This window comes from Coloeus monedula, assembly GCF_965178545.1.
Source record: "Coloeus monedula genome assembly, chromosome: 5".
Lineage (NCBI taxonomy): Eukaryota > Metazoa > Chordata > Aves > Passeriformes > Corvidae > Coloeus > Coloeus monedula.
The window spans coordinates 32,432,954-32,489,601 of NC_138785.1; the positions used below are offsets into that span (position 1 = coordinate 32,432,954).

At 40.5% G+C, this 56,648-nt stretch overlaps 1 protein-coding gene across 1 annotated transcript; it reads right to left on the minus strand.

Moving 5' to 3' along the window:
• Positions 1–836: 836 nt before the first annotated feature.
• Positions 837–47,558, minus strand: NPNT (nephronectin; the record flags this gene model as incomplete). The annotated part of the gene is made up of 13 exons (XM_082281509.1): positions 837–932; positions 2,489–2,745; positions 6,200–6,298; positions 6,674–6,769; positions 15,282–15,671; positions 17,778–17,900; positions 19,093–19,227; positions 23,329–23,448; positions 24,274–24,393; positions 30,561–30,653; positions 38,524–38,574; positions 45,983–46,083; positions 47,488–47,558. 13 exons carry the CDS (start codon positions 47,556–47,558, stop codon positions 837–839), a joined length of 1,752 nt encoding a protein of 583 aa, XP_082137635.1.
• Positions 47,559–56,648: the final 9,090 nt, after the last annotated feature.

The following is a 56,648-nucleotide window of genomic DNA, read 5'->3' on the forward strand; positions in this document are numbered from 1 at the left end:
GAGGCCAGTTTACAGCAGGGAAGTGCTTGGTCTTTTGCCTTCAGGACATTACAACACGAAAAATGGCACCAGCATTTTTCAGTGAGCACCATTAACTGACTTTGGTAACTTGGCATGACCAGCAGTATTGAAGAAGATGCTGAACGCCTGTCTCGTACAAAAAGAAAGTACAGCTGCCAATTACCCTGCAACTACAGTCTGTAAATACTAAAAACATAAATATGTTAACCATACAAATATACACAAAACACAGCACAAGCAATATTACAGGATCCAATGCCTACTCTCTATAACTGGTTTTGGTTAATACAGATGCAACAGCAAAATAAATGCTATTTCATATATGACAAACCTTTCTTCCAAAGGTCAGTGGCAGTAAGCCAAAGTTCAGGTCCAGGCTTTCACTAATCCAATGTGACTCACACAAATTAATCAATGAAAGAGTAGCACTAAGGGAAGATAATGACTATCAGTTAACACTGAAACTTTGAGATGGAGCTTTCTTTTGCCACCATTTTGTGATCAATTCTCCCTTTTTCACAAGTGCTCTTTCTGTGAGCACTCACCAGCCCTAACAGGGGAAAAAGTTATTACATACAAAATATGATTTAGGGGTAAGGATTAATAGAAAGAACCTGCCGGAGCTTGGATTTTCTCAATCCTGGGAGGTGCTCTCCATGTATTTAAGTGAAATTTCCATGAGATTGCACTTAGCAGACCACTAAGAAGTTGTTGCTCTCCCACTTTTTTCTTCTTTTCCATGCAGTTCTGTTTCAAAGTTTGGCAGAATTGCATGAGAAGGGCAAGAGGAGATGATTGCTGGTCCATTGTCTTGGCTAATGCTCTTCAGAACAGCGTCCTCTCCTCAAGACCACATCATCTAGTCCAATATCTCCAGTTCTTCCTTTCCCTTTCTCACCTCTGAAAATTATCTAGGAAGAGAAATAGAACAATTTAAGTGGAGGATAAAAAAAAAAAAATTACACAGAGATAATTCATTAAAAAGTGTGATGAAGGATTCTGGTCTTCATCCAAATTCTCCTCAGGTTTCCAGTAGGCCCCTCCAAAATCACTACTGTTTGGTTGCTTTTGGGTTTTAATTAGCTAGAAACTAAAACGTCCACATTTCTTCCCTGCTTACTTAGGAGTCTTTCTTTGCTCCCCAATCTTTGGATAAGTGTCACAGTGGTTCAGGTCAGCAGTCCTGGCTGCCCATGCTGGCTGCAAAAGATCCCAAACTCAAGTGTGCCATGAGGCAGCTCCTGTCTGTGGTCCAATGGATGGCAGGTCATGCTGACAACTACTGCCAGGGGGTCAGGAGAGGCACAGAACGGTGAGAAAAGGAACTTTTTGCTGGTCATGTCTGAGATCTTGTCTACCAGACAAGACATGAGTGATTCAACACTTACTGAGACAGACACAAGGACTGCCAGAAGTGATAAATTTTGGGGGGGGGGGGGGGGGGGGGGGGGGGGGGGGGGGGGGAAGTAAGAATATAGCAAATATATTGTTCACCTGTTACAAATGTCCACCTTCTCAGACCGACATTCATTTACAGCTAACAAAGTCAGGTGTCTTTGCTACTGTTCCTGAGGTAAAGTTTCCAGAAAATTATCTGCAGTACCTACAGCCTTAATATTTGTTTTAGAAATAGATACTTGTAACCTGATCTCACCATGAACATTGATGCGTTTTCACATCAGAGTACCTGATATTTAAGTCAGAGTAAAACAGGCCCTGAAGTACCCAAGCCACTTCTTCAGATCTGAAATAGAAACTACCTTCAGAGGTTGAAGAATAACACTGAGCTTTTGATACCAGTTAATCACACAATGTTTCTAAGATTTCCAAGTGTTAAAAGATTCTCCATAGCACTTCGGGCAGCTTCTTTTGATTGCATTAAACCACTCTGTGTTGTAGGTATTTTTAGGTCATCATTCACCTCCTTGGCCTGATCAGCTGCAGGGATGTTAAAGGGCATAAAACCACAACTGATTGCATGTGTAATCTCCCTACCTTACCAAAAATTACTTATTTTCAGTATCTTTGCCCTGGTTGAGCCAGTTACTAATCCACAGGGGATGATTATTCCTATTTCATGGCACTGTATTATTCAAAGCATTATTCATGAGGACTCTTGATACAGGCTTTTCTTGAAATCTCTATAGAGCATGCCTCTGTCCACAAGGCTGTTCTTTCCTGTGTGATGATTCCCTTAAAATAGGCTGTACCAGGTAGCTCAGGAAATGACACAGTAGCCTGAGTCTATTGCTGTAGCTGACATTTCTTTCTCTTTTCTGTGCATAAAACTAATTGGAAAAAAAGGCACAATGACTCTCATCTGTATTGTGATTCCATTGGCAGAGATTAAAGTAGTAAAACAGACTGAAACTGAACCCAGAAGATGAACACTGCAGTGCTGCACCATTTAACTGTCTTCAGCTTTTCATGCAAAAACCCAAAAAGCAACATGAGCATCAGTACTTACACTCCTGATGCCCAGTCCCCGTAAAGTTATGCGTGTCTGTCTCCAGCCGTGGCCACCATTTCTTCCCCAGACAGCTGGGCCATGAGCACCATTTTTCCTTACAAAGACTTGGAGGGCACCAGAATGCAGCCCAGGCACTTTATGCCTAAAGGACAGGCACAAGTCTCCAGCCTGAGCCATGTGACCCAAGGGCAGGATAAGATGTGCTACTCTTCCTTCTTTGCCCTTGGGATCAGAGATGGTAAGATACTGTCCCCCTGCAGTGGAAAAAGCAGTTAGTTTTTAGCAGTTAGGTTTTGTTTGGTTTTTCTAAATGCTAACTAGGTTGCAGGACCAAATGCATGAAAAGTTATTAAAAAAAAAAATAATAAAGGGGTCCACAAAGTTCAGTGAGTGTTAAATAAGGCCTATATAAACAAAACTGGTGCATCTGCCTCCTACAGGGTAAGATCTACAGTGCTGCTCTTCTCTATACATTAATACCAGGTTAGGTGTTGCCCATCTAATTTCTTTTTGACAATGCAAACAATACCTCTCAAAAACGGAAACCTCATGTATTATGTAATTTCTGACAACCTCTTGGTGACTGCATGATTTTAAACCCACAGTGATATTAAAGCCACTGTGCAAATTTACGCACCTTTCAAGCTGCAAGGTTTTGCTGTTGGACAGATAAAGGAGAAGACCAGAATAAATGCTATCATGTAATTGAGCTATGGCTCTGTCCCTTTCCTTTCCTTTGGGAACTGTGTTAACAGGTTAAGTCTCAATGCATATCCATTTGCAACCCCGACAGCCTCTTTTATTTAAGCGTAATTTAAACTCTTAATCTGGATTAGATAGATAAAGCAAGCAGCAGTAATGATTTCCACATGGCTGTTAACCCTGAAGCCTAACAGTAGGAAGTTGGCAGTGAACATACATACTCAATTCAAAACCCTATTATTAGCTCTTATCATGTATGAAGTAAAGGTGCCTTCCAGAAAACACTTAGAACATGAGAAGCTGAGGATTTTGGGAATGGCAACATCCATACAACCTAGAAAGAAAAAAGGCACCTTTCATACTGACACTCAGAACTACACTAAACGAGATTTCACATCTTGGAGAAAATCCAGACCTGTATGTGCTGTTTGTACTTTTAATGAAAACTTTTGCAAGGTGGGTAAAACCTTTAAAATCTGAAATGACCAAAGGGAAAAAGGTTCAAAAAACCCCCCCAAAAACTTATCTTACACTGAATTTAAGAATATTTTTTCTTTATGAAATCAGATTTTAGGAGGTTTTTTAAAATAAAAAAATTCCACTTTTACCTTAAATTCATTAAGAAAGGTGGCATTTTTAGTCTCCTCAGTTAAAACTGAAGATGCAGAAATATTGGGGGTTTGTAATATTGTTAACATACACCATTAAATAGGATAGAAAAATATTTTTTAATTATCTCCCTGCTACTTCTCAACCAGAGCATTGTTTTTGGAAAGCTTCTCTTTGAAAGTCACAATGATTTCCCTCAAAAGCTGTAAGATTTAATGACAATGTACCAGGGCTTGTCACACACTTAAAAGGAACGACAACCTTGTCTCCAATTCACTACTTCTACGTAAGTTTGTAAACTCTTTGCTCTCCATGAGACTTAACAAAGCAAAGTATTATGCTGCTGTCTGGGCCCCTAGATCAGCATTTAGCCATGAAGGGGGATCCATTTGCCCAAGGATCTGTTAAAGCCTTTTGGTGGGTATTTTCTCAGGGAGTTTTCTTTTTTTTTTAATGCATTGCTTTTGCAGCAAGGTCACTAATTGCTAAAATAAGCACAATACTGTTTAAATAACTGTACCTGTTTGCTGAAGATACAATTATACCACTATGAAAGTACTGACTTATTAAGTGCATCGTTTTCAGATAGTTACTGTGGCTGAATCCAATCAATAGGAAACAGATTTAGGTAAGCACAAAGCAAACATATCTGTAGGCAAGCCCCTGGAGGAAAAGGTCCCCTCAAATCAGCATTTTCTGCATGCAAGATAAGTTTATAATGCTTCAGCACAGCACCTTTCAAAATGCAGATTCTGATAAACCAATAAATAGCAAACTTTGCAAGGTGAAAGCAAACAGTCAGGAACAAGCTGTGAAAATAAATCCTTGCAACAAGGTATTCCAGACAGGAGGGAGTGGGTGTGTGACTTCAAGGGACTAGTTTTAACAGGTTATGTCAACAGCAGCAGAACATACACAGGAAATAAATAGCTGAGCTTGTCCCCGACTACTGCGAAGCAATGCAGGGGAAAAGTCTGACAAAAAAGAGCCGGTTAAAAATCATAGTTCTGGAACTTAGTATGCATTAACAACAATTTTTGAGTACAGATAATGAATATGCTTTGAGTGACCTAGAAAAAATGGATTTTTACAGCTGCTGTTTCAAAAAAGGTATGAATTAAGTGTAATATTTTCTTTTTGTAGGTGCCTCTCTGCAAGCAGGAGACAGCTGCCTGTTTTCTCATCTGCAGGAGGAAGGAGCTCTGCTCTCCCACTCATTCCCAAGGCTTTTCAAGTGTCACAAAGAGCTCCTGAAGTACTAGAGCAGCCTGTGTGGGGCAAGCCCTGCCCAGCCAGTGAAGACAGCACTTCCACTGAGCCAGCCAAACAGCCTGGAAAAGGTGCCAGGTCACCTGCTGCGGTGGCAAATGACTGTGCCAGCAGTGGCAGCATAAGGCCAGACAGATGTGACAGGGTAGTGCACGAGGAAAATGCCCTCGCCCTCCCTCATCTTAACCTGTACCATTGTCCCGCCTGAGCGCGCGCTTCCTTCCGCAGGCTGCCATCCCTCACATAATGGGAGCTTTGTGCACTTCAAAGGCTGCTCCTTGGGGATGAAGTAATCCCATCATTACGGGGAGCCAGGGATGTGTGTCTAATCCCCAGCACTGCTGGGCAGGCACTGCTGGGGGAAGGGTAGGCAGGAAAGGACAGCAACCTCTCCGTGCCACACCAAAATCAATATACAAAATACATCCCACTTCCTGGGACAGCAGAGGTGGGCCAGAGGGCAGGGCTGCTGCTGACCACCAATGCTGATGCTAGTCTCCTGTGCTGTAAGCAGCTACTACACACTCCCCTCTAATGTTTGGTGTAGTGTCACTTTTTACCATCCCAAAAAATCCCATTTTCAGAAGCTTCTGTGTTTGAACATTTTACTTCCAGTTACTTTTTTCCTATATACAGATTGATTTTATTGAATTCTACTCCAACCTACAGCAATCTGAGAGGCTAAACTAGAACATTATATCTGGCAGCAAAACAAAGACTATGTCCAATACTTTCTATAATTTTGCTAGTGATAGGGAACTAATTATGTTTACATGGTTGTTTGAAAAATAAGCTTTGTTTCACCATAAATAAAAGCTGTTCTCTAGTCCACTTTTTTCCCCCAGATTCTTTTAAGGCAAACTTTTGCTGACTATATTTACTACTCCTTCAGAGACATTCCTATTTTAAAGATGCCAGCCATGGTAAAACTGTAAATTTTCAACTGCTCTTTCACACTGGTAATCCTCAATTTTGTTTTTTATACACAGAAGAGGTGTGGGTGTGAAATATATTCCAGAACTAAAGGGAACAGAAGCTGTGTAATTTGTCCTAAAGCACAAACTGTCATCAGCCTCAAGCCTGGGTGGTTCTTCAACTGCAGGATGTGACTCTACACAGATCACTTACCTGATGCATCTCTCACTGGTTCCCAGTGCAAGTCATCGTCTTTGCCCTTGATCCAGCCGCACAGTCCACTATCAAAATTACAGCTGTGCACCAGCACACCTGGCAGAACAGAGCAGGAGGTCACAAAAAAACCCAGAAATGATTCAGATTGGTTTGGTTTTCAATTTCCCATGTGGCTGACACTAGCAAGTAAGTGTGAAAATTAAATGTAGAAGAAGGAGCCCTAGGAAAAGAACCCGCAAAAATACTAAAACAATAAAAAGGACCCTTGTATTTATTAACAATGCACACTATTTTTGTGCTAATTTTTTTAAGATATAAAAGTAGAAAGGTTTTCATAGGCAAGGGGTTGGTTTTATAAAGCAGTTTAAAAGAGGTGCTTAAGATGTAGGAGCCCTGAAAAATGTATAAACCCCCAAGAAATCTCAAAATAATCATAAACCCTAGGTCCTGCATAGGAGACATGGTCTTTACCTGGGTCATCATTTGCTTCAAATTCATCAGCTGTAATCCCTCTTTCAATTTCAAGTATTTCAAACAGATTATTGCTCACTCCAGGCTGGCGTGGAACTGTGAGAAAAAATGAATGAGATAAGGAAATAGGTTACTAACTAGCTTTATCTTTAACAAAAACCAGCAGAGCAGCTCTGGGCATTGTGCTTTTCCTGGAGATTTCAATACATTTAATTATATTTGACACAAAGACTCATAAACTTTATGCCTACATGATTTATGATTTGTGTTGCAACATTTACCTAAGCACTATAAAAGGTAATTCCAAATCTCCTAAAGGCCCTCTGAATGAAAGCTCCTTTTTAACCGGGGGGAAAGCTTCATCCTTGAAGCACACTATTGCTCTCCAAATGTGTTTTCAGAGACAGTGGTTTCTCAATTAAACAAAGCCACATGAAAGTCCTCACTCAACCCTTCCACCGACGTTTATAGGAGAACCTCGACAGGAGGCAGCAGTACTTGGAAGAGGCCCCACGTGCACTTAACCTTTGAACTACAGCTGAAGGTACATCCATCTGTCTGCAAAGGATCAGAGCTCCCCAAACAATTATCAGGGTTGTACTGAGAGTTGAGAAGGAGGAGCTCTAGTGGAAGCTGGAATTCAACTGTAATTACACTTTTTGCTTTCCAGCAGCACAGCCAGTCCTTCAGCTGCTCCTCCCAGCTGCAAGGAGAACGAAGAGCTCTTGGTGATTAAGAAGCCCAGAGGTTATTACACATTCAGCATCCAGGACAACCTGAAATTTATGAGGTCTTTGTGGGAGTGATGGCTGCCAAAGTCAGGTGGCTACAAAGACTCCCACATATTTCTGAAGATGCTGTGCCAGTCTGTGTACATCTCATGCAGATTTCTTGCCTGATGGACAGGTGTCAGCTAGAGATAAAGATTACACTGAATAGAGCTGTCTTGGAAAATTCCTCATTTAGAGGCAAGTCTAATGCATAATTCATAATAGTAGTAATATGTTTCAGACATGTCCTTAGATTTAATAGGCACCTCTGACACCCAAGGTATTTGTAAGGGCCTTATCTATTAAAAACTTGACATGTTTTCCATTTGCAGTGCAAAAATAACTATTAATGTCTGACTTCAGGGGCAAGTGAGAACAAGAAGAATTAAGACGACTGGAAGGACTGTTGTCTTCAGAAAATCAAATCAAAGGTTAAGAAGGAACTTCTTTTGCACTAGGTCAACATGAAAATAGCACTGCTGCAAGAGCTCCTCTAAAGCCAGAATACAGAAAAGAAAAAATGTTGAAACTGGGACAAAATAAACAAATTCTAATGTATTTTTAAAATACTATTCTAGGCTAGAGATCTTGAATAAAAATTTTGTACAATAAAATCAAATACTTAAAAAGCTCAAAATCTGTAGGAAACTGATGAACTCATAAATATAATAGTAATTATTTGAATCATTAAGTCTCCCTTTTTTTGTTTCCTTTTTCTTTTTAATCCTTTGCAGATTTTAGACTATGTCTATTTCCAGTCTAGGATATTAATGCTCACAACAGCTTCAGGCTTGCAGCTGACTTGGGTATTAGAGGACTGTTATTTTTAAAAATACCTTGACTGTAAATAATATTTTTGCTGCTTTGTTTTATCTGGGCTGTTTTGCCCACGTGACTAGAAACTTTGAGATATAACATGAAAGAAACCTTACAAATGTGCACAGTCCACACAACCTAGGCCAATAATTGCCTTGCAGTACATCTACACACAAATGTTATATTCAGTCTCATAAAGGCATCACTCACCCTTAATCCCTGCCAGCAGTGTACCACTCTTCCCTAGGAGCTCTATCTATGCTGCTGCACGCCCAGGGACCACCACCTTGCCTTCCCTCACCTCAGACTGTGCCAAGGGAAGAAGATACTGTTTGTTTTCTGTGCTATGCAGAGCAAGTCCACAATTCGCTTCAGAACTGCTGAGTGCAGCAGGGCAGGGACCAAAGGCTCGGACCACAGGCTCACAGGAAGGTTCTGAATGAGCACTGTGGCAAAGAGCATGAAGGGAACCCACTGCCATGCTCTAAGATTTGTAGGATACTCAGGGGTCACAGTTTTAAGGTACATGTCCTGTGCACCCTCTTCCCAGTCTGTCATAATCCTTGTTTATGGAAAATACTGCAAAAAATATTGGGAATTTATTTTGTAAACTACTTCAGTTTACTTCCTTAAGTACCGTTTCTAATGCGATGCTGTTTTCTACAAACCTGAGTTACGTCTGTGTGCACATACAAGCATTCTCCAAATTCAAGTTGATGTATCTGCCTGTAATCAAAGCTCTGCAAAAATATTTTTTCAAAAATTCCCCCAGAGTCCTTTCCAAACACTTTTTTTATGAACTTCTAGAAGAATGTGTTGCAGTGCTCTAATACAGTCACTTCAGTGCTCGGACCTAATTACAGGAATGTGCACTCAATTTGAAACAAGGGTTACCATAAGTGATGCAGGACTCTAAATATGACCCACATGTACACTTCTTTCTGCCATGACAACCAATATGTCGAGTGGAGATCGTGGGAGAAAGTACTTGGCACACTTATTTTCTGCAAGCTTTCCAAACCCTTTCTGTGTACTTTATATAGTGGATCAGTGTGCTTTTCACTTAACTTCAATGGTTTGATAAAGCTTGTTAAATAGAAACTTGGCTTCTTTTTCTTGGAGAATTTTATAAGCTCTGAGTGAGCCAATACATCAACACTACCATATTCTCAAAGTTCATGAGCTAACCTCTTCATAGATGCACAAATCTGGGGGAAAATATCACAACTGTGATTACTAAATATTAAGTAAGAGTGATTACTTTCCAGCTTTTTTAACCTTCGGGAAAACAATACAGCTTTTTTTTTATTTACTTGCTAATTGCTGAGTTTGGGAGTATAAGAAAATGCATGTATATATATCAGCTAGTTTGCAATAAACAGAATATTTGCTGTTTTGGTGTTACAAACCAAAACATGGAGTGCAATTTCATGTTATTAGTAATTGTTATTACTACTAATAATGCAGTTCTCTGGCTTACAGAAAACACTGGTTTTGCACTGTAAGTACAACTCCATTCCACACAATGATCATGACTAATCTTCCCATTTGCTAACAACAACAACAAAAGGACAGAGATTTTTTGACTGAGTAATTACGACTGAAAGCTGTTAAATCCCACTTCCAAAAATCTCCCGCAAGTGATGAGATCTCACACAGAACTAGTAGAAAACAGCTAAAAGTAAGGGTAGTCCAGAGGTCAATTGGACTGAGAAAACAAGAGTAAGTCCTGTTTTCCTCCAGGGAAGATTCTGATATATGCTGGGCTAAAAAGAAGAGGCAACAGAGAGGTGCATTTCACCCTTCCCTTTGGACACCCACAGTGTCCAGGATAGGTTTCTTATAATTCTACAGATTCAAATTCTGCAGTAAGAATTATTTCAGGAAGGGCTTTCTGTGTCACCCTCTCCAGCACTATCTACATATGAGGGGAGACACAACAGTGTCAGCATGCCACCACTCTGAAGTCCAATCTTGCATTTCAAAGGCAGTTACAAGGCTCATTAAGTTTTACTGAAATCAAGCATCTTGGTATTTATCTTCCAGAAAGTTTTCTGCAAAGTAACCTGCCTGCTTTTCTATGAACATCCATTCAGGAGGTGCAGAGTGACAGCTGAGTTTCAGGGAAACACAGCTAAAACAAGGAGTGTACAGAAGCTTGCATATCAGATTCAGGGACAAAACTTGCCGGAAGATTGATTGAGGGTGAGACTTGCAAGACTCCTAGGTTTCATGATTGAACTCCAGAGTATCAACAGGAACAAAGTGCCTCTCTTAAATGCTTAAATACAAAGACAAATACATTTTTAAAGGTGCCAGAACAGTGAAGACAAATGAAATGCTGTTGTAAAATAATGCTACTCTAATTATATCAAAGAATAACAAACCCTCCATTCTTTGCTTTTGTTATTTCCCTTTTTTCAACAGCTTCAAGCATCACAAAACTGCACTTACAGCACTGAGGACTTTGCAGTCACTGAAAGGAAGAAAAGAAAGAAACAAGTTTTAATCCAATCTTTACATTTTTAATAGCTGTTATGAGAAACATTTCCTAATTCCAACTTTTTCAGCTCCACTAAGGGCTAAGAAGGAAAACTGCTGTACTGTCTTCTAAGGGGGATTGTTCTTGCTCTCCTGATATCTAGTATTATGCTTTAGGTTTATGCTTTCAGTGCTTATTCAAATCCCAATAGTAGCAGAAATTCACAGTCTCATTGAGAAGTTTATTCTATTTGTTAGAGACTTACAACTAGACCAGATTCCTCCGTACTTCACTGTAGTTTGTATCAGTCCTGAAATAGTTAAATATTAAGCTATCACTGCATTCCTCTCTCATTGCCATTCCCCCCATATCCATATCAGGAGAAGATTATCCTTGGTGCCAGATTCCACTGTCTGCATCTGACTAAGTGGTTCAAAGGCCAAGTGTAGGAATTCCATTTTCAAAAATACTAATTTTTTTTGTTCTCTAAGAAAGCAGCACCCCAAAGTCACTGCAGGCATTTTTAGAAAAGGGGTAAAGCACTTAAAGCAAAGCAACAACCCAATACCTTTCAAAAGTTGTGAAGGTATTTAAATAACATTATCAGCATTTCTATCATTTGTGCTCTTCATTACTCCTGAACAGAGCAATTTCTCTGGCCCTCAGCTCATTTCAAGTTGAGCAGCACATTCAAGAGAGCTCTAAAGTGAGGTCAAGTTTACTCAGTGTGTGGAACAGCAGGTCAAACAACAACAAAGGGAGAAGATAGGGAGCAAGGAGTCACCAAGGGTAGCCCAGGAAAAGGTTAACTAACAAAAAAATAGAATTTGAAAAATACTTGCAGAAAAAAGTACATTTGCCCCAGCATGTTTCCTCCCCCGATATGGACCAATCCTAGAGCAACGGGATTTGCAGGATTTGGTCTGGAACACTAGGACAGCTATCACTGCACAGTAGCCACTGGCCCCTTTGCCACAGATTGCCTGACAGAAGAAGCAGTTATTCGATGGCAGAGCAAAACTACTGCTTCCTCCAAGCCTGGCTAAGGCTTCAGAGCTCCATGGGAAAAAAAGGAAGGGAAATGTCCATGCATCACAAGATAACCTAGCTGAAAACACAACTTTAAATACTGAGGTCTTCAACAGATGCTAATGGCTGGGAGGCCAGAACTGCCAGTGGTTGCTGGGTACAATGCTCTCTGTGCTGGGTTTTGCCCATCCCTGTGATAAAACACTACCTTTCGTGACTCTTGGGAATACAACAACCCTTGGAGACACAGGAGGAAGTAGCCACCTAAGATGACACAAATTCTTCTGAAGACTTTACAAAACTGAAGTTAAATCCTACTTCATGGCCTATGGGGATCTAACATCGACTTTCTCCTCTGTTTTTCAAGAAAATAAAGAGTTACAAGACTACTAATTGCTGCCTGTATTCTCCAGTGGGAAACAAATAAAGGCAGAAAGAGCAAAGCTTTTTCTTCTCTTTCCAGGCAGGCATATGGGGACCACAGTGCAAATTTCTGAGAACTGGCTTCTTTGCTGCCTCGACTGGAGAAGCAGTTGGTGTGGAGAAATGAACCTAAAGAAGCTCAGTACAAGCCAAACAAAATTACCTCATATCCACAACCCAGGAATATTGCAAAGATGTCTGATGTAGGTGAGACTAAAACTGAAACAGCTTTAAAGAAGATGAAGGAAATAGTTCAAAACTCCCTTTCCCTGAGGAAATATAGAAGCAAGTGAAAAATCCACAAATGTTTTTGGCAGTGGGGGAGGGTCTGGCACATCCAAATAGCAGCTAAGAAGCAATTCAAAGATTAGCTAAATGTTACTAGTCATTCCAGTTTGAAATCCTGTATTGTCTTAACACCATGGTTGTTAACATTGTGTCTGGCTGTGAGGAATGATTTTGGAGAGGCACTGGCTTACACTCAGTGGGAGCACTGCCGTCCTGAGCTTGCAGTGCTTCACACTGAGCAGCTGCAGACAAACAGAACCAGGCACTGCTTTCCTACAGGCCTGGAGCAGGGACAGGACTGGCCAGCAGGAACCTGAAGCTCAACCCACCCTGCACACTCCATCCGTAAGCTAACGTGAAAGGTGTTCCAGCTAACGCTCTTCGCATTTGCCACAAGCCAAGAGCACTCGTGCAGCTGGGTCTGCAGCCCTGCTAATGCCCAGGAATGCAGCACCCGGCGTAACGCTCCCACGCTGCTGAACCCCTGGAGTGATGGCATCTGGGGATGTTCAGGTATCTCTGCATTATCCTTACAAGGGCAGTACTGAGGAGAGGCAGAGCCACGCTCTGTGCATCCTACTGTGGTAATGTACGTGGCTATAACTTTTCTACCTGCTTTTCTGTATGTCCCACATGAGGAGATGTAACTTCTCTTCCCCACAAACTCCTACAGTAACAGGATTCAACAGGTGAAGAAACACCTTACTCTACAAGCAATGCTTTCTTTGAAAAAGTAGCACATTCTTCTGAAACAGAACTGTTTTGCAGTCGACTGTACATTTCAAATCCTCAACAAATGCTTTTTGCACCCCCTACACAAATGCTTCAAGACAAACAGAAGGTAGGAGAGGACTCCAGTGACCATTACCTAGATGATACTTCCAAAGTGCCCAGAAGAGAAAGGGAGAAAAACAGAGCAGGAAGCAGAGTGGAAAGGAAAGAAAAAGGCAAGAGAGAGGAAAAAACAGACACCAGCTCCATGAAGGATCACACTACTAGCATCATCTGGAGCACAAGTGGAGTATGTTTTCAGTCACAGAGTTATGTCACACACATACGTATATCAAGTATGTCCTTTGCAGGGAATCAAAAAAAGTTATATGGGATTGAAGACAGACATCTGTTGACTTGATCTGAGGACTCTCTGTTCCTGTATTACCTACTGAGGCCAGGAACAGCTGCTGGTGTTTGACCCATTTCAGTCCTGCTGTGCTGGGCACTGAAGCCTTTGAAGCTATGTATGGACATGACAAACCTCAGAGGGTGGCAGCTGACCTAAACCAATAGCTGATAACCACTTTGCAAAGATCCTGTGTTTGTTATACGTACCATAATGTAAGCTGCACTCAGACCAAGCCAAACTTAAAAGGCTTTTACTTTCCTATTTTCCAAACTCCTATATCTGAAGCATATGTATTGAAAGCATTAGCTTCAAAATCTAGCCTCTAGGGACAATACAGAAAGACTAACTGTAAATAACAAGCTTTACACAAAGGATTGTTATGACTTCATGAAAGTAGCTGAAAACTATCCCTCTGCTTTAGAATTCCAGAGAACACTTGCAACATGAGACACCTGGGAAGCACAATGCTGGAGTCTACAATAATGTCCACAAAACGTTATTTTTAACTGTTGGTTCCCACTATATTAAGCTTTGTAAGTCTTTATTGTATTTCCTTTTAAAATTTCACTTAAACATATTTCTATATTTTGAATACGAAGCCAAAAGTACACTCTGCTAAGCAGTACCAGGATTTGGCTTCTAACATTTGTCAGCTTCTCTCTCCATTTTCAATTTATCTGTCTACAACAGATAAAATGTCACAGGGAAAACTCTTTTACGAGGAACAAAATATTTCACTGAGTAATGACCTACAACAACAAAGCCCAAGAAATTACCACACAGATGCCAAAGCAACCAGAAAAAAACTCCCACATTACTTGTGCACCTGCTCTGAGACAGCAAACTTTTCCTCCTACTACATTGCTTCAGCAGCTTTATTGTACAACAAGCTGAAGAGCTGATCCAACACCCTCCCCGTCTCTAAAATTAGCTGCAGAAGTAAAGATGAAATCGGGTGTTGAGTATTTCTTGGCAGACATGCACAGCTCTGTAAGTGCCAGTAATGTCTCCTGTGGTATGCACTAAAGCTGGCACAATGGTGCTGTAGATTTCAGAGGAGCTCTTAAAATTACATGTGTTCATGCTATGAGAATCTTTCCTATCTTCAGCTTTTCATGTATCCCTTTCCACAGGGATTAGTCTCCCTGCTATTTTTGTGCATTTTTCCCATTGTTTAGTCATGAACATCTGAGACTATTCGAACCCATACACATTAGGTCACATAGAAGTCTTTAGGTAATCAGACATGATCCCATTTCTTTACCATTCTTAAAGCTATGGTAATACTTTATTTAAGAGTGACTCTCAACTCTCTGAATTTGAATCCAACCACTTTGTGAGTTATGTTGCACTTCAATGCTTTTCAATAAAATGTCTCCCATTTCCCTAAAACCTTCATCTGAAAGCATAATTAAGTACTTCTGTGGGACAATATACTCCATAATTTCAGGGGGGAAAAGATAAACACATTTTTTGATTAATTGATTCAGAACTCTCTTCCCAAATTTTTCTTAATAAAATCAACTATTTGTGCAGCTTTACCATATGAACATTTTCAGTTTGGTTTCTCTGTTCTCAATGGTATAGTGTTCCAAAAAATCCAAACAGTATTGTGCATGCTTCCACCTCAGTGCATCTACAGCTTTGATAAACGAAAGCATATGGAGAATTACTTACTGAACACATCTCCTCGGGGTTTCTGAGGATCTGGCTGGATCCTGTTGTCATCTATAACTCCTTGGGAAGATGTAGTTTCAACGGGAACATGTGAAGGCTCTTCAGTTGTTACCAGAGGAGTTCTTTGTGGTGGTAGTGTAGGTCTTACTGTTGTAGGCTGAGGCGGTGTTGGAGGCTCTGTCACTGGTGTCGTGACTGGCCTTGTTGTCACTGGCATGTATCTCGTGGTTGGCTTGGGTGTCAGTCGAGTTGTTGTCCTGGGTGCAAGTTGAGTTGCCCCAGGCATAGGACGAGTTGCTGGCCCAGGGGTAGGATGAATTGTCAGCCGGGGTGTCGGCCAACCTGTTGGCCTGGGTGTCGGCCAAGCTGTTGGCCTGGTCACTGGCCTTTCTGTAACAAAAGCAGGTACATGTGATGGTCTGAGGGGTTGTGCCTCCAACATCAACAATCCTACTCGTTATACCACTGCCTCCCTCAGGGAGAGTGCAATTGCCTTGAATATCTGATATAGGTCAGGTGTTTCAATCACAACAACAGGAAAAATGGGAAAGAGAATCAAAATGGGACCAAAATGGACATCTCAGCTTCTCATCCCAGGAACTTAACAATCTATTTTGACACAGAGAGACTTGGATGAAATAACTTTTCTTCCACTGAAAGTTTCCTTTAGTTAGCAACATGCTTTAGCACCAGCGCTGCTAAATTATCACATCCCTTTAGGGGGTACTTGGCATTACAGCAGTTTAGAGATAATTTAGAATGACTGAAGGCTAAGACACTTCCATCCCACCTCCTCCCAAGAATCAAGTCTCTTTCAGATTTGGCAAAACTTACCCAAAAGCACTACTGGTTAAAAAAGCATGGGCAGGAAGCCATGGGTTAAGCAGCCCTCTAAACTAGACAAGTTCGAGTTTAGGAACAAGTTTTTTACTGAAAGAGTGGTAAAGTTCTGGAATCCTCTGCCCAGGGAGGTGGTGGAGTCACCATCCCTGGATGCATTTAAAAAAAGATTGGAGGTGGCACTCAGTGCCATGGTTTAGTTGAGGTGGTGTTAGGGCATGGGTTGGACTTGGTGGTCCGGAAGGTCTCTTCCTACCTGGTGATTCTGTGGTTCATAATCAGGAGTGGCAGCAAGTTTAGGAAGACCCCAATGTTAAAACCATTTTGATCAGAGATGAGCAGATACCTTTGGCTTAAGAAAATTCTTGCAGACCTCTCCATCTAAACATTTCTCCTTGTCAATAGCAGTAATAATTTTAGAGATTGCACCTAAGTCAGCCTTCATTTAGATCTTTACCTTTGCTAAACACCAGGAAACTAAGTAAATGACATTTTTCAGCCTTCACAAAAATGAGGTGGTGGACTGAGCACCACTTCCACCACAGTGACAGCACCCACAATACCATCTCCTCCAATGTTTCATAAAAAAATGACAACAAATTTTAACTTGGTCTCGCAAGGAGAGTTTCTGCAGACATGAAACACAAGAGTATCTGTTCTGTTATTTTCTATTTGTTAATAAGCCTTTTGTATCTCAGTGGAGACCTTAAAAGGCTCAGTAAGAACTCTACTCACACATTTTGTGTACCAGCGTTTCAAGTATAACACACAGTTAAAATGAAGAACTACTGTTTGTTAAACAGTGAATTGTTTGATGATAGCAGGTAAAGAAGTTTTCCCTCTGTCCACTTGTTTATTACTATCCCTTTTAACACCCTGCAGTTTTGACATTTATAGTATATTAGAATATAAAATGCCCCTTAGGACTATGTCCCAGTAACACACATGAAATGTGCCCATACATAATTGCAAGCACTCAGGATGTGAAAGAACACCTTTTACCATGACAGCTACAGGCAAAGGGAAAAAGTGGTTGTGCTCTTTAAAGAGATCAGCGAGTCACCAAGGACCAGATCCCACAAAGGAATGCAGGATCAAAAAGATCCAGCAGATGTCACAGAGCTGCACAGTCCTGTGGGACGTCAAATAAGGGGGAGCTCCAACAGCCTATTCTGTACCAAGGGGGTGGCTGCTTCTCCCAAGAGAAAGGTGGCCAAGGGAATTTTCCAACAGCAAATCATTCCAGAGAAATCTTCCCTCCTGCCTCTGTTCACATCTGGGAAGCAGCAGGGTGTGGAGGGGGGTGAGCTGCTGAAATGGGCTAGCTGTGGAGTGTACATAACAACAGGGTATGAGTAATATGCACTGTTTGATCAGACCTACCCTGCTTACTCAGTTGTTCTCATCCTGATGCAATCTCTAGAATCAAGCTGTGAATAGGGAGAGGTGAATTTCCTTCTAATTATGAAAATGTCTCAGGAAAGATATTTTTACCAAGGCATGCTAAGACCTAGAAAACCCCAACTACATTCCCCAGCCCCCTATTTAGTATTAAAAACAGTTAAGAGAAACCCAGACCGATAGTGCTGTACCTTAAAGTTTACAAAATGGGACACAAGCTTTCAGAATCTCTATTTTAAAAGGAGCATTACATACGTATGCAGTTTGTTCCATTGTCTCTGTACCCTTCTTTACACTTGCATTTGTAGGATCCTGGAATGTTGTAGCAGTGTGAAAAACTACCACACTGATGGTGGCCAAGGGAACATTCATCTATATCTGCAACAGAAAATTTACATTAAAAAAATCATTTGCTTCAAAGAAACCTGACTTTCTGCTTATCCCTGAAAAAAAACCCCAAACATTATTACTATTTTGATTATGTAAAAAAAATAATAAAACTTTTGCCAGTGGGAAAAGGAAAATAGTCACAAATCAATGTGGTGATCCAACCATTAGGGTAAATGGGGACTATTGGGCAACTTTGGTGTTGCTCAGCTTATACCTTAGCATCAGCTTCAGACATGCCATTGCTAGACTGCAGCTGAGATCATTAAGATCACAATTTTAACAGCCACTTCTTACAGGTGACAGAATAAGAAAAAAAACTGAGTCTAGGAACATGCATGTTCTTAATCACACAGATATTAAACTGTTTTTTCTTCATAAAATGCTTCCCATATTAAACATCTGTATAGATGTTTCTACATCAAGTAGAAACTGCTGGAAACCTTTCATATGGCATATCCACATTTATTGCCAATGATGCAAGCAAAAATCTCCAAATTCCAGTGCTCTGAATACAAATGTCTCTGAAAAAAAATACTTAAGCAAACATAAAGCAATGCCTCATTATCTCCACACAATCTTTTTTCAGTGAAAGAATCATAACCAGTTAAGACCCTGTGAAACTAAGGCAGAGAGACCCAGGAATATCTTTGTTGAAGGGCATATACCAGCTGCATTCCAGTCTCATGTCCAGACAACATCAGGTTATTTCCCAACTCCTGCTTCTTCCCCACCTGTCTTCAGGGGAAGGAAAGTTGGGCAGTCTGGGTTGGGAGGAGCGAGGGTGTGCACATTTTCTGATCCTGGATCTTGGGGCATGCTATGGAGCACACCAGTGTTACAGCTCAGGTATAGCCCAAGCTCATACATCGCTCCAAGCCTACAACTGCCAGTGACAGTGAATCCCGCAGGAAAAAGGGCTTTGGAAAGGAATTCTTGGGGTCATCAGCTCTGCTCTCCCCACTAGCTTCCACACAAGAACCAGTACAAGAATGTGGACCAAATACATGCCTTCTCTTTCACAACCTATTTCTATAATCCATCTTTCTTAAAATACTGATGCAGTGTAAAACCCCACTTCAACGTTTCAGCCATAATAAACAAACATTCCTCTTTGAACCATTAATTTCATTTCAGAATATGCAGCTCTATTATGTGCACATAAAAAATAGCTCGTTATTACCATGGCATTGGTATTTGCCTCCGATGTACATCAGATCAAAGCCTTTATGACACCTGCAAATGTAGCTTCCAAAAGTATTGACGCAGTGCCTAAACCGTGGACAGAGAACCCTCCCAGTAGCACATTCATCAATATCTGTAGAAACAAAGGAACTGTATTATTCTTAATAACAGTTAAAATACAATGTACGCTGTCTAAATGAAACTGGTTTCACATAATGGAAAGCTAAAGAATAGCCAAAGTATTTTTCATAAGGGCCCTTGGTCAGCCAGCAGTAATACCTGAGAACTTCTTCTGGCTGTGCCCTCTCAGTTCAGCTCTGGGTCACAGGCAGATACCCAGGGAGCAGCCGATGCTCACCCACTGCTGCTCTCCCTGCCTGGGAAACTCTCACACGAGGTCAGGCTGACACACAAAAGGTGCTTGCACTACCACTCACTCTGTAGTCCTTGGACACCGAGCTGAGGCTGCTGAGTGCTTAAACACTAATTCTCCACTGCCATGCACGGCTGCTTCTGACGCACACAGCTCCTCGCATTTGCTGGTTATCTACAGGGCACAGTTCAAGCCTCTGCTCTGCAGCTCTATCACACTCTTGATCTACGGGAAAGCAGATTTTGCTCTCCACTCGGTTCTTTTCCCAAAAGGAGCACTTCAGTTGCCGCTGTCAAGAGTGCAAAACAAAGCCGAGTGATTGATGCCCTGCTGCTCTTGTGAAAGAGGGCTGAACGAGGCAGAGTTTCTTCTACTGCACAGAAAAAAACGTTACCACAAAGCTGGTGGTTAGTTAGGACAGCTACCTGAGGTGGGGGAGACGGAGCTTCAGCTTCCCCAAGCTGTGTTCCCACAGCCAAAAGAAGTGACCTAAAGCCATGAATTACTGGCCAGACAGGTTGCCCCACTAGCACCTGCTGCCACCGTCCACTCTGCATGAAGAATTACTGAGGACAGCAGGGATTCAACCCCTGAGCTCCCACCCTCCTGCCCTGTCAGACTGCTCTCTCTCCATCGAGAGAGATGGTGGAATGGTGCAGCAAAGGCCCCATTGAGAAAGAAAACAAGGCCAATACTGGGCACCTCTCCACATGCCTGAATCTTCCTATAAATCTGTCTCTTGATTTGAATTTATTGTTAACATTTTAGGCTTTGAATATGTTACTGAGTTTTACAAACCCTACCATGTTTCTTATTATAATTTAATCCACAAGTCACAATTTTCTACCCTTTATTAAAATATTATTTCGAGGCTGCAAGTTTCAGACTCTTGATGAGTTAGTTGTGTTCTTTGTTGGTTTTGGCTGGGTTTTTTTAATCTTTAAACCATAACTTCAAAAAGTAATTCAGTAACAAAAAGATTAGCCACTGAATAACCTCATCATGGCATGGATTATGATCTTAAAAATCTAAGGTAGCATGTCCTGCTTTTTCCTCTGTACATGTTCGTATTTATTCACATTTTTGCAAACTCACATAAGACAAAAATTACGTTAAATTATGGCAGCAGTGTGGTGGTAGGCAGTTACATGTCCTAGAGATACAGGACTGAACTGCTAAACAATACACTGTTCAAAACTGATGCAAAAATATGGAAAAATGAACAGCCTTCCACTTGCATATAATGAGACGTGCGTGGATGCTCATTACTGAGGGGAAAATCACTTTTTGATCAGTAGCCACAAGATGATATGCAGTATGATTGTGATTAGTTTCCTGCAGCTCTCAAACAGTACAGTACAGTGACGGTGGCTTCTTTCAAGCCAATTCACACCTGGACCAAAACGTGTGGGGCTGTTTCCCTCTGCCTGCTGCAACATGCCATGGCTCATACCTGCTTCCCATGAAAGGCAGGGCACGAAGGTGTGGTCTGCATTCTCACCTCAGCCCAGGGAGCTGCTCCAAAGGCACATGAGGGAGTGTGATGGTCAGCATCTAATGAGTCTGATGATCAGTGTCCACCAGAGAAGCAGAATTGCTTCTCTCTCTTGCTGCAAGTATGACCATATTACCAACTCAAGCACAAAATAACGATGAGACTACTTTAAAAATAGTAGGATTTTTAAGTTTACAAGGCCATATTTTCAAGTTTCTAAACACAAAAAAGGGGAAATAATTAATTTTATAGTGAAAAATAATTATTTTCAGCCCTCAATCTCAGATCATTTGAAGCTGAAATATGTATACAGATTTCATTAAATGAAAATCCCAATCCAAAATCCTGCCAACACTGATTGATTTATTGACTCAAGAGTCATTAATCAATTAACTAGCTGTTTAATCGACATTTTCACTGAATACTTTGCTGCATTATTTTTTCACTTTGTGGTCATTTAGTTTATATGATTTACCTTTCTAGCCAAATTAGTGGCTCTTTACTGAGAAGGAACATCTTAAACAAGAGGATGATCAGCAAGTGTTAAAATAGAATAATGCCTAGAGGAATTTCCACCTGTGCTAAAAATAAGCATTGCATTCCCAGCTGTCTTTCCAACTCTCCTCAAACAAGCATTTCATGAGCTGTAGCCAATGCACACTTCAATTTTCTTACCATCACCTACACCTCTGTTTGTACTGCAGCATTATCCAGACCCTTGCTGGAGCCAACCACCTCTCCAACAGTGACAGGCTTGTACAAACAGGAGGAAAAAACCAGCCCTAGTTCCAAGTAGCTTCAGTTCTTTGAGGTGTCACATATTTATCTCAAACTCGATAAAGAAATAACACAGAAAGAGTGCATGTCACAATCGCTTCTTACTAAAAAAAGGAAGAACATTATGTTATGAGGTGGGAAGAACAGACATCTCTTGCTGTAACTATTTTCTCTGTATTGTACAAGGCTGCTCTGAAATTCTTGTGGAAATTCTAGAAATAGGTTATGAGGTCATTCTGAATGATACACACCCAACTAAAATCTGGGTACGCAGTTCTTTGCCTTTCTGGGAAAAAAAAGCGGTTTTTTTGAAAACTTCAAAGAGCTTCATAGGACTGGTCTGAATGTTAGTCTTTGGCATTAAAGTGCACTTTGTTTATTTCAAAGTGTGAAGTTTGCCTGAATAGAAAAATGCACACCAGGAGAATGCTGCAAGCATTTTTTCTAGCAAATTTCTCTACTTGGTGTAACTTTCTTGAATTTGTACTCAAAATCACTCAGCTCCCTATGGCATGGCACAAGTATCTTCTGAAGATCTCTCTGCCATAATATCCACAATGGGATTTATCACAACTTAGTCCCTTCAGCGTGCAACAATGGTGGGTTTTTTTCCTCCTGTTCTGTCCATTCTTTTCCATACACAGACATGTCAATCATGCACTTCAGAAAGCCTCTGACTTGGTGTGGAGCCTGCTCTTCTCACCAGAAGATCTAGGGTCTATCCCCTTCTCTGACAACAAATTCTTGGTCAGCATGGGTCAGGCATTCGAAGAACCACCCATCCTGTGGACAGCCAAGTTACCCAAATGCATGATCAGCACATCCCCATTTTCTTACATTCTTTCAGTGCAAGTGTTGTTACTGGTTATGGAATTGCAGCACTCCTCAGAATATAAATAATAAAATCACTGGAACATCATATCCACTCAGGATATATAGTTAATGACTAATGAAATCACATGTCACACTATTCTTCAGACCATACTAGAGTCTGATTAACCATAAGCACCTTCTCCATGTTCACAAACATGGGAACAAAACATTTCACTTTTATACACTCTGAGTTTCTGTGTTTATTTTAACCTGGAGTTTTCACAGTCTGGAAGAGACTGAAGATTCAGTCCCACTAATACTGGGAGCACAAACAGCCCTTCACCTTGCTCCACTGTAACATCAATGATTTTTACAAATTATTCTTCTACCCAGTGAGCTAGGCACCACCTTTTTGGGTATGAGGGAAAGGTGATCTCCCCATTCCTTTTTTTATGCAGGCAGGTATTTTGGAGTTAGCAATAGTTTAAAATAACCCAGTAGCAGGAGTGGCAAGGGCTGAGGGCTTGGATACCAAGGAGTCTGTATGGGCTTTAGGCAGACAAGGAAACTTGCAGGATTGGAGGAAAACACTGGCCATCTCTGACACAACGGCACCTGAGCAACAGCCTTATCACAATTCTCATTATTAACTTTAAACTGCATGTTCAATGCATTCTAAGTACATCTGATAAACTCTCTTGAACTGCATTCTGTGTAAGGATAAAAGCATTTTGCAGAAAAAAAAAAAAAAATTAAATCTACATTTGATCACCTACCTACACAAGTCCTGCCATCAGGCCCAAGCTGCAGCCCTGGAGAAGGACAGCGGCAGCGCACTTCCCCTTTCAGTACGTCACAGCCATACTGACAGTTTGCCATCAGGCAAGAAAGGGCATCTGAAGAAAAATAATTGGACATATTTAGATAAAGACTCTGATCAGTACTAGAAAACAACTGAAAACTTCACAGAATTAAGATGTCACATATTTATGATAAAAGTGGGAACCTGCTTGTTGAGTTTGACGGGTATCCTTCGAAGAGGAACTACATCTGCCAGTAAAATTTTTCTTTCCACAAACTACATCTCTAAGAAAAAAAAAAAAAAAAAAAAAAAGAGAAAACCACCACAACTGTAGTAAGTTGTGTTATAGAACGCAGTCCCCAGAATATAAAGGCTAGTATGTACTATAGACTCTCCTGGACAGTACTGCCAGTTTAAAAATGCGGCATCTCTAATTAAAGGTAATTTCTCTCCCCTTCTCTCTGCCCAGACATTCAAAATAACTGCTTTTATGGGAGCAAGTAGGAACCTGATCTCCAGAGAGATGGCAGTACAATTTTTATACCAGTCAAACAACCAACATCTGCAGTGTTAAAGATTTTACATTATAAGGCCACAAGGCAGCAGAACTGCAGGTGTCTTGCTGCAATGAAAACTGCAAGCACTTGTCCTTGAAGGCCAATTAACAGTGATTTACAGCCTTGAAGAATGCTTTGGGGGAAACTTTTAATAAAACTAATACAATCAAAACAATTTCTCTTGTTTTTTTCAGCCTAATTTAACTAGGAAAAAAAGGAGCTCGTCTTGTGCAGCTGCCTAACTTCCAGCAAGATTAATCTTTTACTTTGGGACTCATCTTCATTTCACAGAAGTTTCCCGGGGAAACTCGAGCAGGGATTTTGAGAAGCTGGAAAAGAGCAAGCAGCAAGGCTGGCCGTACTTGAGCAGGTTCCATCTGGCATAAGCATGTAGCCGTTCAGACAGTAGCACTTGTAGCTGCCGTAGGTATTCATACACCGGTGTTTGCATGGCCGCGGCTTTAGTCCACACTCATTCAGATCTGAAATGAAGGGCACAGGGGAAGAGGGTGGAAAAAGAAAACACACAAGGCATGCATGGCAAAACTACTGGTCCAAGCTGCTGGAGAAGGAAGGAAGAATATGGCAATTAGCTTTTGATACGCAGTTCAGCTGATAGCAAGTGTCCAGAACATCCTGCACGAAACGTTGTTCATCCCTCTGGCCAAGCAGCTAATTTTGCTTGGTTTCAAATGCATATTTTAAAAAATGACAGTATTAGTATTAGATGAAGAGCCAGCTGTTTCATTAGGCAACACACAAGCTCAGGCTGCCCACATCTTGCCACTGTTCATGTTGATGCCATGTCCAGGACCAGCCAGCATTCCGAAGGAGGGGGAGGAGAAAGAAAGCAAACATCACTCTGCAATCATTATCAGCAATTCTGATAGCAATTCAGCGATTCACTATCATGCTTCAAAATTAGTGGCAGAGGACGGTAGGAAAGCTGATGCCAACCTACTTCAAATAATCTCACAGAGAAAATTTATTCCTTATCATCTAGAAAATACTAAAAAAAAGTATCTGGCATCAGCTATATTCGTCAAGGACTATCCATGAGGGCTAGTATTTCAGATTTGCAATTTAATACAGAATTAATGACTTGAACTGAAAATATTCAGCTACAATTTCCATATCAGTAGACAGAACTTCAAACAAGAAGTAAAGATGGAGTGACTTCCTTCAGAATTCTCTTCCAAGAATATGTGTTGATTTTATCTGAGTAAACCAGAATATTTTGTTACTTATTTTTATTGCTAGTTATTTGTATAGTAATGAACAAAGATGACAACAGAGACGAAAATAATAGATCCATCCACAAATCCAGCCAGCAAGAACTTCAAAAACAGAGTTATCAACCCTCATCTCTAATACTGCACTGTGCTTTCTGGAGGTCTGTTACAGACAGAGAATCACCATTATTTCGAAGTTTTCAAAGACCATCTCCCAGTATTAAGCACTATCTTATCAAGTGTCCCTCAATCCATGTATTAGAAAAACAAGCCTCGAGGCTCCTATGATGTGGTAGATACCCACACACAGTAGCCACTTATAAAATGCCAGCTGGGGAGGTGGCAGATGCCTTCTGTGGATTAGAGGTGAAGGCTCAGGGCTAAGATGCTGAACCAGAAAGATAAATACAGCTGTGGTTAAAATGAAGTCAGTAATTCACTGATTGCTTTTTGGAACTAAAGCAGAAAAATTAACTTGGTCTATGCAGTAAATGGAGTGAGAAAGGATACATTCGCTATGGAAGTGAAGTTAGAGAAAACATTGATTCTAGACAACTACACCTGGAGTTTTACAAGTTCCTAATGTTTGGATTTTAAACTTGTCCTGAAACTCTGTAATCACTTAGTTTTTGAGAGTAACATTCTTCATCTTATTCTTTTCAGGCGAACTACTTTTAAATGGCATTGTAAAACTGAGAAATGCATTCCCTTCCATTTTGACAGATAAAATGCAGAGCCATCAAGTGAAAATACATGTATCAGACTACAAAACATTGATGAAATCCAAACTCAGCCATGAGGATGTTGCCTGTTATGTCACTGCTGTTCCTGAGAGCTCCTAACAGTGTTTATGTTATCATAAAATCTGCTGCCTTCTGACCTACTTTGTTTCCGTCTTCATGGGGCCAAGGAATAGCGAGCATCATGCAGACATGACCCTCCCAGAACCCTTCCCCTTATTTCATTTTCCAAGATTTCGGGAAGAACAGCATGTTTAAGGACAAGAATATTTCCTGCTCCCCTCTTCCACAAGAGGGTAGTGGTAAGGGATGTAATTTTCCATTTCTTCCTGTGTAAGGCTGAACAAGATGTTTCCAGGAAACCTGAAGGGGAATATTTTCTCCTCAAGTGGTGAGGAAGATCAGACGAGCCTAAGCAGGCCTTCAGTGAGGAAAGATTGCCAAAATAAGGGCTGGACCTGTGCATGACAAAGAAGGAGTAACGACCACCTCTGCAGTCTTCCTGTGGATCATGTGCTGCAGAGACAGCACCCCTTTTCAGCTCTCGCTCTTTGGGAAGCGGAGAAAGTTTCAGCAGTTTCAAGGAGAACGTACTTCTCACAACAGGCACTGATGCCACATTCACAAGAATGTACCTGCTGGGTTTGAGAGAAACAGTTGTAGAAGAATGTACATTTTCTCCTGCGAAAGCAGGATCTTCTGCTAAGAGTTGTGACTGCAGGTATATGCCTAGGTCAAATGGAAATGCTGCAGATGATTACGCTACAGGGGAAGGACAAGTTTTCATCGTGGAAACCTTTGTGTAAGAAAAGCTTTACACAAAAATCTTCAATCATAAGCTGATGAAAGCTCACATTTTGAAAGGCAAACTTCTCTTGGCAGCAGGAAAAAAAGTTGCTTTTTCTTTTTTCTGTAAAACATACCACAAATAGGCAGTTCCTGACAGACATTATAGCCGCATTAACATATTTATTACACATGCAATGCATCTGTTAAAAAAGTCATTGCTACATTCAAAAACTCTGTTAGCATTTGATTTCAATTCCTAAACATATCCCCAAGGAACCCACAGTATTGAATATACTGATGTTCACTGACAACAATCATTTTGAAGTAAGAGGAAAAAAAAGTTCTCCTAGTCTAAAATACCTGTATTTTAGTATTCTTCCTCTTTTCTACAAAAAGCATCACTTCACAAAATAAAGGCATAACAGAGCTAAGTATAAAACACTTAACTAGAAGTGGGGAGAGAATAAGGAAAAAAGTAACACTGAAATTAAGTTGATAGGGCAGGATTTTGACAGTGCCTTGTGTCAACTCCTAGTGCTTAAAATCCACTGCACTTCAGCTCCTAAGTTTAGATACTCCTGAAGACTTAAGAACTGTCGTGCACTGACTTCCAGAGTTAGGACCACAGACTCAAAGCTGAAAACAAGAATTTATGAATTGTTCTCGGTTTATTGCCTTGCATAGAGTATAGGTTACATTACAAGCCTTAAAATACTGGATCCTTCTATAGGATCGAATTCTACACCACCACTTGATACAAAGCATTTTTAGTACAGAAATGAAAGCTCTGGTACTGACAAATACGACAGCTCTTAGTAACATACTATGAGAATAGTATAAAGTGCTACACTATTAAAAAGTTTAACAAATCCCTTTAATTTCTTCGTGGGGATGTCCACTCATGTCCTGTGTTTGAGAATTGCATCATTCAGCCATTTAATTTCCCACATTGCCTACAACTGCACAGCCAATTCAAAACCAGCATTCTTGATTTCAGAGTAACACAAGACAGTAGAGACATAAAAGCAGATTGACCATTTTGGCCACTATGGAAAGAAGGTTTATAACAAACACAAGCTGCTGAGTACAAGTATTTTATATCTAAAGAAATGAAATGAAAATGTGAGTGCAAGGAAAGGACAAGAGTGTTATGCTGGCAAAACCAGATGTGACTCCTTTGACTGCGGTGTTGCACCACAGATGATCTTGGACCGACTTCAGTGCACACCCAACAATGGGTCACTTATTTCTAGGCAGATTCAATACACTCTGCTATTTTCTTTTAATTAGCTTCTGCAGACTTCAGCACTCGGACTTTTTCTGCCTTTTTTTTGTCTGTTACCTAACTTGGATCAGGCAACACTGAAGTCAAATACGCAATACCACATTTACCCAACTCTGAAAATAGAAAGCCAAGGACCAGAAACCAAGTGCAAAAATTAAACTGTTATCACCATACTATAAACAGTAGATCAGCATTCATTTCCAGCAACTGCAATCACACTAACATGTCAAACTCATAAGAGATTTGTATCACCTGAAGAGTTTTGTTCACAACACTTAGTCTGATTAATCAACTAGTAATGAGTTACCAAATTCGGAAGTTATCAACCCTCATTTTCTACAACTTCCAACTTTATGTAAATCACAGTTTTGACTTTATCTAACCTGATGAACTATTTCCATCACTATCACTTTACAAAGGAACTCAGAAAATAAAAAAGGCAGGCTCTGAAAGAACAGAGGAAAAAAACAAATGCAAGTGACAACTGTGAGTATGGTGGAGAGTCAAAACTTTTCAGAATACAGACACACAGCAGCACCAAGGAAATACAACCAGCTATTTGCTCTGCATGCTAATGGCACTGCAGGGTCAGCTTTCACATCCTGGCCATTGATGGGTCTATCAGCCTCTACCTCTTTAAAAGAAATTGCGCTCCTGTTTGAAGCTGCGCAGGTAAGAGGAGCACAACACCTGAAACACAGGACCACCTCACCCCTTGATGCTACATTTCTTGCATGATGATCCAGGGGATGAAATATAAGAGCTTCACTGCTCTGACCAAGTGGACTTGTGTACAGCTGCACATCTTCACAGAGCAGGGAGAAGGCACGATAAAAATCAGGCAATATGCATTACTTCATTTATAAATTAATAAATATACATTATATCAAGGGCAGACAAGCATTTCTAGTGGTGAACTCTGTATTATGTTCCTAGAACAAATCCTCTTTCACCAAGAACCTGAGCATACTTTAAAGTCCAGAACCTTTGACATCCCAGAAAGACTTCCATCTCTGCAGGGGAATTCCAACATTTCTTCTGCCAACATTATTCCTTCTGTTACTATTCTAGAACAGAATTGAGAAAATGGACCACTGACTGAACAGGACAGGTGCTCTATTAAGGTATAATAACAAAGGTCAATTTTTCCTGTGCCATTTGAATCTCCACCCAGCAAAAGCAGACTCGGCATCCACCGTGCATTTCCAAGTCTCACCCAAACACTGAATCAGCACTGGCAAGAACACAAACCATGACCCCAGGAACAGCTCAAGGGTCTCACCATGTAGTAGAGCAGCAGCAGCCACCTGAACTGGTGCACATTTGGGGCACCAGTCAGCAGGCATCTCAGAAGCCTCATGTACATCTGCCAGGGCAGCTCTGTCACCAACACCATGCAAGAATATTTCATCAATACTGCCCAACGGGCTTCCTGTAATAACTTATCACATTTTTTCCTTCCTTAGCATTTAGTGGCAAGTAAATAGTTCAGTTTTCAAGACTGAAGCCTCCAGCAATTTGCAAAGCATTCCTTCTATATTTTTAAATTAGTACATATAAAAACTGTCACACATACATGTAACAACTGTTAGTTCACTGCACTGTTTTCTTAAAAAGTTTTAGACTGACTAAAACGTGTGTAGAATAAAATCATAACAACCCATCCTTTAAAATGTCAGCCCAGAGTAAGGGGGAAAAAAAAGACAGGATAATATAAGATATGACAGAAACTTTTGAGAAAACTGAAAAACACAACACACATTTCCACATCAGTGTGGGAAGGATTAGTAAATCCAAAAATAAATACATATCTGTTTTTAAAGAAAATAATTCAGTTTAAAAAACATGTCATAAGAAATTTAGCAACATCAGGCTACATTCTTGAATAAGAAAATTGTTCTAAATATCACACTTTTCTACTATACTCCCTCAGCACTCAGAAAATGCATTCATTTTTAGGCTGAGACAACTGCAAAAGAGATATAATTGAGATATCTTCGTATGTGAACGCATCTTAGCCATCAAAGTCTAATCAATCACATATTACAATTCTCTAATTGTTTGTACTCTATGATCTTTATACCATTACACGCTTTGGACATAAATTTTGAGAAAAAAACCCCAAACAATGAAACAGAGAAACTTCATCTTTACACCAACCCTTCAGTACCTAGTAGTTTATTGGAACCTAGTTAGTTCAGGATTAGAAACACTAAAATAAGAATGTATGAATTATGGGGTTTTTAATAAAACAAATATTATTTCACTATTCAAACCTGAAAATTGTGACTTTAAAAAAAACAACAATCCTGACCATAAGGTTTAAATAATTTGTTTCAGATTAAGGAGAGCAGGTAACTACCAACTATACATTAATCTCATTGGTTTCTTCTGAATTAAAGCAGTTTTTCCTCCATGTCATCCCACTGCAGATATCAATCTCCCTATGAAAGTCAGCCTCAAGATCAGAACTGCTGCAGCAATAGCAGACCTGGTATATGAGTTCACTACTCTATACACACGGGTGACACACACAGCATTGGTGGGGTACGGTAGAGAGACCAACAATACTTCCACAATTTCAAAAATAAATTCTTTCTTACCTTGGTTGCAGGTTTTTCCAGTGTATCCTGGGTGGCACTTACACTTGTTTGGCCCAATGCATTCACCATGTTTGCACCCTGGCTGGCATATAGCTGCAAACAGAGGAATACTCATTATCTTTCCACTCCAGTCACAGCTGACAGTGCTCTACTTTAAAATAAACAGCAACTACCCAACAAACAGTAGTACTGTCTATGCTCCTCCCTTCAGCAACATTATATGCTTCACTGTTAAACATCAGGTGCACTTTCAAATACTTGTGGGAAGAGGGAGATACCTGCTAGTAGTCTATTTTTGCACAACAATACATGGTGCTGTTTGTGGGATACTAAACCCTTTTAACACCTAACCAGCAAGCAGCCACTGTGCCTTCACTTGCTCTATGGATGTATGTACTATGATTGATGCCATTGCATTTGGCAAACCTGGAATAGTCCCCAGCTGTGCAGAAAATGAGTACATCAATGTCCTGGGCAACACAGAAAGCCATAGTGCAGTCACCAGTAGCCAGTGGCCCAGACCACAGAGTCCCACAGATTCACCATTTTCCTCCATGATTACACAGCAACGCTCTACCCCCTTACTGAGCAAAGTTTTGCCTGAGTCTCCCTTTTGAGCATTTGGATTCTGGCATGGGAATTACTTTTTCTTTCATTTTGGAGGAAGAAAGGACAGGGAAAAAGCAGCACTGACTGTAATATGCTGCTTTTCCACTGCACACATCCAAGTCACTTCTCAGAAGATTTCAAGCATTTATTATCCACCCTGCTCTATAGATACAGTCTCAGAACGTACAAACCGCAACTCAGAAGTTATATACAGAAAATAAACAGAGAAATATTAGTTATAAAGCCAGTTTTTGGTACCTCTCTCAATATGACACAAACAAAATTCATAAAACAAACTTTCAAAACTTCAGTAACAAATAACAAAAGCATTGCTCTTGAAGAGATGTAAGAATTCATGCACAAATACATTTTTACTGATGTAGGATTAGCCAACAGGAATATTTTCCCGCACAAATGAAAAACATTTGACAGATGAAAATTTTAAACAGCACTTCAAAGTCTTTTGCATTAGAAATGTTTTTCTATTACTAAACCCACTGCTTCAACCCACTGGAAAAATGCAGTATTTACTATGCTCTAAGATGTTGTTTATCATTATATGGCAAAATGCACATGCACAATTGTGGTGAGCTCTCTGCTAAACTAAGATAGACACAAAATAGACAGAAATCAGATGGTAGAATAACTTGAATACCCTGTGACCAGGATTTATCTATCTACCCCAGCTTACAGTTTATTTTATAAAGTAACAGTATCATTTGGAATTTGCAAGTAACTAACTAGATCCAGATGCAATATTAATCCAACAACAACGGGCTGTATCATAAAACTGGATATATTAAGGACGTAATTTAACAGAAATCTGCCAGAACACACTCAGAAATGTAATTTGCATGCAAGCCAAGCTGTTCAACAGGGTTGAATTAAGCAAAATTTAAAAAGAAACAAGATATTAGTTCTGGTTGTGGAAGAACTACCCAAACAGATCTTTGATGTTCTGAAAATCTTTTCCATAAGATTCAAAGCATCCAGAATCAGCAATTCCCGCAAATATATCCAGAGAAGCAACTGTTAGCATAGGAGTTTGCTCCTGTTTTAGGACTGCATTTGCCCTTTACTATCAGGCATGTTTCTTGTTTAAGCTTAGTATATATGTATAATCAGTGATATATCCTGAGAGCATAAAACTCTGTTTTAAGTCTACAGCTCTGCTCCTGATGGATCTTCCTAGTACGATGGGGAAGTCTCTTTACAAACACTTGTTAAGGAGTATCTTAAAAGGCAACAGAAATACAAGATTTTTTTTTTTTTCCCCCACAACAAACACTGTCTGGAAACAAAGAAATGGGATTCAGGTTCAGAAACACATCTCAATAGAAGTGTAAGGAACAGGAGCTTCTCAGACTACTAAAAGGTTATGTGTCAGAAAGTGTGCCCTTGGATAATAGACAGATCTGACTGAAGAGCAACTGATAGATCACGAGACACTTCTAGAACATTGTATTTGGAAACAATTACTGCTTTTTAATCACTGTGGTCATAAACAGAAGAAAAGGTCTTTGCTTAAGAGTTCATTTAGATGCTGAGATTATCTTCCTGACATCACAGACCCAGGTCTAATTAGAGGTGATGGTGGCAAAATGAAAACTGTGAAGACCAACTTCGTGACTTTAAAGTCACTAGGCAAAAAGAAAAGTTGGGATCTAAGTACAGTAGAGAAAAAGAAATTACTATAAATATGTTTTTGAAAACTTCTATGAATTTTCAACTGCCCTTTAGAGAAGATCCATATTGTGAAGTGGGACACACTTACTTAAATCAGTTCTTTTTAAGAAACCTGAAGTACCATGGGATCACTTTGGTGTAAAGTGTAACAGTTCAGTAGCTGAACCTGCGGCAATTTCAGTTTAGCTGAGTTTTTTAAAGCCTTGGTCCCTCCCTCAATTGCAGAGATTGTATATTATTAGCTGCTCAGAGAAAAAAAAGAGGATCTCATACTTGAAGACAAAAAGACTCGTAAAATTCAGTAAGGAAATGAGATTTTCATTTCATTTGTAAGTTAAATGCTCCTCTAATTCAAAAGGTCAAGCACATTAGTGTTGGGAATCAGATGGTTTGTTTAATTCTCGCAGTTAACCAAGTAGGTCAGATACCATACTGAACAAAATTATGTAGTAGTATTTGTTTAAAACATATACTATACAACTTCTACAGATACAAAACATGCAACATAGGCCCTGTTATTACATCAAGAAATCTGATCTATGAGTTCTCCAAGAGTTTATCTAGTCCAACACACCCTAACAAATGTAGCTTTATACCATGCAGGACTTAATGTCTTGTCTGACACACAAGTGGGTAACTGCTGATCTAGTCTACCTTCTAATCTCAAGATAGAATTAAGAAATGCATTTAAATCACATGACAGACATGTCTCTTCTCTTTTTTAGAAGTCTCAGTTGAAGACCTCAGCCCCTCACAGCCTGCAGCTCAAGAATCTCTATTTCCCCAAGGAAAGCTTCCTAATGACTAGCAAACCATTACCCATAAAGTCAAAGTAATTATAAAATGTTGGAGGTTTTACACATTAAATGGGTATTTGGAAACCTTTGTTTGCTGCCAAACACCGTTCTAGAAGAAAACCTGTTTATTAGAGTATATTCTATGAACTTGGGCTACTTCAGCAACATGAATCTTATTTAGACACAGCTGAAATTCAATACAATGTTACAAGTGAAGAATTTCAATGTACAGGAGGAAAATGCTTTGCAGTAGGCTTAGCAACATCTTTAGCTCAGCCAACACCACAGATAAATCTGATGGCATTTCCTATGGGGAATCAAGCCACCCTCAGGAAAAAACTTGTATATCTTCCGATTAACTTTACTGGGGCTTTGCAGGGTGCTCAGGATTAAAGAATCAGATGATTCAGCCAAGTCTACATGCCTGGCTGGGGTCCCCACTGACCCCTACCAGAGTGACCAGGCCCAGAGCAGTGGGTCAGCTCCAGCTCTGCCATCTCCAGCCTGAAAACCCTTATCCAAAGGAGAAGCTGCCCCTGCATGGCAGCAGATCCACTCACTGACTGCCAGGAAACTCTATTTGAACACTGGCAACAACCAGACCCAGGTACAAAAATAAGCTTAAGCCAGACTTTCAGCATTTCTTTTAATAGCAGACAACTATTTCAGCTGTTTGGAATGAGTCTGAGCATTCACTACATGTGCTGATGTGACTGGGTGTTTTAATTCTCCACTCCACTTGTTTTCTTGCAAAGTTCCAGATACAACAGAACAGAATACTTAGTCACTCTCCTCACACACAGACACATGGAGTTTCTCCACTTTTTTGAAAACAAGTAGACTCACAAGTAATGGAGGAAAAAAAGTCTCCCAATTACTATTTTTTGCATCTTGACAATTAAAAAACTCCTCCACAACCAATAAACCATCATTTCCTTCCAAGTGACCCACATATGACTGAAATAACCCATGTCCATGGATTTCAGCCTGTTACGTAACACTTGCTTCCCTACTAGGGAAGAAGGAAATGCAGACAGAAGAGTTACATCAGACTGAGAAAGTCACTCTCTTAAGCAAATAGGGCACTGAAATCCAGAAGTCTGAAAAAGGCTGCCAAAAATCAGTAAAAACTTTCTACTCTTTATAATAGTAACTGTTGTAAACATTAGTTAAAATTATACTTGCATAGACAAGTGCCACTCAAAATAAGACTGCTAATTTACTGTTGAATCAGTATCAGAACACACCTACCACTTCTCCAAGGATTCCTCTCCGAAAGCTGTTAAACTGCACTCCCATTGGATAAGAATGTGGACTGAGATAGACAGAACAATAATCCTAAGCACAGCAATTTTCATCTTTAGTCAAGTCTTGCTTTTTTATCTGTGCCATAGAATAAACTATAACTAAACTTTCCTTTTCACTTTATTGACCAATTCATTCAAGAGATAATCAGCAAAAAAAACCGGGTCTCATGATTATTCATTTCAGCTGGGTCATTTCAAAAGGGGGTTTTTTGGGTCAGATGTGAAGATTTCTTCTGTCTCAGTTCCCATTAACTTCAAAGGAGCCAAGGAGGTATCCTGGAGCCTTTTATTTAGCCATAAATCTAACCGACTACCTATTTTCACGGTTGGAAAGAACTACCTTTTTCCTCCAAAATAAGGTGACAAATACCACACTTCAAGTTTCACTTAAACTTCAGGACAAATTAAACTTCCTGTAAAAATAACACAAGGAGTTGAAATGTGAACAGGTGGTTTGGGTTTATGATTGGTTGTTGGTTTTTTCTTTTTTTCAAGTGTGGAAGCGTGGAAGAAAGAATTTCTGGTGAAATGCACATGCTGTTAGCATGTGTTACGCTTGTGCAAAAGCCAGAAGCCACCAATATTCCCAGCCACTGCTTGCTGTTGGTGGTATCCGAGAACAACTCAATCATTCTGAATTATTATTTTTTAACTGTTGAATAAATACAACAAATGAAAAACACATTCAACAAATTCATTATGGGTCTATAATGCTGGGGTTTTTTTGAATTTCATCTGTATTTTCTCACTGCACTCAGTTCCCTCAGAACTGCTTTGGTAGTACCCCTCAGACTTGGTCAGTTCTGCACCAAGCTGCCCACTTTTGAGGGCATGGGTGACTACCACATATCGTCCCCTCCATTCCTTCTCTTCTAGAATTTTAGCATTAATTATTTATTTATTGACTACCAAACACGATTTGGTGGAGTCCTAACCATATGACTGCACTGCCTGGTTCCTACCTTACTAATTCCTCTTCATTTGTGGCCAACAATGGAAATCCCTGAGTTTTCTTAATAGATCTCCAGCCACTTAAATTCTCTTTGGTTTTCCAACACTCCTAGCTAAGCTTTTCATTAAAACAGGACTGAGTATAATTCTTACGTTCTTCTTCTCTGCTTTGCCTCCTAATTTCTGAACTTTTTTTTCATCTCCCTGAAGTCTAAAATTATGCACAGGAACACCTGCATCTGAAACAAACTATACTAACCACCTGCCTCAACAGCCTTGCTTCTGCCCTCTCTTCCCAAGTAATCTATAGCCCTCTACTTATTCTGACTCCAGACCCCAGCTCCTTAAAATTCAATTTGCTCAGGCACAGCAAGTAATTTGCACAGCAGCCCAGAAATTATTACATAATGTATTCAGCTTCACAAATCTTTATTGGATCCTCTTACACTGCTGGTTGCAGAACAGATTTCCCATCTTCAGATTGTTTCTTACATTCTCCCAGTGCCGACTTTCTAACAAGACGCGCATGTTGGTGAAAGAGGCTTTCCTCTATGCTGCCTCCTTCACCTGAACCTGGCTGCCTTTCTCCTGTGGTGCTCACAGACCACAACACTAAGTTCCATAATACTTCTCTCCCTCAGAGTCAGCTGCAGCTCACCTCTCTCTTTTTCTGTTTACTTCCTGCAATTCTTTGTAAATTATGCAATCGCATAAACATGCTCAGGAAAATGAAACTGCCTTATTCACAGTAATTTTGATCTACGATCTCAAAGGTACAAGCTAATTTGTAAAATAAATCACTGTAGATCTTTCAGAGTTGCATATTTCTTTTTTGTTCAACTACATACTTCAACTACTCACAACTGCAAGAGAACACATAAAGCTTATCCCACCTCAAAGTTACTAGAAGGTGGTAAAAACAGCTCATACCCATAACTCACATTAGAGAATTATTTCTGAAAAAGTGACTTTGCTTCCCAAGTAAGTGTATTAGTAGTCACAGCATGTATCTCTGCAGAGATTAGTAAGTCTGACTAGGGCAACTGGGTATTAATTTTCAGATAATTCCATCTGCACAACACTCCTTACTCTATTTTTCTTGGAAGATAACAAATGTCCTTGACCAACTTCCGTAATCAGAAACTAATAATAACATCAGACAAAATGGCAGTATCTAATGCTGAACATTTTTTCTCAAATTACTTGCCCTTGTGACATTCATGCTGTCAAAAGGCATCCTTATGCTTCCATCTGAAATGTACATTCCATTAAGTAAGAGGCTCCTAATTTTTTATGCACAACTCCAACACTTGCCCGGGTAAATCAGTTACTCAGTTTGCACGTATGATTCTGGTAACAGCACATTAACACGACAAACTGCAACTGGTGTGGGCTATTCACTGCAGTCAGTTCTTGGCTTGGCTATGACTGCTGCCAAACATGTTTCTAAACCACACAGACAAATCCAGACCCTGATTTATGAATGCCTTACTATTCAGAAAAGCACTAAACCACATGCATAACTCAAGCATGGGTAGCACTGAAACCAATAGGATTTAATGAAGTCAGTAGAAGTTAATCTAATGCTTATACACTTAAATACTCTTTTTTAAAAATCGCCAAAAACGAGAACTAACACATGCAAAATTAGAAAAGCAAGAAATACTTCATGCTTCGCAAATCTTTGTGTTTGCATTTCAAGTGGTTTACTGTAATTGTTTAAAAAATGGTACTTTATCATCTCAAATGTCTGTTTATTACCTGAATCTTTCCATGTGTCTACTGAATTCGACCAGGTAGAAACAGGATAGCGTGAGTGTCCCTCTGTGGTGACAGAAGACAAACTGGGCCCTACGGATATTTTGTTTATTCGAATATAAAACATACACTGGCTTCAGCAGAGTAACTTCTGTATCACAGTAACAAAGCTGACTTTCACAGACAGATGAATGGCTGAGTGCTCTCCTCCTCCCTGTCTGAGACAGTGCCTCTGCCACAGGGATATGCAGTAAGACACATCAATTCCTAAGCTGCAGCAGCCTACAGCCCTGGGTACCAAAGTAAACTATGCTGATTTCATTTTGCTCTAACATGCCAGCTTCTACACTGCTGGAGACCAGGGGCTGTGGAGTTTTCCTGTTTTGGGAAGGACAACCTGTAGTGGAAATGCAAAGCAGGCAGTGGGGGGCAATAAGTGCCTCTGCCATCCCAAACTAACCCCCCACTGCACATGATTCAATACCATGAAAGCAAATTAGGTCTCCTAAGTCTGACAGCTTGTAAATACATTGCTGGGAGTACAAACAATTTGCAGAAAGGAAAAAATATTGCACAGGGCTTGAGCGTAAAGTAAAGAAAAGGAGTGAAAAGGGGAAAGCGTTGTATTTTAGAAAATAAGTATGTCATTGTATAGGCATCTGGGATAAAAGAGCCCTGTTAATTTCTTTCCCCCCCTCATCTTCCCCAAATCAAACGTTAAAAAAATGAAAAAAACTAAAAACATCTATATCTTCTTGTCACGTATTATAATTTTTATGTAAACTTATGACTTCAAGGCCATAACTCCAAGTCATAACCTTGCCAAAATTATTTCAAGAAATATGTTCAGCTAACCTTTGGGCAGGCACCTTAGGCTGGCTATTCTCTGCCTTAAGACGTAGAATGCTGCAAAACAAATATCCAAAAGAGAAATTCCAGCTTTTTTTTTTTCTCTGTAAGGAAGATGGACTTGGCTGTGGTTTTTATCAACTTGTTACATTCCTGGAGAATTACATACATTCAACATTCAGAGCTTTTCTGAAACAAAAAAAATTCTGGTACACATTTAGAAATGGAAGTACTTTACATCAGTATTTCATTATGAGATTTAACAAATACATTCTGATACATAAGAGTAATTAAATATAATGACGTGATGCTATTTTTATTCAATCAACTGAGGAACTACACTTTGCCATGTTTCATATAGAAAGTAGTTGTAAAAATTCTTACGTTTCACCATTCAGGTTCACTGTTTCCATCAACAGAACACAAATACTTTTCTTAAAGACACAGTATCCTTTAAGTATAAAGTAATGGGTACATATTTTTAATTTAATGCTGCATCTCCACAGCTCAAACATAAAGGCTCAGCATTTGGATGCTTATTTGAGAGCAATTAAAATTACACCCATTTATATGTATCTGAACATCTGCAACCAATAGACATGTTGAATTACAAATTTACTGGTCATTTTTATAATGTTTAAAAATTTAATGTCATCTAAATTCAAAGTAATACTTAGAAACCTTCTCAGCTCTTGCCACCACATGAAACAAGATAGGCTACAAAACGTAAATAAAACGAAAACATAGATATATGTTTCAGGCTATTTGAAATCAATTCATTTGCCAATAACTTTAATGTTAGCAGCATGGCTTGTTAGGCTACACATCCTTATGACAGCAGGCTGGGACTTAAGCAACAGCAGCTCTTTGTACTTTAAGTAGCGTGTGACTGACACTTAAGGGTTTTCTATGATTGCAACTTATACTAATTTAAATTAGTTTTAACTAAGAAGTCCCTTAGCTTTTTTTACAGTGGAATGAAGCTCCTCAGGTTGTTCCTGGGCTTTGAGAGAAGATGCAATTACAAATACACTACAGCTGTAATTGGTCAAATCATGTTACTGATGACAATTCCTTATGAAAAAGTGGGCTGCAAAACTACTAATCTGCATACAAAGTGCATGAGGAATGCAGCAGAGAAATGGAAAAGGATACTGTATCTTTAACACAGTGAAGTCATGCTTTAAAGGCATAAAGGTCCTAAACTGGAAAAAAAAACCTGAATAAAAATAGCAAAACCTCATTTTTATTCTTGCATAGCAGTGTAAAGCAGTGTTGCAATTCTGTATAAAATGCCTTTTCTTTGAAAAGTACCAAAGATGCACAAAAATACCAGTCATTTTATAAGAAGCAGATGTGCTTCATATCAGTATTTTTTACACATTGCCAACACAGTGCATTAATTCAGACTGTGATCTTGCAACCACAAATTCAGCAGCAAAACTCTTACAGACTTTAAGGATGTTTCTCCTAATGGATCAGCCTCCTAGAAACCAGTATTTTCACAGCTCATTTTTGACACAATCATGGTTTTATTTTTGTGCATCGTGGACTATACAGAATTGCCATTTCCACTGAAAGCAATGTTATGTGCGAGAAACAGAAGCCCTAAGCAGCCCATGGCCGCCTCTCCCATTGATGTCTCGGATTATTTACAGGGGTAAACTCCCATCAACTTTAGTGTTAGCTATACAAAATCTCCCTCTATGCATCAATGAGAGTGCAGCCACCACTTCCTCCCCCTCCCACCACCTCACACCTCTGTGCAGAGATTGCACAGTACGGGTGCACAGCCTTTGAGCTCATTAGGACAGGAGCAGCAGCACAGACACTGCAAGAGCCTTCCCAAGCACCGAGAGAAGGCAGCAGCATGCACAGTTCCCAGCAAAGCACTCAGTTATGCCTGCATCTGCTATACATTGACTTGTACAAGGTCTTCTCTCTCACAAGTCCTCTTTAGAACTTCCTGAAATCATATGCTTTCTACTACGTTTGGCTAAATCTAAACACTAGCCTGACATCCTTCAATTAACACTTTTATAATGATGCAAAGCTAAGTGGAGGTGTAAATTGATGGTTTGACTTTATACTTTCTTGACTGTTCTGTCCCTAGGCTTTTTAGCCAACTGTCAGGGGTTTAGTGCAAGGTGATGGGAAACGACTTTGTTGACCTATTCTGGATTTGCCTCCTAGGTAAAACACTCAAACCTCAGCACAGGGAGATAACCAGATGGAGTCACAACAGATGGACTCTCTGAAAGAGCACACTCATCTTCACCACTTCTTGAGACAGACTTCATAGACTTTCTTATTGTTTAAGGAGAATTACACACAGAAATGGGTGAAGTAATCAAATATCACTGCTTATCAAACCCACGTTCAGTGAAATTTTATTCCTGTTAAGCATCTTCCGTTGGTCAAAATTTCTATCCATCAGACAAAATCTGCTGACTCCAACAGCCACACAGACTCCAGTCAGCAGAGGACCAGATAATAGACCTGCATTTGTTTATAGCAGCTGCAGATCCAACATTCTATTCTGTACCTATGTCAACACAGCAAAAGGAACCATTTTTGCTATCACCTCTAGCAAAGGAGTTGTCCAAACCGTAACACAGAATGAGAATTCAAGCCACTTCATGTTGCTTTTCTTTTAAAAATCCTGCTTAACCTTTTGAATCTACGTTGAAGTATTATCTCTTTCTACAGTTTTTGACTGTTAAACTGCAGCTAAAACGTCGAAGCAATCTTTACATCTGCAGTGTATCTTGACTACATACAACTGGTGTACAAATCAATTACAGACAGACACACAGCCAGGTTCAAAGCAGGTGTATTTTGTTCATGAAAGGCACAAACATGTGGAAACCATTTTTATAGCTTTTGAAAGAACTACAGAGATATTTGTAAGCTGGCTAAAAAAGAGGCAGACAGACCATTAGTTTCAAGAATAATTTTGAGGGAACCTGGATAGAGGAGTGGCAAAAATACCCACAAGGAATTATTTGTTGCATTTGTGCACGATGAGTTCAAGGACTCATGTCCCAACTTGATTTTCCCTGTGTCCTTTAAAACCCCACTGAATGGGTTCTGGGTTAGGACAACACATTCAGTACCTCAGATGCAGTTGCCTTACAATGCAAAAGTATTTAGTGATTAAAAATGCACTACTGATATCTGCTTTCACCAAAAACACTCTGTCAGGGGAAGTCACCTCCCCTACTCTGAGAAAAGAAACCCAGAAGAAACACTTTCTACCCTTACTTTTGCTCTGGGTTATAGTTGAGCTGTGTGCACAACAGTAAGACATAAAGCAAGACAACAACCCTATTTTTACACATATTTAATCAGGTACTTTATCAACATACCATCTTTCACAGAGGTAGGCTTTTGTGTGATTACTCCCACTTACAGCTATTACTCCCACTCCTACTAATTAAAGTGTGAGTAAATCCTGCAGGCCGGGCAACAACATAAGATTTTTGGACTAATTCCAGGTGGGATATTTAATATCTAACTTTAGTGCATTGATGCTGTGAGTCCATCAGTATAAAGGATCACTCTATCAATGATGAGGACACTCCACGGGAGCTAATAGTTGGTGTTTAAACAACACTTCTGCTGCTTCCAAATTAGCCTTTCTACACACTAGGTTTAACTAATGAACCCGGTTTACAAACCAAATCAAAATGTAAGAAAATCTACTTAGTTATGTTAATGATGGAAGACATGCACAGTTCTAAATCTAAGCCACTAAACAAGTGCGGATGGATTTTCAATTTACAAGGACTAAGAAATGCCAATGAATTTGAGTTACATTTGTTCGGCCCCTTTGAAAATAGGCCTACATTTTTATCAATCTCAAAATGCATCTAGTTGCCTAAACATGGATCTCACTTGAGTGTTCAAAACCTGCAAAAAAGAAAAAGAAAAAAACCAACCTCTTTCAAAGTTCTTGATTATTTCGGCCGGAAGGACACCTTCTAAGTGCATTTTCTGGAATTGGAAAGGGCATTTGGAAAGGGAATTTCATGTCACTGCAGAGTGAATATTCCTACTGGCTGAGATGTTACAGCTGACACTGACAGGTTCTGGACAGAAGTTTACAGACAGATCAGACCTACATGCACAAGTCTTGATTGGTGTGAAGAGGAGACAGAGGATGTTGTAAAGAAAGAGTGTAAATTAAATAGAGTGTAAACAGGAGGACCCTATTTCAACTTCTTCTTACATATTTATAAGAGCAGAAGACAGCTGAGTTATGCTGACTGGCGTTGCTAAGCAGCATTAAGCGTGGTTGTGCTCCACATGCACTCCTTTGCCAGTCAAAGGGACATAAAAGGAATAACTACACACTTCACAAAACCAAGTTTAGCTAACACAGTTCAGTTTCCATATGCAGCTGTATGGATGGATTATGGATGGAAGATCAGGAGCACGGAGTTACCAAGGCTTAAGGCCCTCATGACACTTGTCAGCTGCGCCACACTCCTGCTGTCTTAGAGATGACATATCCAGGCTTAAGCATTTGTCACAATTAAACCATTACCTTAAATCACACGGTTGGTTTAAACAAACACATTTTTTTCTCTGTGGCAGAGGGCATGACCACATACGCTTGGTGGAGCAGCTCAGCTGGACAGCAGAAAACATATCCAGGTATGTTAGCAACCACTTGCCCTTGCCTCATCGCAGTTCAGGTGCAAACTGGGACCACCCTGCCATGGATCTATGTGCCTGCTCCACTCTGGCTCCAGCAAGGCTCTCACCTTATATTTGTTGTCAGAAGGATAAATTCAGAGATAATTAGTGCCCACATGGTAAATTACGCATGAGTAAGCAGGTGAGAGTCCAAAGGTGCTGTAGCGGTTGCAGGCATATCCAGGATGGCTCAAACTGGTTTGAAAAACAGCAGTTACAACTCACTAATAAAGAGCTCAGCATTATTGCCTCAATATTTGAATCTTCTTTTTTGGAGACATTTACAAATTGAGTCTCACTACTAATTTTTAAGCCTGACTCTATACTTGTTTTCCTTGTACAAGTAGAACTTATACTAAAAACACCACAGAAAATGGTGTTTTCTAGTTGAGAAAGCCTGACATCTCTTTATGCCACTCATTTTGGGGACAGGGATAAGAGCTTTACCTTTGACCAGAGAGAAAGCAGGAGAAGCAATCATGCACTTGGCTTTTTGGAAAATTTTCAGCTATATTCCTTTGTACAGTAAAATACCCAAGTCTTCCTTTGAGGCCAGGAATGTTGCCTTCTGTGCCAGGTTAATCCTTCATACTGGGTGCCACATTCCCAAGGTGGAGAGTTGACTACAGATTTTCTATTTGGCTGCAAGCACTAGAAAGATTCACTTTCATTTAGCGTAATCTCCTGCTTTGTGATATGTCTGGAATTTTCACCACCCGCAACTGGGGCAGATTTTCTTGGTTTATTTTGCCAATAATTTGTCTCCCATCTAAAATAAAGAAGGAGCTTCTGATGGTTTTAGTAGAATTTTCACCTGAACATCTGAGATTCTTCTGAACCACCAATTCAAAAATTATCAGTATACAAAGAAAAAAAGGGGGAAAAATGCCTTTTGGCAACTAAATGATAATTGTATTCCTTTGAAAGTCTGGTCCCAATTACTGGGGATGACCACAGAAAATACCTATCTACATGCCTTCTAAATATGCATAGAGACTAATTTGTGAATAATGTACTAAAATGCAGTGGAATGAGGTGAGAATTCACCTACCTTTAGCCTTAAGGAAAAAAAAAGCATTTACAGTATCTGGAAAAGCTAACACTAAAATTACCCCACTGACAAAATTCAAAGAACAAAAAATAAAATATACTTTCTGTGTATTATTACTTTTGTCTCAGTTTCAATTTTTAATTATGAATCTTTTGATAGTATCACTTTCTGTTATTCCTGTCTCCCAAGATCATAAAAATGCAACCACAAATCAGATTTGGTAATAATGAGAAACTGACTTCCACCTAAACATGAGCTGTAATTTATGGTCACAACATGGGAGACAACTTATCTAAGAAAAGGGCCACAGTGACACAGTAGTCTGGACTCTTTTGGTTTTGGTTTGGTTTTTTTTAAACAATGCAAATTATTGATTTTTGCCAGTTAAGCCTTCATAGCCTCAAAGTTTTAAACACACAATGATTTTTCAAATAAAACTGCATCATGAAAGGTGAACATAGATCCTATTGCCTCTGGAGTAGCCTCAATCAATCTACTACATATTCTCCTTCCTTCTTCATAAATATTCACACTATGGAAAGGCATGAATACTTGTTACCAATTAGAGCCCTAAAAATCAAAATTATTCATGGTATGGCCTGAGAGGTATCAGCCTGAGAACTCTACATCAAAGAAACAGAATGAGACATGTTGTATTCCAGAAGTACTTTCCATAGCATTTTACTAGTCATCTTATATATCTATTAAACACTGTGGGCTTCTAACATATTTGGGAAGAGAGAAACCAATCCTGATGTTTACAAATTTGAACAAAACCTTTGCTGAGAGTTGCATTTCCAAGGCTTTTCCTATCTTTTGCCAAATATTTGCCACCTACAGTCACTGCCCCACAGACTATGAAACTTACAGCATTTAACAGGGATTTACTTTGAAAATGACTTGGCAGAAAATGATCTTGTCTATATATGTTTGTATCTAAATTTAAAAAAAACCCAAAAACTAAGGACAAGTGTTTATAGGCTTGTTCTTGCAAAAACTTCAGGATGTCCCTCATGTATGAGTGTTAAATACATGAGCAAGCATCCCCAGTATCAAAGGCTGTAATTTTAACAAGCTGAGGTCTCTACAACACTCCTAACAATTTTAACTTCTACACAGTACTAGCTGCCTCCACAATACCTATTGAAGGTGTAGTTAATGATGAAGACTTATCTAGTTGCTTATCGCGCAGTCACATTAAAGATTCTAGATAGATGTGAGAATCTCAGAGATGTTTCTCTTCACATGTGACCCAGTAAAAGGATGCTGTCAGGCAGATTTATTCCCTTAGTTTGGGGTTACTGAAAGAATACTTGAACTTAATGCCAATTGGAACATTTCCATCAATTTCCTAAGTGAAATACAAATAATTTGGGTTTCCTTCTTGGATGCAAATACTAATGCCCTGCAGCACCTGTAACATGACTCAGTGTAGTTACATCATGTTATCAGATCAGAGCATGAGACGAAGCAGAAACCAAACCAAAATTTCCAAATTCTCATTGCCTCAACTCCATTTTACCCTACCCATTTTTAGTCCTGTTAAAAACAGAATTTTAACATGACAGCATCCTTCTAAGTCAGTCAGGCTCACACGTGCAAAAACCTAGGCCCTGCATTGTAAGGATGTGTGTGAAGACACAAAAGACACGACTAGGCGTGTACAAGCCTTCTCTACAAGTGAGTAGAAGCCCCAGCAGCAGTGATACTCACGCTGGCACTGTCCCCAGGACACTCGGGCCCAGCCCCAGCAGCAGTCAATTCTGCTTCCAAATCGACACAGCCCTGAAGACGAGAGCATTTGTCTGGGCCACCTGTACGAGACAGTTCAACAAAGTCTAGTGAAACACTTTGAAAGTAGCTAAAATCATCCTAGAGTTAAAAAAAAATAAATCTACCAACCAACCAAAAACCCCAAAACACAAAGAACACCAAAAACCTCTCCTGCATAGAGATACAAATTTTTTTTACTTTTTTTGAAGAGAGTAACTGTTCTCAGCTGAGCCTAGGATATTCCTAACATTAATAGTTTGTTTAGTTCAAAAAATGCAAATGACAATAGGTGAAGAGAGGAAAAGATAATTAGGGTAACTCAGCAAAGCCTGAAAAAAGCTGACATGCTTTGCATTACACTCACTACTGCCACTCCCAGGCTGGCACTGAGCAGTTTTAGAAGTCTGAAACAGACTTTATAGTGTGGAATAAATGCCATTATAAAGTTTGGGCATTGTTTTACTTCACAATATATGGCAAAATTTTCTCACAGATACGGCCAAACCTTCTCACTGAAACATTAAAGGAAAAAAAGAATAAAAACAAAAGCTTCTTGAGCTGTTAAGCAGAAATTAAATACAAAGGGAAAGCTGCAGTCTTCCCTATGTTCCAAGGAAAAGATACCACGGCCTCATGCAGTCATAAAGTATTTACACAAATCGGTAATGTCTTTTTAACGACAGGCTGAAGTCCCGTGAGCGCTGCATTTGAACAAACCTTTAAAAAATAAGAAACCCTGGGGAGGGCGGGGGTCGCGCTGGCCGCTCGTCCCGCCCGGCGCAGTGCCCGCTCCCTGCGGCGCCGCCGGTCGCGACACCCGACACGACACGACGCGACACGGCCCGCGGGCACCCGCGCCCCGAGCTTCGTGTTAAAACTTGAGTCGCGATCTCCGCCGCCGTCTGTTTCAAGTGCCTCCGGGCGCCAATAAGCTAATTTTATCTCTACAGCACGCGATGCGCTTTGTTTTTAATTCTTGCGGGACGCAGCCCCGCCAGAGCAATAAACTTATCTTATACCTAAGCCCGTGTTTAGGCTGCCGAGCAACGCGCGGCACTCGGCAAGGGGCGGGAGGCTCGGGGGGGCCGGGAGAGTCCGTGCCGGGGAGCCCCGGGAGCGGCACCGGGGCCCCGCGCCTCCACCTGCAGCCCCCCCGGCCAGCCGTGCCCGCGGGCACCGCCGCCGGCATCGCCGCCGGCATCGGGGGACCGGGAGCGCCACAGGAGACCCGCTGACGGCTCCGGCCGCCCCCGCCTCGCCGGGGGGCAGCCCCGGGGGCCGGTGCCAGGCAGGAGCCCGTGGGCCACCTCAGCGCTCGGCGTCAAAAGGGGGAGAGCCCGGGCTCCCCCCGCTCTCCCGGCGGCAGCTCCGAACTGCTCGAGGGAACGCCGACTTGGCCCTACCCGGCCGGTCCTGGCCGCCGCCCCCGCTCTCCCCGCGCCTACCTTCTGTCAAACTCCCCGGCCGCCCCTAGCGAGAGGCAGGACGCCAGGAGCAGCCGCAGGGAGAGCTCCATGGCCGGCGGGGGCTCCGCGGCGGTGGCGGAGCGGCGGTGGCGGAGGCGCTCCCGCTCCCGGGTGGGCGAGGGCCCCGCTGCCGCCCAGGCTGGCCGCGCTGCCACAGCTCCGGAGCGGCGGCGAGCTCCGCGCCCTCCCTTTTCCTCTCCCGGTCCTTGCCCGCCCGCCTGGCTGCCGGGCGGAGGAGGCGCGGCGCGGGGAGCGGCAGCGCCGCCCGCCCCCGGCAGAGGCGCCCGCGGCCCGCCCGCCTCCCCCTGCGAGGGGCACCTGGCGTGCGTGGGACACCTGGGGCGGGAGAGAGCGGCAACGAGCGCCAGCTACTGCGGACAGCGAGGCACAAACAGCAGTCTGGGGACACTAAGCAGGGTGGGCTTTGTTATCATGAGCTTTTGTATCTTGAACTTCCTGAAGGAAGATGGTTACACCCTTCTCTCTGCAAAGTTCCCATCTAAAGCCAGGAGCGTTAAGATTTGGCCTTCTTTTACCAACCAAACCTCCCCAAAACCAAAGCTTTTTGAAAGGCTTACAAGGTGTATATGATTTTTTCTGGCTCGAACACTCCTATTAATAGCTCTCGGTGTTGGTGTGTATGATAATCAGGTGCCCAGCCCTTGTCCAGAAGAAAAAGTGACAAGTTCAAACACTAACCGCACAGCATGTAATGTGCTTGCACCACTCCGGACAGCAATGACTGCATCTGTACTCCCCATTAGCATGTTAAAATACAGCCCTTAGTTTTCTTCGGTTTCTATGAACTACGGCTTTGGGACTTACAAAGGACATTTTAATAGCAGCCTGTCACCAGTGTAGGGTCAGAGCTGCTCCAAGATCTCTCTGATTACAGACAGATGGGGTCAACCACTTGGACTGGGTTGCAGCATTGGTTTGATTTGTGCCTACGTCAAGGCTAAAGCTCATCTGCTGTTCCTACAAGGGTCTGGCTGTTGCTTAGAAGCAGAAAACAAAGATTTTCTCTGATTTGTGCTGTAACACAAAGCTAAACCCTTCAGGAAGCAGTTAGATGACAACCACGACTTAAAGCTTCAGATTTGAGCTGGTGGTTCTGTGCAGAGCATTTTCCACCCTCAGAACACTTCACGGATAATTCAAATAACACTGCCCAAAGCTGGCCATTTTTTGCACAAGATACAAATTGTGCCAGTAAGCCTTCAAAAATTACACCATTCCTCAGAGTGGTTTTACCACTTCCTGCTCACATTTGAGCAGAAGGCCTCTTCCAGTGCTCCTTCCCCTCTTTTTTTCATTTTTCATGACCATATGATCCCAATGCTGAGCTTTCTGTCCACAGCATCAGCCCAGAACTTTTCAGACACAGAGAAAAAACAACTGTAGAAGCTACAATGTGATGATTCTGCAAGGTGCTTGTACCTGTACTCAGATAACTTGCAAGCCCGCTTAGAGGACTCAGATATAAAAACTGCACTGAGGACCAAACCTAGTTCCTTCCATTCACATGAGAAGTGGATAGCCGAGCAGTGAAGGCAATGACACAATGCTGTTTGGGAAAGACAGAAGAGCATCTGGCTTGTATTAGATCCTTGCTGAAATATAGAGCTGACTGCCAGTTCTTGACTGATTGATAATTTTTTTTTCACTTGGATGTGTGATGTGGTGTAACAGATCATGCATAGTGAAATCATTGTCAAGATTCAATGGGCAAAAGGGGAGATATCCTATTTGTGACAATCACAAGTATTTCTTTCTGGTAACAGCATCTGCATGTGCCATTCCAACTTGTAGAAAAAAGCATCCACAAATTACGCCACAACCAAGTCCAGGACAAGTGCCAAAAACAACATTTGAACATCACTCTGAATTAAGGTCTAGGGCAACCTGACACTTTCCCTTTCATGCCAAAGAGACATGTCATAAAATCAATTCCTTTAATGCAATGCTGCATAATGGTACTTAATGTACACAGCAACTTTAAAGCACACACTATTCCTTTAAAGCATGTTCACTCACAAATGGCAGTAAGATCATTTAATCTCTCCAGACTGCACTGAGTATTTAAGACTTCCTCAGCAGCCTGTTTGGCTCTCTTGTATGTTAATACTAGTGTGCTGGTCAGACATGGTGCCTAGTCGAATTAAGATTGTCTGCTCTTGGTTAACTTCTGCTGCCTTTACAATTTGTTTTGGAACATAAGCCCAAAAAAACCAGTTAACCAGTCACTGAAAGATCACATATTACACTTCCACACCCATCAGTGGGACTGAACATCCACTCACTTATGAATTCATTTGTTTTGGCGACGGTTCATCATCACTAGTGGAGTCTTCTTAACAAGGCAGTTTCTCATACCCATGGCAGTAGAAGGATTACTTCTGTGAGTGAGCTGTCAAAGAACCAGATCTCTTGATGAGTTAAAGGTGGATGAAGATGTCTGGGTATGCATCAAGATACTATATACAAGATGGAGATGGAGAAGTTGTTGGCCATAGGACAGTAAAAAGCACTTTCATGCCTTGTGTTTAGTGAAGCAATATGAAAGTCTTGCAAAATGCTGATGCCACCAGGTTGACCTGATGTTCAGCAAGACTTAAATAACAAAAGAAGTCCAGCAGCTGTGCATAAAGCACTCAGATGATTGACTAGAACAAGTGTCCAAGAAAAATTTTTCAAAGATACTGGTAAGATACTTGGTTAAGCATAACATGATAGTGAGGTTTTTAGCTGCAAATTAGCAGCAGCAAAGCAGAAACACAGAGGAAGACAGTATTTTGAACAGTAATGCTGCTATCCTTGTGTATAAAAAAGTCAAAACACATAGGAAGGTGAATTTTGCCTGAGAAGGTGTTCATTTTATGCAAGCATAGTGATCCTGCCTGCTTTTTTTCACTCTTCTTCATTCCTCCATAATTATCTTTATGTGTCTTTGCCAAAGAAGCCACACTATCAGTCATGACTCTCATCTCAGACTTCTAGTCTCATGGGTATATTGAGCTCAGATTGAGACCCTTCTATGCAAATCAGGACCCTAAACTTGGTAAGAGACACCCTGTTGAGAGCAGAGGAAGAGTCGAAAGTATTTGCAGCTGAAAATACTTGCAGCTGACCATTAGGTTCTGAATTACCTGTAATTTCCCAGGGAATGAAGCCCCAGGTATATATTCTATTTCCATATTCTGCACCATAAGGGATAACGGCACATCTGACTGCACACAAAACTGAATTCTGGTGATAAGGTGGCAGAGTGTGAAGAACTGCTGTGAGAGAGGGGCTTGCTAATTCTGCTGCAGCGAGGGTAGAGGTGGTGAGGACAGCTGCTGCTTCTGGGATGGCAAGTGTGACAGAGTGACATCTGGCACACTGCAGTTTAACTACACACAGAGGAACATGTTCAATGCACTGCTCAGGACAGTAGTGATGTTTCAAGAATCCACAACAGTACAATGCAGAGTGTATTTGCAGTGTATACTCCATTAAAGAACCAATGTCATGAGCCATACATGTAACTGGTAATAACTAAAAACATGTATAAACAATAGGAAACCCAGTTCTAAGAGAGGATTACTTACAGTTTTCTCTAGTGAAATGAACATTCCTTGTGTGCATGGGACCTGTTCCTCTCTGACAACACTACTTTTGCTTCACATGCGATAGGCTGTGCCCAGCAGTCTCAGTGTTCCAAACTTCTGCAGCAGGATGAGGTCCAGGTTTTTTTATGCTTTTTGTTGCTATAATCATCCCCAAGGGGGAAAACCAACAGAACAGAAACAGTTTCTGGAATACTTCCTGGCATTGACTGGACAGGCAATATTGAAAAAAAAGAGCTGTAAAGGTACAAGTGGCAGATATTTTAGGCTAACAGATATTGGTAAATATGGTAGGTGATAGAATACCATAGATATGACAGAAGTCACACAGAAAGAACTTTAAAATTTATCTTGGTTTTTACACATACCTATGAATTGGACATAAACAGACCAATAGAATATATTGCTTTCAGGGTATTCTACTTCCAAGTAACTTTTCTTTGAGGAAGGTATTAAATGAGTAAGTTCTTTCAAGACCACTTTTTTAATATTGACTTCCTTCTTGTGTTAAAGCACATTATGAATGTTAATAAATCAAGTCCTCTGTTCAGCAGAATTGGTCAATACTTTTCGTTACACTCCTATTTACATAAGCAGAAATTAAGGAACAGAAAATTACTTTTCCACAAATCAAATAATCTGTCATCAAATCAGGAACAGATCTAGTGTTTTCCAATTTCAGATTTAAACTATAAATCCATCCTTCCTCTTTTCTAGGTATTTCACCCTCATTGAGGCTAAGAAAGTTGACCACAAATCCCACACTATCCCAAGTCACTAAATCACACCATAACTTCTGTAAAAAACACTTGATTTGTAGTTAATGGCAAGCAGGATCGTAGTCTGCACTTGAGCTGCTAATGTAGCATGTATACCTCTTACAAAATGGAACAGAAGGAAGGAATCCAAGTCCAAATTATCTACGAGACTTTCAATGTCACTACTTTTTCTCTGGGGCTATGCAATTCTGTGGTGCATTTAAAGGTAGTATTTATTAAGTAAATATTATCTCCGTCACATGGCAGGTAACAATCTCTATGACTCCCATGCTAATAACAAAACTATAAGGTATCAATAAAATAGAGCAATTCAATCAGCTAAATCACTTTTGTACTCCAGCTGTCTCTTAGTAAACCTTCTTGAAAGGGTAAGAAAGTCATCCAGCGTGTCAGACACTGTAGTATCTAATTACCTTCTATACAGATAAGCCCTGTGCTTTGGATCCTAGTTCAAAAGCTTCCAAATGCTTTTTCTGCATGAAGTCTTCCAAATTAATTTGGTTTTTTTTCCAATAAGTTTTTTCCACACCTCCTTGATTCTTCTTTAAAAACTATGAATGGTATTTGTGTTGAAGTTTACTGCATTTCATTACAGTGGAAAGAAGTTATCTTCTCCTGTAAAAAACCAACAATTTACCTTTCAAAACCCTGTAAAAATTTCACATTCCCCTCTGCGTATGTATTTTTAAAAGACTTCTAGCTCTCCACATTATCAATTTTGATACCAAAGGTATTTTGCACAGGGGATCAGAATGATAATCCCCCAATTTAATATTACCCTGTTCTTTAGGGAGTCAGTCTACTTTGCCTCAGTTTTTTCCATGTGATTTTTGTAAGGTCCTACTGTTCTTATAATAGACAGTCCAATACAACTCCTATGGCTTTACAGCATGTGTTTTTCAGGTCATGCTACAGCTCTCCATGTTCAGTTTTACACTGTGCAGCCAGTGCCTGATGCTGTCTCCTTTCCTGAGGAAGGCAAATGCTTGAACACAGGAACGCTGTACTATACATTATTAGTACTTTGTCACCTAAATCATTAACTTCTCCATGGGCTAAATGCACATGCATTTAGCAGTCAGAGGGAAGAGACTAAAACTGAGGCACAAGCAAGACATTCAGCCTTAGTGGAATTTATCAAAGAAATATTACTCAAATGGCAAAAAAATATATACTCAGCAACATTTAGGATCAACAGTGCACTGTCTTTTTCATGGGCAAGAGGTGCATGAAAACCTTCTGTTCAACAACATTAGAGGCAGATGACAGATTCCTAAAAAAAAAGAAAAATACCCAAAACCCAAAAATGTAATCACCAGATTACTCTCCATAACTAAATAAAATAAAACAGGAAAAGAGTCACATATGTCAGACAGAAGATAACCAGTAAAAAACTTTTAAAATCAAAAACCACCAGTATGTGAGCTGAAACCAAACTTAACCTCACAATTTCTGCTTAATTTCAACAAAAGAAAAAGGTAACATTAACAGAAGAGATTTGCATGAAGACATGTTCTTAACCATAATTCTAACAGGAACTGTATTGAATCATGCAGCCAGGAGTTTTGTGTATTACCTGAAAAAATTATGGACTTCAGTCAAGTTTTCTCTTTCATGAGCCAAAACTGCAGGCTAGGACTTCTTGGGTTGCATTAGAATTTTAATATATAAGGAGGAGCCATAAATCAACCTGAAAAGTTATCAGATTTGTCTTTATGACAAAAGCTGCAAATAATATGGTGCAGCATGGATTCAATTGTTCCTGCTCATGAATTATGGTCCTTACAGCGAGAAATACACTGGGAGATGCAGAACCAGAAGAAAATTATTTACAACAGCCTAAGGTATCAGCTTAGACTGTCACGGTTTTCATAACTTTGTTTTTCCCTGTGCCTTGGGCTCATTGCCGATACTGAGAGGGGAAGGAGAGGGCAAGTAAGGTATGCTGCCCAGACTTCCTATACAAATTATAAATTATAAATTATGACACTGCCTTTCCAGAAAGAAATGATCAAGCACTACTTTTACCTTGTCCTTCAGGTTGTTAGAAATTTTTTCATAATGAACCTGAACCTCTACATAAATTCTAGCAAAGATGGAGTAAATTAGCTGCAAATAAATAAATCACTCTTGGTCCTGGTTTTCCCTCAGTTTCATTTGGTTTCAGGTGCTGTATCTTTGTTTGCCTAAGCTCAACTATAGTTGTGTAATGACATGCATCCTCTGGTACTGGTTGCTGATAAATTGACCTAGAACTGCTTATATAAATGAGTTTAAATTGCTATTCTCAAGGGGAAAATGGCTGTGTCTAATGGAATTCCTTATTTAATTTCAATCTTGATTTGACGTACAGACAATTCCTAGTATATTCTGAGATGCCAAGGGGAAGTAGTAGGCAGGAAAACCTACTACAGGTGCTCTGAGGAAGTGTTTTCATTTAGTTTTGATATTGCTGACCCAGCTCCTCTGTTCAACTTTATACTAAACTGCAAACTCTGAAAGAATAGTTGAGGGTGGAAGGGACCTCTGTTGGTCACCTGGTTCAACCTCCCTGCTCAAGCAGGGTCATCTACAGCTGGTTGCCCAGGACTGTGTCCAGGTAGCTTGAATAGTTCTAAAGATGAAGACTCCTCAACCTCTCCAGGCAACCCGAGACAGTACTCAGTCACCCTCACAGTGAAAAAGTGTTTCTTCATGTTCAGGTGGAATCTCCTGTTTGAGTCCATTGCCTCTTGTCTTGTCACTGGACACTGTCAGCATGTACCTGGCTCCATCTGTTTTACACCTTCCTTTCAGGTATTTTTCCACATCAGTTAAATTCCCCCAAGCCTTCTCATCTTCCAGGCGAAACAATCCTGATTCTCTCAGCCTTTCCTCCTAGGAGAGATGGTCTTGTCCTTTAAACACTCAGTGGTCCTTTGCTGGACTCCTCTCCAGTAGCTTTGTATCTCTTGTGTGTGGGAGCCCAGGACTAGACCCAGCAATCCAGGTATGTCCTTACCAATGTTGAGTAGAGGGGAAGGATCACCTCCCCTGACCTGCTGGTAACAATCCTGCTAACTCAGCCCGGGATACTGCCTGTGCAGCAAGGTCATACTGCTGGCTCCTGTTCAACCTGGTGTCCACTGGGACCCCCAGGCTCTTTTCTGCAAAGCTGCATCCCAGGCACACAGCTGTCGGTGTGTAGTGCATGGGCTTGCTCCTCTGCGAGTGCAGAGCTTTGCACTTTCCTTCATTGAACTGCATAGAGCCCTTGCCAGCCCATTGCTCCGGCCTGTCGTGGTCCCTCTGGATGGCAGCACGACCCTCTGGCATGTCAGCCACACTCTCAGTTTGGGGTCATCAGCAGACTTGCTGAGGGCACACTGTCCCGCATCATCCAGTTCATTAAGGAAGACGTTAAACAGATCAGGACCCAGTGAAACCTCTGTGAAACTAGAAATTGATAGCAATAAAGTTTTTGTATGTATTAAGTCAAAACAAACAAACAAGATCTCATTAGTAGTAAATAAATAAAGCACATGATTGATATGATAATTAGTACACAGAGAGCTGCTTGCGAGCCTTTTAGTGCCTTTCAGCATTACAGATTTTGTTTGTGGTTTTCATTAGGTAGGATTTGAGAAACTAAGATGTGCATGAACTTCGTGTCTTCAGAATACACTGTAAGACACAAGAGGATGCAAAAGATTTAAGATGGGTTTGAGTGCTCAGCATGAAAGGAAATGAAGCAGTTTGAAGGTTACTGACATCTACTGATTCTTCTATACTCTGCTAAAATAATGTAGTAGCATTCAATTTTATTTCATATTATATTCTTTTTGAAGCTGTATATTCAAAAACAGTAAGTACAATTAACACCTTTGAAGACTTCTATGTGTTTTCAGGGGTATCTTTTGAGAGGAGACAATAAGTATTGTGCTTGCTTTAAAATGCAATCCAACACATGCCTGAACTGTTGAAATAAACCAAAATTCTCCTGAACTGTGATGTTCTTAAGGCAGAGAAATAAAACAGTTCTGACTTAGACTGGGAGCACATGACTAGATTTCTCCATCAGTAACGAGGAGACTCTGCAGAAGACAAAGTAAGGAAATTTCAGAAATTGTTGAATGAAAATCATGAAAGGAGACAGGAAATCTAAAAAACCACCATTATGTTGCAGTGGGGATACTGCAACACACTGCAACAAATCTATTGATGGTTTTAAAAACTGGTTTTCAGAACTATATCAAAATATTCCAAGCTAAATTAAAAACAGACCTGGAGAGCTCTACAGAATCCACAGGTAACAGACTTAGTGACAGAATTAATGAACAATTTTATGGACAGACAGAAGATGGAACTAGGACAAAAGGATGAAAGCTGGTTCCTGTCACATTTCAGAAAGCATATTTTATTCATAGCATTTTAGTTTTAATACTTAAACAACTATTGGGTCATAGAATGGCTTAGGTTGGAAGAGACCTTAAAGATCATCTAGTTTCAACCCTCTGACCATGGGTCAGGTTTGTTTGTGCTATAAATGGCATTGAAGATGCTAATGTCTAGTTCTTGGCTCCCAGAAGATTACGATTTTTGGATTCAAACAACAAACAGACATTGAAGCCAAACCTAGTTGTCCTGAACTTCTAATTCATTGAGTTTATTATACATTTTCCCAACATCAATAGCATTGATGAATAAAAAGTTAGGTATGCTCACTTAGGTGTAGGGCAACTCTACACATTGTATGCAACCCCAAGGAATA